The 70211-nt window shown below is 52.6% G+C and overlaps 1 protein-coding gene and 1 long non-coding RNA gene across 2 annotated transcripts; both read left to right on the forward strand.

The window, feature by feature from the left end:
• Nucleotides 1–8716: 8716 nt before the first annotated feature.
• Nucleotides 8717–18023, forward strand: DLL1 (delta like canonical Notch ligand 1). The gene is made up of 12 exons (XM_045391782.2): nucleotides 8717–9017; nucleotides 9188–10124; nucleotides 10402–10698; nucleotides 11422–11482; nucleotides 11716–11973; nucleotides 13920–13980; nucleotides 14520–14650; nucleotides 14796–14965; nucleotides 15084–15300; nucleotides 16199–16997; nucleotides 17123–17240; nucleotides 17350–18023. Exons 2-12 carry the CDS (start codon nucleotides 10071–10073, stop codon nucleotides 17353–17355), a joined length of 2172 nt encoding a protein of 723 aa, XP_045247717.1. The 5' UTR covers nucleotides 8717–9017; nucleotides 9188–10070; the 3' UTR covers nucleotides 17356–18023.
• Nucleotides 18024–38157: 20134 nt separating this feature from the next.
• Nucleotides 38158–46156, forward strand: LOC135970491 (uncharacterized). The gene is made up of 3 exons (XR_010586140.1): nucleotides 38158–38463; nucleotides 42068–42200; nucleotides 45130–46156. It is a non-coding gene; the product is annotated as an uncharacterized lncRNA (long non-coding RNA).
• Nucleotides 46157–70211: the final 24055 nt, after the last annotated feature.

Consider the following 70211-nt stretch of genomic DNA (forward strand, 5'->3'; position numbering starts at 1 on the left):
CCTTCTGCCATGATTGTAAGGTTTCCTGAGGCCTCCCCAGCCATGCTGACCTGTGAGTAAATTAAACCTCTTTCCTTTATAATTACCCAGTCTCAAGTATGTTTTTATTAGCAGCATGAGGACAGACTAATCCAGTTAACAATTGACCATCCAAAAATTAGGAAAGACAAAAAGCCAAAACCATGAAAACATACTGATTTCTACATGGGCAATGCACATTAAATGCTGCTGAAGTGTTTTATTGCTGATAAAAGGTATCATATAGAAAGACAATGTTCCTCTTCTTCTAATGATCATTGTAATGGTGAAGATGTCTGGTACTGCTGCAGACATGCAGTCGAGAAATGGAGTGACCGACAGGCATGGATGGCAGAGCAGAAAGACAAGAGCACTTGGGCCTTGACATGGCAGAGCCACTACATCAACCGGCACTCAAACCACCTTCTTTCCTGATTATAAGAGAGAGTATCTTCTTTATACATAGTCAGATAGTCAATCAGGATGTTCTGTTACAACCAAAAGTGTCCTGTTCTAGCTTCCATCTGATAAGGAATAATTCCTACAGAACTGCTCCTCCCACTTTAAACAACTAGAAAACTGGACAAAAATACAAAATTACTATTTTCAGACAACAGATAACAGGAAGGAAAGGATGGAGAATCTTGAAAGGAGGAAAACAAATGAAGTGAGCCCAGTGGTTGCCCCATCTCTACCTAGAGCCCAGAAAAATCAATGAAACAAAAGACTGGTTCTTTGATAAGATCGATACAACTGATAAGCCTATAATACTCTGATCATAGTCTCTCAAGAAGAGAGAAGACACAGATTGTGCATCCCAGCAATGGAAGACAGTATCACTACAGAAACCACCTGCAGTTAAGGAATAAAAGAACATTTGAACAACTTTAGATAAGAAATTCCTTGAACCATGCAAATCACCAAACCTGACCAAAGAAGTAGAAATGATGAGTAAACCTATATTTAAAAAGTTGAATTAAGTAAACAAAACAACAACAACAATAAAAAAATCCTTCCCACAGAGAAAAGGCCAGGTGCTGACAGCCTCACTGGTGACTTCTATCAAACTTTTAAGGAAGAAATAGCAATCCTACACAAACTTTCAGAAAATGGAAAAGCAAGAAAGTCTTCCCCAACTCATTCTATAATTCACCTGGTGGCAGAGACAGGTCCAGTTCCACTTTGGGTCCTCAGCCCCTGTGGTGAGTCAGGAGTGAACAAGCCAGTGAGGAAATGAAGTGGTCTTCTACTTCCTGCATGTCTTGCCCTAGCCCATGAGCTCTAAGTCAGTGTGGGTTCCCCTCTGCCTGCAGAGTGGTTGGCTCCTTAGTGCCCAGATGCCTGAGCTCTAGCCACTGAGAAATGAGTGACAGCTGGCAGGTGGTGTTACTTTCTAACACAATCAGTGCCTGGGAGCTTCACAACCTGCAAGCAGCTTCACATCTTGCCTCAATCAGTTTATTAACAGGAATAGGAACAGTCTCAACTAGCAGAAAAGCAAATCATAGTTCGTGATCTTTCCTAAAAAAAATTCAGACTCACCAACTAGGCTCCTACTGATCCCCCAACGAATAGATTTTGAAGGCATTGTATGATCATGAGTTATTAGTGATGACGACTGACAAATATGCCACCCCAGTTCCCCATTTTCCTAAAAGGAACAAAAAAAAAAAAGAGAAAGAAAAGAAAATATTGTATCTTGAAAACAAACCTTGATGGTGATCCAGGACTATCCCTGTTCTGTTTCCTCATTGGAAGTGGTGGAGTGAGGGAATAGGAATTACAATAAGAATGAAGGAAACTGTTGAAAGCAAGGAATGCAACGATGGAAACTAACATTCTGAGATTAGGAAATATGTTGATTTAAAAGTGAAAAAATACTTGCCTAAATTTTGTTCCTTCTTTTTTTTTTTACCCTCTGATACTTGGATACTTGGGCTGTTTATTGGGGTCCCTTTCTCTCCAGCCCATTTATTGGAGCAGGGCTTTGCAAAGCCGGTCTCCTAGCAGCCGAATGCAGAAGGCCCATTCATATTACAATGGAAGGAAAGGAAAGAAAGAGCTTGGTTTGTTTAAACTGCCTCTGTCTTCATTCACAGCCTGATGTCCGTGTGCATTGTGAGTCCACAATGGCACTAAAGGACTCATTGTGGCCGAAAACAAATCAAAATAAAATAAGGGATGCTAAGATAAAAGAGTCATGCAACAAAATTGCTTAAAAAATCTAAGTCTTGCATCTGAGATTTACGTTACCTTTTGGCTGTGTGGCCTGTTGACCGGTATTTATAACAACCGCTAGAGTTTAATAAACAAAAAGATAAATGGGAACTTCATGTACATTTTTAAAGGCCTTACACAGAAGGGGTGGGTGTGCTGGGTTGCTTTGGAAGCTGTTTAATAATTATTGTTCTTTGTTTGCACAACATTTGGGGAGCCACACTCCGCACTTTGTGTTTATTTTCTGTCTGATAAACATGCCCTCCCTATGCCCATGTGGGCCAACAGCTCCCCAGCACGGTCCCCAACCTCCACCCTGCCTGAACCAACATTAGAGGTTGCAATAACCCACGCCCAGTGCAGCAGGCAACAGGTGGAAAGTTGAATAACTTCACACGTTTTTCGGGGAGGAGGGGGCGGGGTGGGCGGGAGGGAAGGCTTTGGGAGCCGATTTAAGGATTAGATCAGATGTTATTGCTAGTGAAAAATTAAACAGCCCGGTGCTCTGGGGAGTACAGATTAATATATTTAGTGACTCTGTGCACACAAAGGCCGCTCATTGTGGCGACGTCTGAATGCCTGTGAATGGGATGGAACGCACGCAGCCGGTCACCGCAGGTGCCCACATCTGTTCTCCCCGGCAGATGCTCACAGAAAGGGAGGCGGGGGGCGGCGGGGAAGGACGTCGCGTTCGAAAGCTTCCACGGCCGCGCTCCCCGGGGCTCCTCCGGAGCAGCCTGGGGGAACGCGGGGTTCCGCGGGGACATGCGTGAAAGGGCGTGGAGGAAACCCTGAGCCACACGCGCCCAAGGCCAACCAACCCTTCACCCGGACCGGCCCAGGGGCCACCCCAGAGGCTGTGTCAGGCCCTGCGGGCGCGCGCCACGTTTCTGAGGTTATTGTTTGCGAGCCTCTGAGCGCTGGGCCTTGAAGCCCCCGCGTTCCCCCGCTCCCGGCGAGCGGAGCCCAGCGTGGGTGATTGACAGGCCGCCCTGGGAACCAGGAGCGACAGGTGCCGCGACCTCCCTGGGGTGGGCACGGCCCTTCCGCCCATCGCCCCTCTCAGCGCCTTTTCTTCCCCATTCACTGTTTTACAAAGTCACAGGCTGCGATTTCCAGGTGCGACGCCTCGACCTCCCGGAAGGAGCCGGAAAGGATCCGCAGCGCGGAGGCGGAGGGTGGCGGCCGCAGGGGGCCCGCCCGGAGGGGCCTGGGCCGGAGACGCCCACCCCGCGCGGGCTCCTGCAGCACCTCCTGGCGTCGGGATCCGGGGTCTCGGCGGGCCGCGCTCCTCCGGGAGCGCGCGGTTTCCGCCAAGAGCGCACAAAGGGCGCGCCCCGGCCCCGCCCGCCGACCCCGGGCCCGCAGGGCTCGGCGGTGTGCGCAGTCGCCTCGCACGGCCCGGGGCCGGGCCGGCTGCACCCGGTGAGGTGGGAATGCGGGCACGAGTCCCGCACGAGGCGGCGGCCAGGCGCGAGGCTGCGTGGGGCAGTCACGACGGCGACTGGGGGCCACCAGGAGGGCCCTGGCTCCGCCCTCGCAGTGACCCGGGGATGACCCGCCGCACGTCCTGGCCGCCTGTGCCCTTGCGCTTCGGGCCCGCACTGGTGCCCCTCCTAATGCTGCCCGGCGCCGCCACCACCTCCAGGAAGCCCTCCGGTGGGCCCACTCCCCGTCGCGGGTCTCAGCGTCCGGCAGTCATCGCACTGAAAACAGCCCTTCCCTGGGCCACGCGGCCTCCACCTAACCCCCCACCCCCGGCCCCCCAGGCCCGGGTCCCGGCGCGTTCAGTCGGCACAAAGTTCGGAGGGGCAGCTCCGGCGTTCGCACGGGGCGGGCCCAGAGCAGCTGCCGCGGTAATCTGATCCCGGGACAAAGGCGTGCCCGCCGGTGCTCCGGCCACAGGTAAACACGCGCTTTGTCATGGAGATGGAGCGCGGGACAGCCCCGGCAGATGATCCGCGGGTTCCAGGGGAAGGAACCGCGGCGCAGAGGGGGGGGGGCGGGGGCCGGCGGCCGAGCCGTCATCTGCGCTGGGGCCGCCAGCTGAGCCACGCGACCCGCCCGTTCTCATGCAAATCAGCACATGCCTCCGCTGCTCGCCGCGGGCCTGGCCTCGGCCCCGGGCTCCACGCACGCGAGAGGTGGGCGTCTCGCAGGCCCGTGGCGCGGTTCGGACTCCCCCCACAGCAAAACGACCGCCCGACACGAACCAGGTGGGGTCAGAGCCCGCCTTCCTGTTCTCTGCACGGCCGCGGATCCTGAGAAAGGAAAAGGGTGTGTGGCTCCGGGACCCCGCCGCACAGGGGAAGTCACTCGCTGGGTCTCCAGCGGCGCAGCCTGCGGCCAGCGGGGCGGCTTAGGAGCCTCTGCGGGGCTGATTCCTTCGTCCCCGGCTGCTGTTCTCGTGCCCCCACCGTGGCCCACCCCCGCGCAGAGCTGCCCGCGCCAGGGGTCGCGCTCCTGCCCGCTTTGGAAGCGCCGCTGCCTGGGGGCCGCTCGCCTTGTGTGCACGCGGGCGGCGCTCACCTCCTTCCTGCCCGCGCCAGCGCTGGGGGAGCCTCGAAGTCCAAACATAAACCAGATCGACGCCCCCTCCCTTTTCCAGGCTGTGACGAACGATGGCTTCGTGGGCTTGTAAGTCCACGCACGCGGCAACCGAGTGTCCACACATCTGTGCACACACTTGGGTGGGCGTGGCTGGGCAGGGGACACGGCCCAGTGAGTGTGTGTGTGGGGGGTAAAGTTCTATGTTCACGTGTCCAAAGACAGCCTTAAGAAGTAAGCAGCAAGGACGTATCCACGATAGCTCCACTACGCAGAGGCTTCGCCTACGGACGCTTCTGAGAGCTTCCCTTGTGGCAGCAAGCGGGTCCGTTCCTCCGCTACGTTAACTGCTTTCAGATTCCAAAACTGACTGATGGAGAATGGGCAGAGGGTGGTTGGTGCAGATGTGATACCAATACTAATTAATAAGCATGGTCTACGTCCCCTTCTTCTTCTTTATTTCAAGTAAGCTGGCATGTTTGATCAACACCAGATTTGCTGCCTGGAAGTTTTTTATCTTGTTGTTCTGAACAAGGACCCTAATTCTTCTTAGGAATAAGAGAACCTCTCTGTTGGGTATACAGTATTCAGTTGGTCTGAGAAAACACAAACCCCACTCAAGTCTCCAGACTTGTTTACACAGAAACTGAACCTGTGGCTGGCCTAGAGTCTGAGCCTATTCTGGGCATTGTTTATTGCAATCTGCCCAGGCCCTCCTGCCCCCACCACAGTCACCACCACACACAAACCTGGAGAATGGAACCTTTCTTTGGAAAGGGCGGTTGGAATAGGATTGGGTGACCATGGTATTAGGTCATGCACACACTGCTGAGGATGGCCACATTGGAATTTGATAAGATGATGGCCATAAGCTTTTATTCCCAGGTGGCCTAATAAAATGGTGGGGAGATAATCAGTGTCTCCAGCAAACAGAGAACTCCACGTGGTTGCTGTGGCTGCAGCTCTGATCATTATACAGCCTAAGCTTACCCTGGACACTGGAGTTACTCAGCCTGTGGGTTATGCTGCCCAGAAAACAAAACAAAAAACACCACCACCAGGCAGCAAATTCCTCCTTGCATTTCTGTGTCTGATGTATTGGGTGCCTTCTAAGCCCTAATGAGCCTCACTTTGTACAGTAAATTTGCTGAGACATAAAAAAGTATTTAAAAGAAAGTTTCCTGTTTTTTTTTTCCTAATGAGCAAGGTGAGGATTTATAGTGTGGGGAGGAGGGACTCTGGCAGCCAGGGCCAACACTGAGGCAAGCCTATTTAACATACCCTGGCTTAAGCGCCCTCATGCATTTGTGGGGTTCAGAGTGCTTAGTTGTGGGAGTATAGAGACATGCAGTTAGGGAGTGAAAAAACGCCATTTGGTTCGGAGCAGATGGCTGGCTAGGGGGCTGATGGCGTCTAAAGGCGTGTCGTCCCCTCCAGCTCGAATCCCTAAGGGCTCCCCTTGTCTTCCCAATCAATGAAAATTAAAGTGCAAAGAAAGGATGAATAGTTGGACCTCGAGTCTCTCCTTTGTTCATCCCAGCTACTGGTGCGCAGGAGTTAAACTACAACAGGCTCCTATAGAAACGCTGAAGTTAAACAGTCTCCCCGTTAGCACAGCTTTTGAAAGAGAGAGGGAGAGAGGAACAAACTTGGGGGTGGGAAGAGAGAAATGGGGGAGAGGAAGAAGGAGAAGAAGGAGGAGAAGGAAGAAGAGGAAGGAGGTGGAGAAGGAGAAAGAGGAGGAGGAGGAAAAAGAGAAAGGAGAAGAACAAGAGGAGGAGGAAGGAGAGGGAGAAGAAGAAAAGAGCTTTCTGCTTGATTTCCCCAATACAGAATCGCGTGGCATAAATTAAGTTGGAAAAGAATGAACGCTTTGGGCAGGATTCTGATGGATTTTACGATGCCTTTCAGTTCCGCTTTGCCGCCGTAATCGAGAAATCTGTGCCATGTCAATTTAACAAATACTTGATACTGAGGGGGGTTTGTTAAAGATTTGGGGCAAGTCTTTTTTCCCCCAAGGTTTAAGCCCTTGCGCGTGGAACTTTTTATTTCCAGTTTTCTAAACAGGCATTCAAATGAGCCTGTTTTCCACTTCCATTTTCTAATTAAAAGGTTCCTGATATTTCATTTCTTACTGAAATCTACGCTCAGTCTTACAGGCAGAGGATTCTGGATTCTGACCTCGAATTCTTTTCTTTTACATTTCTTCTGCTCCCGAAACGCTCTCACCTACCCCCACCCCCACCTCCACCCCCCAGCACAGGGAACAGCTCCTGTGCCTTAGGGAAGCAGAATGCTCAGAAGTCAGCTTTTGGAGGAAACATCAACCTAGAGAAAAAAGGATCCTGACACTAGGTGGCAAGATTAAATTAGGATTTGAGCTGGCCCCTCCCTGTGGTGACAGCAAGTCCCTCTAGAGCCCAAAAAGGACACCATCATGGAGGTGGCAGCATCTTCTGAAGACTCCATTTGCTCTGAACCAAACAGTAGGGGGTTCACGGTGAGGTCCCAGCCTGGCTTTCTCACCTGGCACTAACCATCATATGCTTGTTTCTGCTGGTTAACTCTTCGCTATTCCAGGAGGCAACAGTGGAAAACCTGAAGTGGACATCTCTGTTGATCCTAAAACTTTACAGGTATTTGGGAAACAAGGTAGCAGGAGACAGGCTGGGTCACCTGAAGAGGAGTAGCAGTTCCAGCTGTGCGACAGCCAGAGGGCCTGCCCTGGACGACTTTACCAGGTGACCTTCAGATGTCTGGCTGCAGTGGTTGTCCTTGGTGTTCGAAGACTTTCCCTCTGCTTAGACACTTTGTGATCAAGACATCTGCCGGGATGAAAGTCACATTCTGCCTCGACAGTGCCCTATTCTCACCAATAAGGCAGTTGTAACACACCTACAGAGGACACTGTGGCCATTCTGCTTCCTTGGGGCTGAGCTACAATCAAAGGGGGCACTCCAAGAGTCACCTGGAACCCTACGGTTTGAAGCTACGGAGGTGTTGGGGGTGGTCAGGGAGCCGCTGGCGGGGATGGTAAAGAGAGGAAGTGCAAAGCTAGGTGCCACAGTCAGAGTCTCTGCCCCAACTTACTTCTCCATCGTGCCTAGGAGGGCAATTTAGATAATTCATTGTGTGATACGTGTGTTCTCGACCCTCCCAATAAACTCATTTCCCTTTAAAAAATGAAAACAAAAGTTCTAGTGTCTGATGGACGTGTAAAAACCTAATAAGGTGACGGTTGTGTAAAGGTTGTGGGTTGGGGGCCTGGGCTGGATGGGGCTTTAGAACATGTGCCGGACATTGTTGCAGAGGCCGCGGCGCGCGCGGAGGGGAGCTCTTTCTCTCCGCATTGTGCGGGGAGCAGGTGCTCTCTGCATTACCATACAGCTGAGCGCACAAAGAGCCACTGATTCAGCCTCGCACAATAACAGGCTGCCTTAATGACAGCCACGCGAACGACACACACCAAACTCACTTCTTACCAGGCGGAGGGAGGCCGAGGGGGATACCCGGGAGAGAAGGGCCGAGACCCGGGGAAGGTGGCGGCGGCCGAGGATCCTGTGGGGGAGGGCGCGTGTCTATGGGGGGAGTTGAAGGCCAGGTTCTCCTGGCTCCGGGGGATGTGTTGCCCAGCCCCCGGGCCCCCACTCCCAGTGGCCGCGGACCACGAGAGGGCACCGAAGGCGCGGGGATGCCGGTGTCCCGGGGGCGTCCTGGCCCCGCCCGCGCGTCAGTTCTGCACTCCCCCAGGCTCAGTCGCCATCCTGGGCCAGGAGATGTCCCCGCGTCGGACCTCCCCAAACTTCCCGAAACTGCCGCTTCGCTCTAGAAGCCCTCGGTCCACCGCTCCGCCCGCCCCTTTCCTACGATGCTCCCCGAGTCGCCACCCCCGCCTCCGCCCCCGAGAGACTCCTCCTTAGGAAGCGCCTGCCCCGAAGAAGGGGCGGCCCCCCGAGAGCTCGGGCCTGGAACTTCATCCTCCTGCTCGCAGCCGCCCTCCCCAGGCCCCCGGGACGCTGTCGGCGCGAGGAGACCCCTCGGCGGGCGCCGCGGCCCGGAGTTTCGGAGGCTGCGTCCCGCTGCTCAAGTGGGGCCCGCAGCGCCGCCCCCCGCGTGTGGCCGAGGGTCTCTGGGCGTCTGCGGCCCGGGAGGGCGTGCGGAGGGGACGGGGCGGCGGCACCAGCTCCAGAAGCAGGGGGATTCTTGCGGTGAACATTTTGCAGGAATGTAAATGAGTGCGTTTTGTGTGGTGAGGGAGGAAGGGGGAGCTGGGGGCGGGGGCAGGGGAGGATTGGGGGGGCGGGGAAGGGTGGGGGCGGGGAGGAGGGTTGCACATTTTACAGCTCACTGACCATTTGGCGATCCATTGAGAGGAGGGTTTGGAAAAGTGGCTCCTTTGTGACAGCTCTCGCCAGATTGGGGGGCTGCTGATTTGCATCTCATTAGCCATGCGGGCGGCCGGCGGAATATAAGTGCGGCAGGCGCCGGCGAGGGCCAGATCCTCTGCGCGCACCCGCGGAGACCCGACCCGGCCGAGGGCAGAGCGCAGGGGAACCCGGGCAGCCGCGACGCAGATCCTCCTCCCACGGCCCGGCCCCTCCGGTCCTGCGCGTGTGTACTGGATGGCATTGGCTGGATTCATCGGAAAGACGCGGATCTTTGCTGTGACACCGGAGATCAGAGCCCGGAGTGCTCCCGGAACGACCGCCGCCGCCGCCGAGTGACACCGGGCCGCGATCCGCAGGGGCCGCCGCGCACACCCGCCGCGGCCGACCGTCCCCTCCGCGCTCGCCGCTGGCCCCGGATTATCGCCTCGCCCGTGGGATTTCCAGACCGCGGCTTTCTAATCGGCTCGGGAGGAAGCTCTGCAGCTCTCTTGGGAATTAAGCTCAATATCTGGACTCTCTCTCTTTCTCTCTCTCCCCCTCCCTCTCCTGCGAAGAAGCTTAAGACAAAACCAGGAAGCCAGCGACCCTCACCTCCTCGGGGACTGGGAGGAAGGAGGAAAACGAAAGTCGCCGCCGCCGCGCTGTCCCCCGAGAGCCGCCTTTCCTCGGGCATCCCTGGGGCTGCGGCGGGACCTCGCAGGGCGGATATAAAGAACCGCGGCCTCGGGAAGAGGCGGAGACCGGCTTTTAAAGAAAGAAGTCCTGGGTCCTCCGGTCTGGGGCGAGGCGAGGGAGCTTTTCTGCCCACGCTCCCCGGGGCCCATCGATCCCCCGCGCGTCCGCCGCTGTTCTAAGGAGAGAAGAGGCGGCCCCGCAGGCTCGCGCGTGGGGCGAAGCAGCATGGGCGGTCGGTGCGCGCTGGCCCTGGCGGTGCTCTCGGCCTTGCTGTGTCAGGTAAGCGGGCAGGTGGGGGCGCCGCAGCCCTACGGGGTCGCACGGGGGGCCGGGGCGCGGGGCAGGAGCGCGCGGGGAGGGGCGGACAGCGACACGGGCCGCGCCAGTCACGGCCCGAAAGGTGAATCCCGGGGACGAGGACCCCAGCGCCGGCCGTGCCGCGACCGCGCTCGGCCCCTGAGCCCCCCCAGGCTCCCCGCGCACCCCTCACGCAGGGCCCACGCCCCCTCGCCCGGGCGGGTCCCGCGCCCTCACGCCCCCGCCCTCCCGCGCGCAGGTCTGGAGCTCAGGGGTGTTTGAGCTGAAGCTGCAGGAGTTCGTCAACAAGAAGGGGCTGCTGGGGAACCGCAACTGCTGCCGCGGGGGCGCGGGGCCCCCGCCGTGCGCCTGCCGGACCTTCTTCCGCGTGTGCCTCAAGCACTACCAGGCCAGCGTGTCCCCCGAGCCGCCCTGTACCTACGGCAGCACCGTCACCCCCGTGCTGGGCGTCGACTCCTTCAGCCTGCCCGACGGCGCGGGCGCCGACCCCGCGTTCAGCAACCCCATCCGCTTCCCCTTCGGCTTCACCTGGCCGGTGAGTGCCGCACCTGCGGGCGCCGGGCCGGGCCTGAAGCGGGGCGGGCGGAAGGACGCGCTGAGATTCCGCTTCTGGCGCTGGGTGGCGGGACCTCGGGGACCCCGCGAGGCGCAGGTGGGCGCTGCGATCTGCCTGGCGGCGGCCCCAGGGCTCTGGCCCAGCAGCACAGAGACCTCGCCCCGGGGCCCCGCGGGCTGCAGGAGGGGACCGCGCTGGGGCGAAGAGGAGAGGCCGAGTGCGCCCGGGAGGTTTCCGTATCCGGCCTCTGTGCCAGGCCCCCAGTCAGAGGCGCCCCTTCACGTGGGAAGGTTCTGGTTTCCCGACTCCTAGACGCGTTGGTGGCGCAATTACCCGCGGAGCGAGACCGCTCCCACCTGGAACGTGCCCATCCCCCGAGAAAAATGACAACGGCCCTCGGGCCTCTTCCACCCTATCCTCCCTGCATTCTCTCTCTCTCTAATTAAAAAAAACAACGTAATATCCTGTAGTATAGGCTGAAAACACACGTCAGGAAACCACTCTTTAAAAAGTTCTTCCATTTCCTTAGGGAAGGTGAGAGCAGGCAGGAGATGCGTGGAGACCCTCTCCAGACACGCTGCCCCAGACCTGCAGCCTTCAGGCCTCTGTTGCTGACCTGGTTGTTATGAATGACTTTGCTTTTTGCCTTTTTCTTTTCGTTACATTTCTGGGTTGTCTTACGTCCTCTACCCTCTCTCCCAGGGCACCTTCTCTCTGATTATTGAAGCTCTCCACACAGATTCTCCTGATGACCTCGCAACAGGTAAAAACAAAACCCAAACCCCAAAACTGCTTCCCCCAGTTAATAGCATTGGACTTTGCCCACCCATCCCGCAACCAAACCCAGACAGCTTTCATTCTGCACGAGCCCCAGAAAGTTCAGGGTGGTGCGACTTGGGCCTCCTTCCTGTAATGAATGTCTCGGTCCACCCCCCGCTCTGTCCCCAGTCTCAAGGTTCTCGGTCAGAACCAACCAGGAACATCTTCTCCCCACAGAAAACCCAGAAAGACTCATCAGCCGCCTGGCCACCCAGAGGCACCTGACCGTGGGCGAGGAGTGGTCCCAGGACCTGCACAGCAGCGGCCGCACGGATCTCAAGTACTCCTACCGCTTCGTGTGTGACGAACACTACTATGGAGAGGGTTGCTCTGTTTTCTGCCGCCCCCGGGACGATGCCTTCGGCCACTTCACCTGTGGGGAGCGTGGGGAGAAAGTGTGCAACCCTGGCTGGAAAGGGCCCTACTGCACAGAGCGTGAGTCTCTGGGAAGGCACCGCCGGCTCAGTCGTCCACCAACACGGACCGCGGGCAGGGATGAGGCTTCCTGAGCCTGGGGGAGCTTGGGACTGTAGAGATGTTCTGGTGGGGAAACTGAGGCCCAGAGGACAGAAGTGGATTGCTATAAGTCACAGCTCGCGAGTCTGGGAGTTGGGGTCAATGCAGACATTTTAACATCCAAGACTGTGTTTATCCACTATCGGAACTGCCTTTCTTAATCAGGGAGGCTTTTAGAGACAGGGCCAGGGGTCAGGAAGTAAAGCCAGTGCTACCCTCAGGGTGTGTGTATTAGAGAGGGAGAGGAGGAAGGAAGGGAGGAACACAGAGAGAGCTTGTGTGTCAGGGGCACGCTTTCAACCAGAGTTCCCTGTGCTGTGACAGCATCACACTGGGAAACGTTCCATTTTCTCTCTGGAGCTGGTGTGCTTGACCTCTCTGGAGCAAACGCCTTTCCGGATACTCCCTGTGATGCGCACTGTCTATGCTGGCCAGAGGGCAGGCTTTCGCCCCTGTGGGCTGCTGAGGCTGGGTCTCCAAGGCCTGTGTGGGCGAGGGGTGCACAGCCCCATCTGGCTTGAATGCTCAGGCAGCGCCTTGTCTGGAAAAGCAATGTCTTCCCAATAGTGACGGTGGTTCTGCCTGCCTGATTATTAGGTATTGATATGTCAATTTAATGGCAGGTAGGTGACTAGGGCAGGGTGGGGGCCATGCTGGCTCCTGGTTCTGGTTCACGGGGACCTCAAGAGCCCTCTCTCCAGCTTCCTGAGGCCTCATCTGCACGCATGGCCGTCCCAGCCCATTGGTATGGGATTTCCCTACAGCTGGGGATTGGGTCGGACCTGGAGCTGCCCAGAAACTCCAGGGAACTGTCATTCTCCTTGCTTGGAACTGGACAACCTTGGAGAGGCACTCTGTGAGGCCCAGAACCTCTGGCAGGAGCTGGGTAGTGCCTGGGGTTGAGGGTGGGTCTTCCCATTCACTGAGTGCCTTAATGTCCTCGTTACTTAGCTTCCCAAATTCCCTCTAGAACTCACTGAGTTCCTTCTAAGCTCTGCCTTGGCCTGAACTGCTTCTGGTTTTTTTTTTTTTTTTTTAACAAAACAAAATAAAACTTGTGGAGCTGCTTGTTAATGAGTTTCATAACCAGGCAGCAAGAGCCAGCTCCAAGCCTCAAGCCCACTGTCCACCCCCTGCCCTGTGGGAGCCTCTGGCCAGTCTGCTGCCTCCCACCCTGCCTCCCTGCCTCTTCTTCACCACAGGGTAGCCAGAAACTTAGACTTTTTTCTTCAAACACTGAAGTCTCTCCCCGCCCCCAGCTCGCGCGTGCCGTAGATTAGATCTCTCCGGGGATAGGCGCAGGGACACCCGCCGGCTCCCATTGGCAGAAGGGGTGTGTGTGTGTGTGTGTGTGTGTGTACACGCGAGGGGTGTGTGTGAGGAGGTGGGGCCGGGGACGCGGGGGAGGCCGGCATTGTTGCGCTGGGGCAGCTGCCGTAGAGGACAGACAATGGAGCAGCTGTCCTGCCCTGGCACCCTGCATACCAGCTGTCCACTCTTATCTGCACACACACTTTCTGGGATATTAAGAGGTGGAGCTTTGTGCATAGAATTGGGAAGTGGGGGAGGAGGAGGGGGAAGACTTCTGACCCTCTCTTAGAAGAAAAGGGGATAGGGTGGGGGTGGGGGCTTCCGAGAGCCCTTTTGTCCTTGAGCCACTGTGTTAAGAAGAATGCTCATCCCCAGGGCTGAGTCAAGTCCCAGGCTACTAGGCAGGGGGGGTCAGTCCTCCACAACCTGGGGAGATTAACTCAGCTGGGATTTGCTGACTGAAGCCGGCAACTTGTGTCCCGGCCCCAAGGGCAGCAGCCCTGTTGGGAGGTTACTTGGCGTGGGGCTTGACCCTGTTTTTCCTTTGCTTATAGCGATCTGCCTGCCGGGATGTGATGAGCAGCATGGATTTTGTGACAAGCCAGGGGAATGCAAGTAAGTCTGCACAAGGTGGTGTTTTGTTGTGTTGCCTTTTCTTGTTATCCTTTCACACCTGGTATATTTGTAAAAACAGCCCTATAGGTGATCATTCGAAAAACTCCGGTAAGATTGATTGAGCAGGGGGCTGTTTTCTCGTGTTTCTACTTAATAAATGTTTGGCAGCATGTGAGGTCATGGAGTTGTCATTCATTTACGCCCCTTCATGGCTATGAGAATTTACAGAGAGTAGTTTAAAAAGAGTTGGCCCAGGAAACGACAGTATTGTTCAATGGTTCTCAAATGTTGCCTCATCCCAGAATCACTCAGGGAGTGATTTTTGAGATGCTGACACTGGGGCTGCCCTAATACCCACGAAGCCAGAACCTCTGGTGGGGCCCAGGCCAGGCCACAGTTCCCAAGGTGACCCAGTGTTCTGCTGACCTGGAGAACCAGAGGCTCACTGGTGCTGCGGGAGGATGGTTTCTAGGGTGAGGATGTCCACTGCAAAGCCAGCAACAGTCAGCCTCTATCTGAGTCTTCTGCTTTTCTCCAAGGTGCAGAGTGGGCTGGCAGGGCCGGTACTGTGACGAGTGCATCCGCTATCCAGGCTGTCTCCATGGCACCTGCCAGCAGCCCTGGCAGTGCAACTGCCAGGAAGGCTGGGGGGGCCTTTTCTGCAACCAGGGTAAGCCTTCTCTCCCTGAGGCAGCCTGCTCCCTCCAGAGCAGCCCTGGACTTCCCTGGCTGTTTGGTCACTGGAAAAATAAAGTCTTCCTGCATTTGACGTCGAGCTTCCTATCTCCTACTTTTCCTGTCCCCACCCCTCACAGACCTGAACTACTGCACACACCATAAGCCCTGCAAGAATGGGGCCACCTGCACCAACACGGGCCAGGGGAGCTACACTTGCTCCTGCCGGCCTGGGTACACAGGTGCCACCTGCGAGCTGGGGATCGACGAGTGTGACCCCAGCCCTTGCAAGAATGGAGGGAGCTGCACGGTGAGTTGGAGGCTCCGTGGCATCTAACCCCGAAGTTGGGGTGCCCTGGTGTTGAATGGAGTGTGTGGGCTCCTTGGAGCAACTTTGGAAAGCCTTTTCTGACCTCTCCATCATGTAGGATCTCGAGAACAGCTATTCCTGTACCTGCCCACCTGGCTTCTATGGCAAAATCTGTGAATTGAGTGCTATGACCTGTGCGGATGGCCCTTGCTTTAACGGGGGCCGGTGCTCAGACAGCCCCGATGGAGGGTACAGCTGCCGCTGCCCTGTGGGCTACTCTGGCTTCAACTGTGAGAAGAAAATTGACTACTGCAGTTCTTCACCCTGTTCTAATGGTAAGGGGGCAGCTGGCGATTGCTCAGAGACTTGGGCGACTGGTCAATACTGAGATGGCATTAAAACGAGCATTTGTGAGTGACCTCCAGTTTAGGAAGCACTTTTATCCAGACCGCCAGGAATTCTCGATGGAAACTCTGAGTCTGGAAAGACCTGGGGAGTGAGAGAGGCTGAGGCATTTATTACGAAGTTCTCTGCGAAAACCTAGACCAAGCAGTGTATGACTTGCTCAGGGCCACGAGGTGCTCAGGGCACCTGAGGCCACCTGCGGTTCAGTAATTGATGCCCACAGGCCCCGGCCACTCCAGCTTCGGAGAGTGGCCCAGCTGTGTGGCCATCCAGCACAATAGTCAGGGGTGTCCCTGAGTGAGGACAGAGAGCCTCCTGCTAGCAGTGAGGGGCTGGCTGCCCAAAGCAGACACACAGCAAGGGGAGCTGGGCCCCAGATCTGCCAGAGCATTCTGGAATGGTCATCCTTTGCCGCCCTCCCTCCCTCCCTCCCTCCCCTGTTGTCAGTGCCTGCTCCTCTCACTCACTGTGTAACCGTGAGCAAGGACACCCTCGTTAAGCCTCAGTTTCCCCATCTGAAACCTGGGTCGAGTGGCACATGCTCTTGTCGGGCTGTTGTGGCGACTAACGCAGTCACTGGGTGGAAGGTTCTGCACGGCGCCTGTCCAGATGCCAGCCACGTGGTTTCTAACTTGTAGAGCTAGACCTGGACACCTCTGATATTTGAGGTCCTAGACCACGTCACCTTGCACTGTTGACTCATTCAGGCCACAGGCTGTCTTTGGTTTGTCTGGTTTCTACAGTGACAGACAGATAGATGCTTCAGAGTGACTTTTTGGTGAACAAACCTACGAGGAGACACGTGACGCTCATGTCCCTGTGTTCCAGGCGCCAAGTGTGTGGACCTCGGTGATGCCTACTTGTGCCGCTGCCAGGCCGGCTTCTCTGGGAGGCACTGTGACAACAACGTGGACGACTGCGCCTCCGCCCCATGCGCCAACGGGGGCACCTGCCGGGATGGTGTGAATGACTTCTCCTGCACCTGCCCGCCCGGCTACACGGGCAGGAACTGCAGTGCCCCTGTCAGCAGGTGCGAGCACGCACCCTGCCACAATGGGGCCACCTGCCATGAGAGGGGCCACCGCTACGTGTGCGAGTGCGCCCGGGGCTACGGGGGTCCCAACTGCCAGTTCCTGCTCCCCGAGCTGCCCCCAGGCCCGGCGGTGGTGGACCTCACTGAGAAGCTAGAGGGCCAGGGCGGGCCATTCCCCTGGGTGGCCGTGTGCGCCGGGGTCGTCCTTGTCCTCATGCTGCTGCTGGGCTGTGCTGCCGTGGTGGTCTGCGTCCGGCTGAGGCTGCAGAAGCGCCGGCCCCCAGCCGACCCTTGCCGGGGGGAGACGGAGACCATGAACAACCTGGCCAACTGCCAGCGTGAGAAGGACATCTCAGTCAGCGTCATCGGGGCCACGCAGATCAAGAACACCAACAAGAAGGCGGACTTCCACGGGGACCACAGTGCCGACAAGAATGGCTTCAAGGCGCGCTACCCCACGGTGGACTATAACCTCGTGCAGGACCTCAAGGGTGACGACGCCACCGTCAGGGACACGCACAGCAAGCGTGACACCAAGTGCCAGCCCCAGGGCTCCTCAGGAGAGGAGAAGGGGACCCCGACCACACTCAGGGGGTACGTGCTGTGGGCAGGGCATCAGGAGGGGGGTACATGGGGGTGTCTTCCTGGAAGCACTGGTCCATTTCTCTTCCCAAATGTTCTCATGCATTCATTGTGGATTTTCTCTATTTTCCTTTTAGTGGAGAAGCATCGGAAAGAAAAAGGCCAGACTCGGGCTGTTCAACTTCAAAAGACACCAAGTACCAGTCGGTGTACGTCATATCTGAGGAGAAGGATGAGTGCGTCATAGCAACTGAGGTCAGTGCAGGCAGCGGCCGCTCGCTCCTCCTCAGCATGGGAGCACCTGAAGCCGGAGCATGGGAATCCGTCTTAGGCTAACTTCCCATTTGTCTTGTGGCCCTTCCAGGTGTAAAATGGAAGTGAGATGGCAAGATTCCTGTTTCTCTTAAAATAAGTAAAATTCCAAGGATATATGCCCCAACGAATGCTGCTGAAGAGGAGGGAGGCCTTGTGGACTGCTGCTGAGAAACTGAGTTCAGACCGAGCAGGTTCTCCTCCTGAGGTCCTCGACGCCTGCCGACAGCCTGCCACGGCCCGGCCGCCTGCGGCTCTGCCTTCCGTGACGTCGCCGTTGCACTATGGACAGTTGCTCTTAAAAGAATATATATTTAAATGGGTGAACTGAATTACGCATAAGAAGCATGCACTGCCTGAAGTGTATATTTTGGATTCTTATGAGCCAGTCTTTTCTTGAATTAGAAACACAAACACTGCCTTTATTGTCCTTTTTGATACGAAAATGTGCTTTTTCTAGATGGAAAAGATGTGTGTTATTTTTTGGATTTGTAAAAATATTTTTCATGATATCTGTAAAGCTTGAGTATTTTGTGATGTTCATTTTTTATAATTTAAATTTTGGTAAATATGTACAAAGGCACTTCGGGTCTATGTGACTATATTTTTTGTATATAAATGTATTTATGGAATATTGTGCAAATGTTATTTGAGTTTTTTACTGTTTTGTTAATGAAGAAATTCCTTTTTAAAATATTTTTCCAAAATAAATTTTATGAATGACAACCAGAAGGCGTAGTTACTTGGCTTTGCCTTAGCGTGGACCTGCGCTCACCTGCGGCCTGAGAGGCTGAGGGCAGAGGTGGCCTTGGTGTTTCTCTTTTCAAGGCTTTGGTTTCCCTGGATCCATGAGAAGCAACCCATTCCTCTGCTCCATCAGGAAGCTGCCTGCTGGCCATCATGAGGTGGTGATGGTAAGAGCAGGCACGGTCATGAAGCAGCCCCGATTTTCTAATTCCATCTCCCTGATGCATTTATTAGTTCTTTCCACAGAAAGAATAAGCATTCCTAATTCATTCCTTCATTCCTTCGTTCATTCATGTCAGTGTAGACTCATGAGTTATTTTGTACCCAGTGGGTGACAGTTGTCATGATTTTGTCACCGTTTGGCGCCAACATGGCCTCGGACTGGGTGTGGGAGTCATGGAAGCGGCTCCTCTGCTTCCTGTTGGTGGGCGGCCCTGTCTCTGAGCATGTCCCGCCTTCCGGCTCAGCAGGACCCCGCGGGCTCCTTGTGGACTGACCCCACTCCGGCCCTGGAATTGGCTGCTTTTCCCCCACTAAGCCCTGGTTCCTTCTAGTGGAAATGGTAGCGATTGCATTTTTAACCTGTGCATACCTCAAAGCATTGAGCGGTTCCCAGGATGGACAGAGGGCGACCTACGTAGCAGGAGCTCCATGGAGGGACTGGTGTTCACTCTCCCTCAGACGGGACTCTGCTGTGCCTTTCCTCCTCGCATTAAGGGCACATTAAATTCAGAGGCCAGCAACACCAGCGAAGAGAAGAAGTGTTTTGCTACCAACATTGAATCTTGAATCTGATGACAGCTCTCAGTCTAGTTACCAGTTACAGAAACACAGGGGACTGAAAACTCCTTCCTGGATGCCCCACGGATCTGCGCAGCCAAATCCAGGGAACTCTGTAGCCAAATAAATTGCAAGGAAAAAACAAGAAAGTGGAAAAGGGTAACCTATAGATTCAAAGAGACACATGTCAATCCATCGCAGCGTCTGGATCTGGTTCCTGTTTCAAACAGTTTAAAAAATTTATGAACCAACTGGAGAAATGTAAGCACTGACTGGGATGTCCGAATGATTTTAAAGTATACTTGCTAAATATTTCAGATGTGATGTGTTATTACTGTTCATTTTTAAAAGAGACCTTCTCTTTTAGAGAAACATTCTGAAATATTTATGGATGAAACAATATAAGGTCTGGGATTGATCCAGAGTCCCACCCCCCACCGTGGGCACAGTGGCAGGGGGAGTCCCACGGGCACTGCTGGGGGTCGCTGCAGCTGGGAGTGGCCCACGGGGGCGCTCATTTTACTGTTCTTTCCTCTTTCGTATACGTTTGAAACGTCCCATAAGCGAAAGCATTAAGCTGGATTATACAGCGAATACACGCACACACAAACACAGTCTCCTGGTGTGTACGGACTGCCGTGTCTATGACGTGACCTACAGCAGAATGCATCTTAGAGAGGCTCGCTGCGGTTGCAGAGGTACGTTGCAGACGAGAAATCTTCTAAGGCCAAAACTAAGCCAATCAAACTGGGTGGAGAATGCGAGTCTGGTCAGGGACGTCGGTACCAGCGTCTCGCGGGTTCTGATGCAGAGTGGGTAATTACCCACTCTGCCAAGTCCCTGGAAGGAAACAGCAGTGTCCGCAGCGGTGCTGGGAGCACCTCCTCCGGGTCTGCAGGGGACGGCGCTTTTCAGGGCGCAGTTCTGCGCATGTGCTCCGCTGGCGCCAGCCGACGCTTCCGGCTGCTTGTAGCGTGGAGTTCAAAATCCTTGGCTTGGCTTCTCCGGTCACGCACCATGCGGCCCCTGCCTGTCCAGGAGCCTCATTTGGTTATTCTCCCACGGGTCCGTTGCCGCTGGGCTCCAGCCGGCGCCCTGGCAGCCTGATCCTCCACCCGCCCCCACTCTGCGACCTGGAGCGTGACCCTCCCTCTGTCTGGTGACTTCCAGTGTGACCTTCCTCCGCCACGACAAGGACCCGCCTGGGTTACCTGCCGCACGTGACGGTGCCCTTGCCGCTCGCCCTGTGGCATGATTAATTTGTGGAGCTGTTTGTTTAGTGGGCGTGTGTCCCAGGAGACTGCAGCCTCAAAGAGGGCGGGCCGTGTTGGCCTTTGTTCACCGCTGCAACCCAATCCCCGCTTGGTGCTGGAGCGAGAAAACGTTCTCTGTCCACGTGAGCTATAATTTGAGAACACACAGACACACGCTCAGGACATTTCATCACGAAATAAGTTCCATGTCGTGTTCACTTTTAACAATGTCACTAGGAGTTTGGAACCATACCATGAAGCCAAACGCAGGGATTATCTGAGCGGGTGAAGGTAGTATTATGTTTTTATTCTAATAACTGGCCGCCTAGATACAGCCCTGTATATGGTAAGAGTGCGTTTACTTGGTATTCAGCAAACAAAGCGCTATGCAGTTAGTAATTCCTCAGTCCATGCATTTTATAGAAAAGGCGGAGGGAAGGTAAATGGTTTCCTGAGGAACGGCTGAATGTCTAGAAACATCAAGATGAAGAGTGGTATTTTGCATGCAAGGGCAGGCGCCGTGAGCACCAGGCCTCACAGGCAGGAGGCACACAGTAGGTCTGTGTTGAAAGTAGTGTCTTCCACTACAAGGATAGGACAACAGAGAGTACTTTGAAACTTTACACATTTATCATTGGAAACAATTCAGAATTAAGTTTTTAAGATGATATGTATTAGTGCAGAGTACTAGCATTTTTCCGGAACAATTTTAATTACATTTATTTGCTCAAACAAGTGACTATTTCCATTTTGGAGAAGCCCATCTGAGCTAAATCACTTTGCTGCTGGGAAGGGCTGGGGAGGTGGTGGAGGTGTCATCAGGGTGTCGTCTGGCTAACACACATTCTTTCTCTTATTCTTGTTTCTTATGAAAACATTCATGGCTCCATGCCTGGCATTTGCTGAATCCATCTTCTAGAGATTACGATTTTAATAGAATCCGGAGTGAGGTACCCGAGGAAGCCAGAATGAAACAGCATTTTAAAATATATTGCAACGTGAGCATCAGAACCTCTTGGTTTTTTTAAAGCACAGAAAAGAAAAATGACAAGACTCATGTCATTAATTACATTCTCAAAGAAAATAAGGTCAGTGTAAGAGGAAATAATCTAAAATTGCAGGACGGGGGATTCTCATTGGATCAAGGCATGAAGGAAACTTCAAGGATGTCAGTGGTTTATCAAGGAAGTGCTAGAATTTTCCTCGGATACAACTGTTCGAAGCCGAGCCAACCTTCCATGGTAAGAGGTGCAGACGTGTGCCTCAGCTGCTAAGGGCCTTCCAGGCTGTTTCCTGTGCACCAACTTCCTCTGCTTCCTTGGTGTCTAAACCCATGGTCAAAGCACTATTCACGAAAAGTGTGTTAATGTTTTAAGTTAATTTGAACTTTAAAAATTATTGATCCATAAGGAAAAATATGTCTGCTTTGTGGTCCTGAATATTTTACAAGAACCTTGATTGCTTTAGTGACTCTTAATTCACAACAGTGCTGGGATATTCAACAAATGAAATCACTTTTCAGAAACAGGATCAGAATCTGCTACTTCCTGCCCCTCAGCCTGCCTTTCCAAACCCTCAAGTGGCACCTGGTGTAGACACCATGGATCTCAACAGCAGTACTTTAGCCTGATGCCTAGAGCCTCTTACACTTTTATGGAAGTGGCCTGAGCAGTGTTTGTGACAGGATTGGTGGTGTCTCCATGTTTCTCTCTTGCACCGTCCCACCCTGACCTGTGGGGGGAGGGAGGAAGGAAGGAAGAAGTGGGGAAGGGTGTCTGGTGTCAGATGCTTACAACAGGAATTGCTCACCTGCAGAAAGGCAAGTATTGTTTCTTCAAGAATTTGTATGAATTTGATTTTGTGAATTTCAGCTCTTTCTTAGAAGCTTAGCAAAAAATGTGGTATAAACATTTGAAATAAAAAAATGCAGTAAGCAACAGAGTGAGATCTTGTCTCTACAAAAAAATTTTAAAAGAATTAGCTGAGTGTGGTGGTGGCACCTGCAGTCCCAACTACTCAGGAGGCTGAGACAGGAGGACGGCTTGAGCCCAGGAGGTCAAGGCTTCAGTGAGCTGTGATTGAGTCACTGCACTCCAGCCTGGGGGACAGAGCAAGACTTCAACTTAAAAAAAAAAAAATCAATATTAAAAAGGCATATTGAAAAGGGAAAAACACTCTAAATTTGAGAGTTTTAGTTAAAATGAAAAAGCCTCAGTTAGGACCCTTTCTGATCCTCAAAGTCAATACTTTTGACACAGGAGAGGGAAGGGAGGTGGGGGATTCCTGGAGCTGCTGCCAAGGACAGGGGCAGGGGCCTCAGACGCAGGCTCCAGTGCCCAGGACGGACCTGGCAGAGGACAGTTCAGTGTCTCTGTAGTCAAACAGGTGTCAGAAATGTCATGAAACCCCCAGTTTATTTGTCATGATTACACTCTAGCCCTGACCTAGCAAGGTCACTGGGCAGTGACTGGTGGCAGGAAGGTGAGGAAGAGAAAGAAATACAAATATTTAAGATGAGGCCCGATCAGAGAAACGAAATGGAAAATGAAATTAATCATCCCGTTGCTCTAAATGCTCTAAGTGCTCTAAAAGCACTTCTCATCTTTTTTTCTTTTTAGAGACAGAGTCTCGCTCTGTCACCCAGGCTGGAGGGCAGTGGTGCGATCTCCGCTCACTGCAAGCTCCGCCTCCCAGATTCACACCATTCTCCTGCCTCAGCCTCCCGAGTAACTGGGACCACAGGCACCTATCACCATGCCCGGCAATTTTTTTTTTTTTTTGTATTTTTAGTAGAGACAGGTTTTCACCATGTTAGCCAGGATGGTCTCGATCTCCCGACCTCGTGAGCCACCCGTCTCGGCCTCCCAAAGTGCTGGGATTACAGGCATGAGCCACCGTGCCCACCAAGCACTTCTCATCCTAACATCCTCTTTCAGCAGAAGGAACTCATCCTGGTCCGAACTGTTCAGGTCACTGTTGACTCTGCCCCCGGCTCCAACGGCACAAAGTCACCTCCTATTTAAAGATGCTACAGAGGACCCTGTCCGCACATGAGCTCCCAGGAGTGATGGAGGGGGAGGGCTGCCTTCCCATTGCCATTCGTGGAGAGCAGCAGAGACTGTGTTTGGACCCCTGCCACAGAAAAGGCTGCGTTGGCCGTGTCTCCAGGGAGGACAAACTAATTTTAACAAACTGACCCAAACAGAACTCGGAAGGTCAGTATGTTGCAATCTCCGGTCCTCCTGCCTGCTTCATGGTTCGTTCCAAAAGCTAAGTATGCTGTTTCAGTTTGATCTGCTATTTCGGGTGATCTAGTCCCTGTTAGTTCTTGACAGTCCAGGAGGCGCCTGGTGGGTGGAGAATCTTCCCCTTTCTCCTCCACAAACTTGACCCTTGTGGAGAAGGCAGCCTGGAATCTGCTGGGTTCTGAATGTCTCCGCCTTTTCTCCAGCGTGAGTGTTGGGCCTGAGCACGATCTCTGCACAGAGGCCTGGGATGTCACCAGGGTGGTGAGGCCAGAGCGGAGCTGGGACTGGCTCTTCCCTGAGGCTGAAATCTGGCTTTTTGGCATTGGGCTTCTGCCTCTTACTGCCTTTGGCCACAGCTCTCTCCTCCACCCTGAAAGGCCCTTGGAGTAGAATTATGAATACAGTGGTGACAGCCTGGGCTCCAGGGAAAACGTGCTGGTGATGAGATGCCCAGGAGCTTGTTTTCCAGACTTGGCTCTGCTGAGCAGCCCTGGAAGTTGAATCTTCACTTTGTCAAATGAGACATAAAGACTGTAAATTGTCTTTCCATCTCTGACATACCAAGCACCGAGCTCCTCTTTTTTTTGAGACAGGGTCTTACTCCTTTTGCTCAGGCTGGGGTGCAGTGGCACAATCTCAGCTCACTGCAGCCTTGAACTCCTAGACTCAAGGGATCCTCCCACCTCAACCTCCTGAGTAGCTGAAACCATGGCCATATGCCACCACTGCGCCCAGCTAATTTTCGTATTTTTTTGGAGAGATGGGGTTTTGCCATGCCTCAGACTCCTGGGCTCAAGTAAGCCTCCCACCTTGACCACCCAAAGTGCTGAGATTATAGGCGTGATCCACTGTGCTGGCCCAAGCTTCCCTCGTTTATAAGATGGAGTCAGATGTCTCATGGCAGACTGGATAAATACCTGATGTCATTTACTCTGTGTGTGTGTGCGCGTGTGTGTGTGCGTGTGTGCACGCGTGTGTGCGTGTGTGTGCGTGTGCGTCTGTGTGTGTGTATGCGCGCGCGTGTGTGTGTGTGTGTGTGGGGTGGGGGTGGTAAGTTTGAAGGTAAGGTCTGTACTGTTTCTCCCTTTTCATATTTTTTTTCCTTTCTACTCCCTCTTGAAGAGCATGATAATTTGGGTAACAAAATGCCTCTTCATTACAGGGATAATTTGATGTTAAAACCCTAAGGTGAAATGAAATGGACTTAACAAATGCCTGCCTGCCTATCTTTTCTGTGGGGTCTAACTTCTACCCGCTTATTCTCTGGAAAACTTCTATTTCTTTTAGGTGCGTCCCACAGATTCATTTAAATGTTCACTGAGTGCTTCGTCTGTGCTGCACGTTGCTCGCGTGGTGGAAATAAATGAGCAGTAGAAGCTGCGCCTGGCCTGAAGGCGCCCTGGGTCACTCTTGGGGAAACACAGTGCCCACTGTTGATGCTCACCAAGGTTCCGAGCCTGTGGTTAAGCCCCTGCCATGCAGTTGGCCGTGGATCTGCCCTCTGTGACCAGCCTAGAGGTTCACATGAATGGATTCTTCCTCAGCGTGCTTCTGGATGGCATCCGTGCTTTCCTGGCATGTTGCTTAGGGTTTCTGTGAGAATTTCTCCAAGGGAGCCCTGGGCTGGGGAGGCTGCAGGGACCCAGCTTTCAAGCGGCAAAGGCCAGCAGCTTCTCCACACAGCCTGTCCCTGCGTCCTCAGGCTGACGCAGGTTCTGCAAAGGGTCACCCTGACGGATGCTAACAGCTTTTTATTGGCTTCCTCTCCTCCCTGCCTCCCCTTCCTGTGCCCACATCTGTCTCTGGGGCTGGCAGGACATCAGGCTGCTCCTCCATCTGGTTAAAGCTGGGTCCAGTTGCTGGAGGTGGGGCTCTGCTGGGAAGCTTGGAGACAGGGTGGAGACTGCGGGGAGGTGGCTCCCTTCTGGTTTGCCAGAGGGACCAGTAATCAGCACCACAACCCCTACCTACCCCATGGCTTATTTATCTGATTAACTCATTATCATCTGCGGACACCTAGAATGGGGTCTTAGGGTGACTGATTGCTTGGGAACAGGCAGGGGAGGGACTCAGGGCACCAAGGGGTCGCAGGACTTGAGTCGGGGTCAGGGTGTGGGATGGGTAGGATAAACAGAATTGTACAATCCTGGACCACTGGTAATACGAGGACCTGTGTGTACCTGCTCCCCACCCCACACACCTTCCTTGGTGTTGTCGTAGAAATAGAGGCAGAAATACAAAGTTTCTTTCTTCAATGCAAGCCACAGCGGTTCTGGATACAATTTCCAACACACCCCTCCTTGCACCTCACTGCCTTTCCTTCCTGCCCGATCCCTGGGCCCAAAACCCCCATGACTTTTTTAAGCCATAAATACACTGGTTCAGAAAGACATCTGGCTGAAAGAAGAGAGTTATGCCCTGATTCATCTTCACCTTAATTCAATTTAAACCGAAGCAATCGTGAGTCACCGTTCTCCATGGTGATGGCTCATCACAGCTGTGGAGCTCCACGCACCTCACCTGGGGCAGCTGTGTTCAGAAGGCAGATGGGAGGTCAGGTGCTCCTTGCAGGCCACAGCTGACCACCCCTCGGAATGCTTGCTCCTAATTCTGCATCCTCGGCTTATTCAAGGGAACAATGTTACAAGCCCATGCTGAGACATCCCCTTTCCCCCCGCCGTGGATCTTAGGGAGTGGTGCCACTCTGGGGCTTGCTGCTGTGGTGTCAAACCCTGGAAGACAGTGGGATCTCACTGAGACAGACCCTCGTGTGACAGACCCTACCACCTTGGCTCTGGAAGATACCTTTGTACCTCTGCTTGCCTCCCACTTGCACGAGGTTCTGAGTCCTTTCCAACAGACCGAAGTCGTAGCACGCAGCTGGGGTGTTGCCCGCAGTGCTCAGTGATGGGAGAGCTTAGGGAACATTCGCTGAAAGAGAGAGATGAATGAAGATTCTTGAATGTGGGAGGCTGTGATTTTGTCAGACAAGAACACCATGTGGGAAATTAGGGCCCAGAAGACTTGTTCCCAGTTGGACTGGGCTTTTTCGACAGTCACCAGGACCTGGTCACCTCTTCTTGTGGGTTGAGAAGTTCTTGCCTCTCAAAGGGAGTTAAAACTGCAGGGTTCTCCTCGCTGGAATGCCAGGTGAGAAAGGCCCGTGAGACAGATGCCAGGGCCCTGGCAAGGTGGGCGCAAGGCCCCCCAGTTTAGGAGGGGCCAAAGGAAGCACGTTGGGCTGGGGCCTGGCATCCACGGCCCATCGCCGGCTTGCACAGCCCTGAGGCTCGGCGACGGGAACCTCGCTGCTGTTCATTCCTTGGGGAGGGGATGGAGCCCTTATTCCACAGGCCCTCAGCCTTCCCCACTGGGGCACTCAAGCTGAGCCAGGGGGGCAGATGGGGCAGTAGCCCCTCCGTGGAAGCTCAGCATCCACAGGGACACCCGCAGCAAGGGAGGCAGAGCTGGGCAATATCCACGCAGTGTGAAGATATTTAGCAATCCGTTGGAAACTGAACTCAATGCGATGGCTCAGAAGACTGGCGATTCGCCCTGATTAGATCGACCGGTCCTTACAAATTGCCTTTTCATGTTACACTGTCAATAACTGGCGTGTGTCATAACATTATTATACCCCAGATAGAAGATTCCAGAGGGAGAGACTCAAAGCTGCAGTTGCCCAGAGCCTGAGGGGAGGCAACCAGTTTCGCTCCCAGCTGTCACTCAGCTGGTCCTTCCCTGCACACGGAAGATGAGAGGAGGCGAAGCTGCGCGAGCCCCTCCTGAGAAGGTGCCCCACGGCTCCTGTGGCTTCTCCTGCCCCAGCTCACCTCTAAACCAACGCTTTGCGGCCAGGGCAGGGGCGTCCTCTCCCCACACAGCTCCGAGGGTCCCTGCCACTGGCTGGGCACCAGAGAGGCTTTGTGATTGTCCCCAGCCAGCGTTCCCTCCCTGGGCCATGAGCTTTCTGAAGAGAAGGGTGGTCTGCTTCCCTCCGTCCCTCTGAGGCGTGTCCTGCAGTAGGTCCCAGTGATCATGGAAGGTGGAAGGAGAAGCGTGGGAAATGAGGATGTGGGGTTGGCAGGAAGTGACGGTGCCCGCGCCGCTGCCTGAGGGCCTCGCAGCTGCTTGTGAGGGGCACCGCTGGTACTGTGTCCACCAGCAGCGAAGGTGTGCTGAGCCCAAGGTCACCGGCTCCAAACAGCTGCAGGTGCATCTCAGCCAGGTTCTTCCCTACAGCATCAAAGCACCTTGGGTCCTGGCTCCTAGGTCTTGTGGAATTTGCCTACAGCACGAACAGCCTTCTGGAGAGCTCCACACAAAGAACCCAACAGCCCCCCTCGCCTCCAGCTGGCTACGTTCTATGCATCAGGAAACCAAGGCACACAGGCATCACCTTGGGCCACACAGCTGGTGCAGGGGGAGGTGGCCATGAGACCACACTCTTCAGGTTCCACAGAGCCACCGCGGCCGATGCAGCCTCCCCACGGTGACCCCCAGGCCCTACTTCCCTGGGGGCTGGAGCCCACACAGCCGTCTCCTATCTATGCCGCGTGGGCAAACCTGTCTTCTCCACAGGAAACCCAGCTGCCTCTAGAAATTAACCACATTCTAGAAAGCGGGTTTGACTCCTGCGTACACTTTTACTTTCTCATTTTGGTCTCCAGAGGAAATGAAAATCCACAATTAGCACAGGACATGTGTGTGACCTGCGTGGCTTGCACCATTTGTCATTTTCCCACACATCAGTGGTAACTGGGCATGCGTGGTCCTCACCCACGGGAACTTCCTCGCCCCGGGTTACTTCTGGACAAAGAAGTCTCGGCAGCCACTCTTTCAGTGTCTGCCTTGTCCTCCCTCCTCCCCAGCCCGAAGCCAGGGCCCAGGGCCTGCAGCCGCCTCGTGCCCCAGGCTGTGTCTCACAGGAGCGCCCACCCTACCGTGCCAAGCAACCTGCTGATGGGCAGATGGAAGGAGCCCTTTCTTGGCCTCCAGAGCCCAGTAAGAACCAGCTCCTGGTAACAGTGGGGTGAAGCCAGTGACATGGGCTGATAGGCAGTCATTCCATTTAGGAAATCATTTGAAAATAATTGGATCAATGGTGTGAAAGACAGAAGAAAGGCCCCTGGGCATGGCTTCCCCTGGCCTTGCAACTCCAGAGCTAACAGCACTTTGTGGATTAAGCCTCAGGCCCTGAGATGTGGATTAGCCTGGATTCCCCAGGGAGCCCAGTGGAAGAACAAGGTCTGTACAGGGGACAGAGCGAGGAGTTTGGCAGCGGCATGGGTGGGGGTCAGCAAGGCTAGAGATGCAGTGTGGCTCAGAGACAGGGAAGGGGCCAGGAGCCCAGGGATGCGGCGGCATCTAGAAACGGGAAGAGGCATGAAGAGGTTCTCTCGGAGTCTCTGGAAGAAGCCAGCCTGCCGATGCCTTGGTTTTTACCCCAGTGGGACCAATGTCAGGCTCCTGACCTGCGGAACCATGATGGGATGAATGTGTGTCTTGTAAGCCACTCGGCTTGTGATGGCAGCGAGAGCTCTGCAGGAGGGGCTGTGAGCCGATGAAGAGGGAGGGTGTATGGTGGCCTCCGCCTGCCCCCCTGGCCATCCGCAGCGGTGGCCCCGTGTGCTCATTAGAGCTTGATGCCCTTGTGCCTTGAAGACTTAGTCCAGACATTCTACTAAAGTGAAGATGGCGGCCAGGCGTGGTGGCTCACGCCTGTAATCCCCCCAGCACTTTGGGAGGCCAAGGTGGGTAGATCACTTAGAGGTCAGGTGTTTGAGACCAGTCTGGTCAACATGGTGAAACCCCGTTTCTACTGAAAATACAAAAATTAACCAGCTGTTGTGGCATGCGCCTGTAGTCCCAGCTACTTGGGAGGCTGAGGCAGGAGAATTGCTTGAACCCAGGAGGCAGAGGTTGCAGTGAACTGAGATCATGCCCTCCAGCCTGGGCGACAGAGACTCCATTTCAAATAAATAAATAAATAAAATTAAATTAAAAAAAAAATAGCCAGGAATGGTGGTGTGCACCTGTAATCCCAGCTACTCAGGAGGCTGAGGCAGGAGAATTGCTTGAACTTGGGAGGCAGAGGTTGCAGTGAGCTGAGATTGTGCCACTGCACTCCAGCCTGAGTGATAGAGCGAGACTGTCTCAGAAAAACAAAAAACAAAACAAAAAACCAAAGTGAAAATGGCAGATGATGCCACGTGTCCCCTGACCCCACACTGCCATCCGTGCAGAGAAGTGAGCAGGACGCTTCAGTGGGCACTGGGAGGGAGGCAGCACGTCACTGTGGTCCATGCCCTGAGTGGTTTCGGGGTGTGGAGCTCTGCGCACGGATGCACCTCTCAGGCCCCTTTGTCTCAGCCAACAGTTGAGTGCAGTCAACTGTGTAATCCAGAACCCAGAGTACTTCTCTAGGAAAACTACTCAGTTCTTTCCAAAATGCCACGAGAACTTCAATGATGGGAACAGGGAACAGGTGCTGGGAGCAGCTGCTGCCGATTCACGGCTCTTCTTCTTTTAAATACATTTTCTGTGGGGAAACCAAGGGCTTTCACAAGCATTTTGCTCTGAAATATTCAAGGAATGTTTCTTGTTTTTTCTTATTACAGCAACAGTTTTAGTATTTATAAGCTGAATCAAGAGGCCTGCCGCAGAACTAGGGAATAGCAAGATAGAGGGATAAAAAAAAATCTCAATTACTAACCCCTGCAGTTGCTTTGAAATAGCATTTGGTTCTCTACTGGCAGCTTTCAGAGATGAATTCTTGACTCCTTTACAAACCTAGGCTAAAACAGGCACTCAGAGACTGTGTGTAAACTGTCAAATGTCACCCTCAGGCGTTGGGGGTGGGCGAGCACCCGCCCTGGTGATCTGACTCAGAGGGTTTCATGGGCTTCTGCCCCCATTTCCTGATCCGCTGTCACCAGCATTCCCGGCATGGCTGGGGAGGGCCCTGTCTTCTAAGGAGCCCCGGAGTCCCTGGGCTGGGGCTGGCCACCCTCCCTCCACAGGTGTTTATGGTGTGTCTTTGTGCTGGGCCTGGGCTCGGTGAGCAGAGTCAACATGATTCTCAGGAGAGCGTTTATGGTCGGTAAGACAGATGTGAGGTGTATGCATTCACCACACAAGAGAGAAAGTGAGGCCTCGGTGTTTGCCAGACTGGGATCTCTATTACCAGCAGGCTCTGTGGGCACCCACTGCTGCGCTTCGACTTTGAGCGACCGGAACACTAAGGGTTTCCATACTTGATTCTCATTCATGTTTTGAACCTCCTGAAAAGCTGGATCCAGGTCAAGTCAGCTAGTTCTTGAGGTGGAGGATTACAAACTTCCCTGCTGTCTCCACACACATGCTCCTGTGGGGAAGGCTCCAGGCTCTTCTCCCTCACAGGCCTTTGCGGTAACAGGCGCTATTTGCTCACAACGTGTTGAACCTGTGGGAATGAAAGCTGCTTAGGGCCATACAGTTAAATGGTAGCAACAGATATTTTTAAGATTAAAAAAGAATGTCACCTAAGAAACAAGAGCACACTTACCTCTGATGTCCCCAACGCATTAGGTAGAATCCCGTTGTCCACCCTGACTGGGTTTTAGGGAGGGATGTCATGGCCTGTCTTTTTGTCAGCAAGTAGCCCCAGCCAGTGTGACCTGGTCTCTGAGCCTTGTCTTCATAACCACCTGCTGAGTTCCCAGGCTTCCTGGTGGGCACCTTTCCTGCCATTTATCAGCTCAAAGTGAAGTGGGAATTGTCCAGTGACTGCCAGCAGCCAGCTCTCGGGCTGCTAGTAAAGACTCCCGCTTTGGGGGCCTACTTTTCTGGACAGCTGCTCTCGTTTCCTGCCTCAGTCAGCCCGCTCCACCCAGCATTTGCCCCACAGGCCAAGGGTCCTGGCACCCCAGATGTCACCCTTCCTTCTGGGAGGGCTGCAGGTCGAGGGTGGAGTGTGGGTTCACACCTAGGTGACAGCAACTCGTCCGGCCACGGGGCTTCCTTAGCTGGTGGTGAGGTTGCGGAGTTCTGAACCCATTCAGTGACAAGGACTGATGGTCACCGTGGGGCAGCGGGGGCTGTTCTGGGTACGGGGCTGCCCCTTTACCTCGGCTGTGGCTGTTCTGTATTAGGACTAGCAGGCACTTTCCTCCTGCCTGTACACCAAGTGAGTCCTCCAGGGCTGCCATGGCAAATTACCTCTTCTACACAACCAAAATTCATTTTCTCACAGTCCTAGAGACCGGAATTCCGGGATGCAGGTGTGGGTGGGGCTGGCTTCTCTGCGGCTGTCAGGGAGACTCTGCTCCGGGCCTCTCCCAACTTCGGGTGCCATGAGATCCTGGTGCCCTTGGCTTGTGGCTGCATCACCTTGATCTCTGCCTCCCTCTTCCACAGCCTTCTTCCCTTGCCTCTGTGTCTCATGTTCTTATAAGAACATCAGTCACTGGATTCCAGGCTGACCCTCATCCAACGCAATCTCATCTCCACTCTCAACTATCTGCAGAGACCCATTTCCACACAAGCTCACATCACGAGGCTCCGGGTGGACATGGATTTTGGAGGAACACCTCTCAGCCCACTACAGAGCCTTTTATTACCGTCCATCAGATGAATTTTTCAAAGGCGCATCTGTTATACATTTTTTTAGTGAGTATTTTCCGAGAACCCTTTGGGTTCAAAGCACCCAGATGGTACAAATGATGTGGAAAATGGCCCTCCCAAAAAAGACTCCATGAGGGAACTTGCACGTCGGGCTAGGGGGAGTTGGAGACAGCACATGTGAGCGGTGTGTGGCCGGCGCCCAGACCAGACGCCACGTGATGACAGACCCTGCAGGGAATTACAGGAGGTGACTCAATGTAGAGGATTGGTGTCATACTAACAGAAAGCCAAGACTGAAGAGATAGGAACGACTGTCCAGGTTTCCCAGACAGGTGGCCACACTGGGTCTGCTAAAAACCGGCCCTTGGGTGTGCTGGATGTGGGGGACAGTCCCAGAAAGCAGACAACACAGGCCTGCATGCGGCCCTGGCCATGAGTGTGCTGGACGTGGGTGACCGTCCCAGGAAACAGACAACACAGGCCTGCATGCAGCCCTGGCCATGAGTGTGCTGGACTCGGGGGACCATCCCAGGAAGCAGACAACATGGGCCTGTGTGCGGCCCTGGCCGTGAGTGTGCTGGACGTGGGGGACTGTCCCAGGAAGCAGACAACACAGGCCTGTGTGTAGCCCTGACCATGAGTGTGCTGGACATGGGGGACCGTCCCAGGAAGCAGACAACACAGGCCTGCATGCGGCCCTGGCTGTGAGTCTCCACCTTTCTGTCTCTCTGGGCTATGACTGGGCAGCAGGGAAGGGGGGGATCACCTGCCTTTTGGTTCAGAAAAATCCATTCCACAGTTTCCACCTTCCCTCGCTGACAAACGGGATTTTAAATCCCTTTATCTGGAGACAAACAGAAAGTGTGTGCTTGTGGCGAATAATTTGAGCTGATATTCTTACCAGCTGTTAAGAAACACATGCAAAAAAAGAAAAAAAAAGGCTGGTGACATCTGGCTGGCATTGATATTTTGTGACAGAAGTATCTTTTTCCTGGGGGTGTTTTCCAAGAAACCAGTCTCAGGGTCCCCAGTCCCCTCACTGCCTGACTGCTTCAGCCTCCAGCCCCCAACCTTTGACCTCTTGGAAAAACAAAAAAGAAAGAGATCATATTGACCAAAGCGACTGTAACCCACATTGCGGCCACATAATTGGGCGTGGTGACATTGCGTTAGCTCAGATTAAACAATGGCCGAGCAGCTGCTTCCACTCGCCAGGCTTTCGACTTCAGCTTCCCCTGAGCCACACAATGGGGCATTTTGCTGCAATGGGAAAGATCACGAGAGGAGGCCCTGTTCCCCGCCACGGCCGGCTGACCTCCTCCTCCTTGTCCAACCGCTTGTCATCGGAGGGATTGTAAATCATGTCAGATAAACGTCCTAACTCACAGTGAATGTTTTCTCTGAAATATCTAGGTTCATTTTGCCTCATTTTCCCAAGAACACTGACGAAATGGGCCAGTTTCAGAAGGAAGTGTAGGCAGTTGCGTTTCCAGACTGGTTAGACCCCTTGTGGATGAGCCGAGGTGCTCAGATACAGCCCAGCACCAAACAGGGACTTTGCGGTCAACGGCAGACCCCACAGGTGGCCATGGCACCGTAAGACTGTCACGGAGCTGAAAGCATGTGGTCCTTTGGCTGTCATCTGGCTGTCATGTCGCAGCACAACGCACGGTCCTGCACCTGTGGTGACGCCGGCGTGAACAAGCCCATGGTGTTGCCAGTCGGGTAAAAGTTGTGCACATGCCATCGTGCACAGCACATACAGCCAGATAATGATCATAAACATTGTTCCTGGGTGCATATTTACGATACCAAACTTTTAGTCATTATTTTAGAGTATATTCCTTCTACTTATTACAAAAAAGTTAAGGCCGGGCATAGTGGCTCACACCTGTAATCCCAGCACTTTGGGAGGCTGAGGCAGGTGGATCACGAGGTCAGGAGATCAAGACCATCCTGGCTAACACGGTGAAACCCCGTCTCTACTAAAAATTAGCCGGGCGTGGTGGCGGGCACCTGTAGTCCCAGCTTCTTGGGAGGCTGAGGCAGGAGAATGGCATGAACTTGGGAGGTGGAGCTTGCAGTGAGCCAAGATCACACCACTGCCCTCCAGCCTAGGGGACAGAGCAAGACACTGTCTCAAAAAAAAAAAAAAAGTTAACTGTAAAGCAGCCTCAAGCAGGTCCTATGGGAGGCGTCCAGGAGAAGCCATGTCATCCCAGGAGATGATGGCTCCGTGCGTCACTGCCCCCAGAGACCTTCCAGTGAGACCAGATGTGGAGGGGAAGATGGTGATATTGATGATCTTGGCCCTGTGCAGGCCTAGGATAATGTGTGTGTCTTAGTTTTTAACAAAATGTTTACAAAGTTAAAATTTTTTTAAACAGAAAAAAGCTAATAGAATAAGGATACAAAGAAAGAAACTATTTTTGTGCAGCTGTACATGTTTGTATTTTAAGCTACATGTTATTATGAGAGTTAAAGAGTTAAAAAATTAAAAAGTTTATAAAGCAAAAAGGTTACAGTAAGCTAAGGTTGATTTATGATTGGAGAAGGAAATTTTTAACAATGGATTTAGTGCAGCCTAAGTGTGCAGTGTGCATAAAGCCTATAGCAGCACGGTCATGTCCTGGCCTTCCCATTCACTCTCCACTTGCTCACCGGCCTCACCGGAGCAGCCTGCATGTGCAGTGTATATAAAGCCTACAGCCGTGTATGGTCATGTCCTGGCTTCCCACTCACTCCCCACTCACTCACAGACTCACCGGAGCAGCCTGCGTGTGCAGTGTGTATAAAGTCTACAGCAGTGTATGGTCATGTCCTGGCTTCCCACTCACTCCCCACTCACTCACCGGCCTCACCGGAGCAGCCTGTGTGTGCAGTGTGTATAAAGTCTACAGCAGTGTATGGTCATGTCCTGGCTTCCCACTCACTCACAGACTCACCGGAGCAGCCTGTGTGTGCAATGTGTATAAAGCCTACAGCAGTGTATGGTCATGTCCTGGCTTCCCACTCACTCCCCACTCACTCATAGACTCACTGGAGCAGCCTGCGTGTGCAGTGTGTATAAAGCCTACAGCAGTGTATGGTCATGTCCTGGCTTCCCACTCACTCCCCACTCACTCACCGGCCTCACCGGAGCAGCCTGTGTGTGCAGTGTGTATAAAGCCTACAGCAGTGTATGGTCATGTCCTGGCTTCCCACTCACTCCCCACTCACTCACAGACTCACCGGAGCAGCCTGCGTGTGCAGTGTGTATAAAGCCTACAGCAGTGTATGGTCATGTCCTGGCTTCCCACTCACTCCCCACTCACTCACAGACTCACCGGAGCAGCCTGCGTGTGCAGTGTGTATAAAGCCTACAGCAGTGTATGGTCATGTCCTGGCTTCCCACTCACTCCCCACTCACTCACAGACTCACCGGAGCAGCCTGCGTGTGCAGTGTGTATAAAGTCTACAGCAGTGTATGGTCATGTCCTGGCTTCCCACTCACTCCCCACTCACTCACCGGCCTCACCGGAGCAGCCTGTGTGTGCAGTGTGTATAAAGTCTACAGCAGTGTATGGTCATGTCCTGGCTTCCCACTCACTCACAGACTCACCAGAGCAGCCTGTGTGTGCAATGTGTATAAAGCCTACAGCAGTGTATGGTCATGTCCTGGCTTCCCACTCACTCCCCACTCACTCATAGACTCACCGGAGCAGCCTGCGTGTGCAGTGTGTATAAAGCCTACAGCAGTGTATGGTCATGTCCTGGCTTCCCACTCACTCCCCACTCACTCACCGGCCTCACCGGAGCAGCCTGCGTGTGCAGTGTGTATAAAGCCTACAGCAGTGTATGGTCATGTCCTGGCTTCCCACTCACTCCCCACTCACTCACAGACTCACCGGAGCAGCCTGCGTGTGCAGTGTGTATAAAGCCTACAGCAGTGTATGGTCATGTCCTGGCTTCCCACTCACTCCCCACTCACTCACAGACTCACCGGAGCAGCCTGCGTGTGCAGTGTGTATAAAGCCTACAGCAGTGTATGGTCATGTCCTGGCTTCCCACTCACTCCCCACTCACTCACAGACTCACCGGAGCAGCCTGCGTGTGCAGTGTGTATAAAGCCTACAGCAGTGTATGGTCATGTCCTGGCTTCCCACTCACTCCCCACTCACTCACCGGCCTCACCGGCGCAGCCTGTGTGTGCAGTGTGTATAAAGCCTACAGCAGCACAGGCAGGTCCCGGCTTCCCACTTACTCCCCACCCACTCGTTGACTCACTAGAGCAGCTTCCAGCCCAAGCTTCGTTCACGGCAAGTGCCTTACACGGCCGTACCATTTTTCATCTTTTATATTTTGTTTTTATTGTGCCTCTTTTCTATTTTTAGATATGTTTAGGTGTACAAATATTTACCATTATGTGACAATTGGCTGCAGTATTTAGCACTGTGCAGGTCTGTAGCCTGGGAGTGATGGCCTGCAGCACACGGCCTGGGTGTGCAGTGGGCTACACCTTCTAGGTGTGTGTCCTCGTTGATTTTAACACAGTGACAAAATCACCTCGCATGCATCTCTCAGAACACACAGCTGTATTCCTCCTCCTCCTGCCTCACATGTGGAAGCTTTTCCCGAAGGCGTAGGCTGCCCATGGCTCCCACCCAGACCCCTCAGCACTCATGCAGAAGTGCCGTGTTCTGTGTGGCAGGGACCGGCGAGTGCATGTTCAATCTGCCGTTAGAAGGGCCCCTGGGTGTTCCAACAATGACCCCAGTGCACCAGGACTGGAGGCCCCCTGGGTGGGGAAAACACCTCTCCCAGCCTTTCAGTTCACAGATGGGGAAACTGAGTCTCAATCCATTTCATCAGGTCCCCTAATCACAGTCGGCGCCCTTGCCATCTGATGTGAATAGCTATGCACTCCCTGCACCTCCCAACTGCAGGGACCGCGTGGGGGACGTGGGAGCCTCGTGCTCTCTGTGCCTTGCGACTGCGGGGGCCCATCGTGTTTGCAGAAGGGAACCCTCTGCCTCCTCTGCTTTGGGTCTTTCCAAGGAAGTGCAGGCAGTGGATTCAGGAGATCATAGAAATCCCAGAATGGAAATGTGAAGAAAAGCGCTCCCTGGGGTCAGCAAAGGACGGCAAAAGAACTGGTAATTACCTCAGTAGAGTGCAGGGAAACACAATCTCTGCAAAACTAAGTTTCAAAGTCCTGATTTCAAGGGAGGTGGATATTAGAAAAAACAAACAGCCAACACCCAACCTGAGTCTTTCTGCCTGTGTAGCCTGGGACCGCCTGGCCACTGCGTATCTGCTGAGGCGACGTTGCTCAGAACACAAGCACATGGGCTCATGCTGTCCCGCTGTGGGGTCCTGACCGGAAGGGAGGTGATGAGCAAAGCCCAGGTCACCTCCCACCGTGAGTGTTTCCTGCAGGGCCTGTGGATGAAGGACCCTTCCCTTTCCCTCCAATTGTCACCCTGCCCCGAATCCCTTGTCTACTGTCTTTGCCAGTGGATGTGAGTACCTTGTCCACTCCTTTAAAACTACATAGAACACCTTACAATGTCCCGATTATGCTCTGAAAGGTAAAAGTTGTTTCACAGGGCATGTGTGTAGACCAGTGTTGTACAATTTGGTGTAGATCCCTGAAAAAAATCTCAATTCTTTCTCATAATTTAGTGCAGAGAATAGAATAGAAGACGGAGTGTCAGGGTGGCAAGGAAACTTCAAAACATGTGAGTAGGCTCGTGCCGTGGCTCATGCCTGTAATCCCAACACTTTGGGATGAGACAGGAGAATTGCTTGAGCCCAGGAGTTCAAGCCCAGCCTGGGCAATGTGGCAAGACCCCATCTCTTAAAAAAAAAAAAGTTACACAAATTAGCCAGGTGTGGTGGCACACGCCTGTAGTCCTAGCTACTTGGGAAGCTGAGGTGGCAGGATGGCTTGAGACCGGGAGTTCAAGGCTGAAGTGAGCTATGATTGTGCCACTACACTCCAGCCTAGGCAACAAGCAAGACCCTGTCCCTAAAGAAAAAAAAAAAAAAAGCGTGAATTGCTGAGGTCCAGAGAGTCCAAAGGGCTGGCCTGAGATCACACAGCAGGCGCACGCCATGTGGGGCGAAGCTCAGGCTTCCCCCATCCGTGTGTGCTTTCCTTGTTATTAATTCACATGAGTGAATCGTTGCAAATGATGCATCTGGATAAACACTGGACTTCTGTTTCCCCACAGCTGCAGGAGAATCACAGTCTCAGCGGCTGCTGCTCCTGAGGGGCGCGCGTGCTGCCCGGTCTGGAGGGTTCGCTGCAATCGGTGCTACAGCTTTAGGAACTGTGATTTACTGCGGATTTAAAACTCTTTAAACAGCCGACTTCCTGCTGATGGGTCTGAGGGAAGAGCGGCAGCGACTCGGGCAGGGCCTCGGTGCGGAGGCTGGGAGGAGCGCCTGCTTTTTAGGAAAGGATGCTTCAGCCTCAGCCTCCCGTCCATGCTCCTCTCCGGTGTGAGTGCAGAGAAGGTCCTGGGTTCTGTCTGCGGCTTCACTCTGGGGGTGAGTGTGCCTCTGGAGTCTGAGGGGACGCGGGAAGGACGTTCAGTTCAGAGCCTTCAGCCAAAACTTTTACAGCAGCTGGCGGGGCAAGGGCTCCCGCACACCCTGAGTTTGAGAGACAGCACCTCAAATTTTCAAACCCTGGCCCACGTGGAGTCAAGCAAGGCTGCTCCGAGGAGGGAAATGGCAGCCCTGGTGCTCTGGGCGGGCCTGGAGGGCTGAGCCTCGGGCAGTCAGCACCACCCTTCCCTCTCCCTGGTTCCCAAGAATCTGAGAGAGATTGAGGAATTGAGGCTGTGAAGTTTTAGGCACCCCCCAGGATGAGTACAACGTGGGTTTCACACAAGCGAGGCTGCTGCACCATTCTGCCTGGTCACATTACTATCCACATTTTCCCAAGGAGTGAGGATGCGCCCGTTTCCTCAGGGTTCTTTGGTGGTGGTTTCAGTTCCTTGCTTCGGTCTCTGGCTGACAGAATTGACTCTACAGGCTTAGCCCTCATTCGTCCAAGACCCAAAGCTCCCAGGATGCAGCTGGGAGCTGCAGTGAGCACCTGTGCAACTGCTGATTCTCCAGGTCTTGCATGGCCATGGTGGGCTCCCTCTACAGAGGCTCAGGACTTGACTCATATTAGGATGGGGTGTCATAGTTTTGTCTTGCTTTACCTTTTGAAAAAATAGACACAGGGTTTTGCTCCATTGCCCAGGTGGGAGTGCAGTGGTGCAATCACAGCTCATTGCAGCCTCAACCTCCTGGGCTCAAGCAATCCTCCCACCTCCACCTCTCAAGGAGCTAGGACCACAGGCACCACCATGCTCAGCTCATTAAAACATTTTTTTTCCTTTGGTAGAGATGGGGTCTCACTATGTTGCCAAGACTGGTTTCAAACTCCTGCCCTCAAGTGATCCTCCTGCCTTGGCCTCCCAGTGTTGGAATTACAGGCATGAGCCACCAGGCCCGGCCTTGTTTTACTCTTTATAAATCATGTATATAAACATATTTTATTAATCCCAGTAAAACCAAGGCCTTCAAGTCCAAAAGAGCTGCAGCAGAGGAGGTGGAGAAGAGAGATATATAAGCATGGAAAACATATTCTTAAGGTCTGTTTTCAAGATTTAGTGAAATTTTGGGAAAAGGTACAGAAAATATTTTCATATTTTGTACTTATAATTGTTACTGTGAAAAGAGTTGCTTTTTATGGAGTGACATAAATTTGAGAAAAAACAGGTTGTGTTTAAGAAATTCGATACAGCTCTGAATTATACATGGAATGTTATTCAACTCAGTAGAATGTGGTGTGTGGGCAATTATCCAGCATGGTAATTCCACATTACAAACCTTTACATTTAAAACAGATCAAAATGAATCAATTTTGTAAGTGGCTTTACCTAGGTGCAGTGTTTGCATTATGTGACATTCACTTTATATTGTCACGCTGTCCTGGAAGAGTCCATTTGTTCATATTTTGGTCCTCAACCAGGAGCAGTGTCTGGTATCTGCACAGCTGCGTCTGGGGGCAGCTCCCGGAACAGTGGCTGCAGAGGCACAGGTGGCAGCTCCACCTGGGCACGGTGTGGGCTGCGGTGGCCTCCGAACACCTCCAGGAGTGAAAACCCAAACTCTTGTTCTTTGCTGTAAAGCATAATTTTTGTTTTAAATGCTAGATTGAAAAAAACATGTCACAGAAAGTTCGGAAGTGAACTTTTCAATCCTAATCTTCTCAACCACAATCATTTGCCATTTTTCTTGTACTTCTTTTTCCTATGTGCACTTTTTACAAAGTTGCAATCATAGTCCAGGAACGATTTTTACATCCTGCTTTTCTTTTTACTCATTATGCCAACTGCAATTTCTAAGTTGCTACATAGTCTTCAAAACCATAATTGTAAAAGGTTGCTTAATAATTAATCGGGCATTTATTTTGAAAATCCTCTCTTCTGTAAATGACACTATGACCAATATATGCCCCTCCCTCATGCCATGTTAATTACTGGGTCAAAGAACATAAACATAATTTTGTTTCTTGATACACATTGCCACATCTCTCCTCCCGGCATTGAACCAGCTTCAGTATCACTAATATATAAGGATACATTTCACCACAATTTATCATTACATTTTTGTAACATAATGAAATAAACAATTATTTAATTACATCATTTGACCATGAGCAAATCTGGTTATTTTCTCATTAAGATTTACAATTTTTCTTTCATGTTTATCTAAATCATATTAATGGATTTCTTATCAATAAATTTTTCTATCAATTTGTTTGATCTTTTTATGTAATAAATAATCCCTTATGCTGCTTTTTAAATCTCTAGGATTGTCAGAATGTATCGGGAACATCAAAGGCCATTTTTTATTATTTTTTCCATAGAACCTGCATTTATTTTTACTTTAATGTTTTACCATTTGGTTGATGGAAGTCACATTTAACTGGTAAAGAGAGTTGTTGGGTTAGTCAGCCAGTGTGCAAATCTGATTTGATATCATGCCAGCCCAAAGTAAAGACCCTGGTTTCTGCGAACCCACAGGGCATGGAATGGGTAATGAACTCTGACCCTTTCTATAAGGAGGATGGATGACAGCGTGGGGATTCCCATCAGGACTTCCACTTCCAGGAAGGTTGATGGGCTCCTGCCATCTGCAGGCTGCGTCATCCTCGGCCTGAACTCACTGGGGTGCAGTCCGAAGGTGCCCAGATGCCCCAGGATTTCCTGGGGCAGCTGAGGGCTTTCAGAAGGAGGCTTCCTGGGCCCCAGGGCAGGGAGGAGGTGCCAGGAATTCATTGCATTTTTGCAAATTCACATTAGGACTCAGAACTTTTGAGGACTCATGGAAATTCTCGAAAAATTATTCTGCCTCCAAAGCATTGTGAGAAAGCTGGATCGATAAACATCATTGCTGACTGTGTGCCAGGCACTGAGCTTGGTGCTTGGTGTAAACGGTCTCTGCTCCTCACAACGATTCTAAAAGGCTGGCAGGTTTTTTACTCCAGATTGGAGAAACTGGAAACTCAGGGTAAAGCGTTCCTTGGTGACGTGGCGGGTGACTTGCAGTGCCGTGACCCATCCGACTTGAATCTTATGCTCTTCTTACTGGCCCTGGGCCCTAACAGAGACACAGATGTCATTCTTGCCGTTATCCCTTTGGGATTTCTTAATCTTTTACCTAAAGCTTCAAAGTTGTCAATTGGTCTAAGGCTCTGGGCCAAGTATGGACTTTACATGGTTCAGGCAAGTTGCCTAGGGATTTATTTTCTTCTTTGTGCTTTTTCTGTAATTAAAAGATTTTTTTAAACAATAACTGTGTATCAGAAAAATACAATAAAAGCTTTAAACTTTTTTATGAAGCTGACAATTTGCTTATAAAAGCAATCATGGCTGCAGGGCTTAGGGCAGAGGAAATGAATGTTTCCCTGAGATTTCCTCTTTTCGGCCGTGGCTAACCAAGCAGGCCACTAATGATGAGATTGGAGGGAATTATGTGGCCAGTTTTCGGCAGCAGGGCAGGGTTCCTGGGGACTGTGAAGCCTCTTTGGTTTTGTGATACTCATGTGGGGCCTGGTCCACATCGCTTAGGGTGTTTTATTTCTCTTTAGGTCTTGGACCTGGACCCGAGAGAGCCCAGAACCACAGGAACAGCAGAAGGGCCGGAGCGTCGCACAGCAACTGTGGGCCCGCGGTGGCTCTGGAGCCAGTCGGCGTGACTCTGCCATTAGCTCTGTCCCCTTGGTGAGGTGATTCAAATTCTCAGAACTGTTTGCCTGTTCAAAACATGGGATGATAGCTCTGTGTGGTGCTGCTGTGAGGGTTAAGCGAGATAAATATGTGTAAAAGTGCTTAGTACAGACACACTTCATATTCTCAGTCACTGCCTGTGTTCCACCAGGAAAAAGTGCTTTCTGAGTCAAATTTTGTCTATTTTTCAAGGCTCAGCTGATCCCAGCTGTGAATAAGTTTACAGGAAGCTTACTGTTACCCCAGACAGGAATCCCTTCTACTCCAGCCGGGATTTTTCAGCAGTTAGGGCCTGTTCAACAGAGTAAGCCAGCAGGAGTTACATTTAGCCTTATGTAGCTGTGTGCATTTTAATGTTTGTGCCCGAGTAGATTCTAAGCTCTTTGAGGGCAGGAACCATGTGTTAGATGTCTTGGAATATCTTACAGAATCTCAAATAGTGGCAAGTCCTCCAGCAGAAGCTGCAAACTGACTCCTTAGCGCGAGCCGGAAACTGGAATGCTGTTTTTACTGTACTGGCCTTTGGGAGGTAGAAAGGCCACACTGGCCAGTGCACGTGGTCCGTGCCAGATAGCTCCATCCTACCTCCCTTTGCAGGGGCTGGACAAGGGCAGTCTGGGTGCTTGACTCAGCCAATTCTGAAGATAGGTCTTTGTGTGGCAGCCATCAGCCAGAAAAAGAAATTCTATTTTGATTTGGTCATTTATTGGCATGAAGTTTTACTTTTGCCCACTGTGGTCAACCAGATGTACTGGTTGGTGCTGGTTGCAGCCCACGGAAGGCCCCACCTGTGCCATGGGCACAGACAGATGGGAGCAGCTGGCTGCCTGGAGACAGGACCTCAGTTTCCGTTTGATGCAGCCACTCCAAATAAACATGCCAGTCTATTGTTTGTAGCTGGCATCACTGACTTTCACAGATAACCCCCAAAAGAAGATGGGGTCTCTCCACCGGCCTGGGTGGGGGTGCAGCTACACCTTGCACATGGTTTCACATGAAGAGAAACATGAGATGAAATAAAGGAACAGGAAAGAGAGATACAAGAACTAAGAGTGAGGAGTATCTCACTTTTAACCCTTCTCGTGTCTTTGGGGTGCCACCATTTTAGTGAATGGAACTAGCGATTCTAGAGTATAATACATTTCACAATCACAACTGACATTTTGTCTGTTTTCCAACACATTTAAAGGATACAAAATATAATATCACATCAGTCTTCATAATAGTAATACAGTCAGGTATTACGCATGATCGTTCTACTAAGTTTATTTGAGGGAAGCAAACATTGAGAATTCAGGGATGAGATTCCAGCCTCTGTTGGCCTCAGCATCACCAGGGTGCTAGTTTCTCCTGAGCCTGAACCTGCATTTTAAGCAGACCCAGGTGGTTTCTTGCACATTCTTGTTGGAGAAGCACTGCTGTGGGGTCAGCACAGAAGTCCTCTCCATGTTTCATTGAGTTACAGCCCCCAGGTTAACAGTCCTCCCCTGGCTTGCCAGAAAGAGCAGCCTTCCTTCTTTCAAAAGGCCTGGGAAAATTGCTCAGGCTGGGACTTGCGGGCGGTTAGATTCAGTGCCACAGAGGGCTTCCAGTTGAGGTTCGTTCCCCATTCCCCTGGGTCCCAGCATCACTCCTGAGGCTTCGCTTGTGAGAAACTGTTCTGCTTTTTTAGGAGCAGCAGCAGCCACTTCAGCACAGGCTGAGGGTCTCTTATCTGAAGTGCTTGGGATCCGAAATGCTTTGAATTTTGGATTTTTGAATATTTGCATGTACATAATGAGATATCTTGAGACAGGACCCAAATCTAAACACAAAATTCATTTATGTTTCATACACATAGCCCGAAGGTCATTTTATACAACATTTTAAATAATTTGTGCGTGAAGCAAAGTGCGGACTGCGTTTTGACTGTGACACATCATGTGAGGACTGTGTAGAGTTTTTCACTTGTGGGGTCATGTTGAGGCTCAAAATATTTCTGATTTTGGAGCATTCTGGATTTCGGATTTTCCAATTGGAGTGCTCACCTGTGTCACTTTTCTGCCAATCCACCACCAGGTTTGTGCCTCTCAGGTGAGACGCATGGTCCAGAGAGATCTTGGGTCTCAGACAGACAAAACTGACAAGGACAAAAATGCACCCTCAGCTGAGAAGAGGGCACCAGATAGAATTCTGTTTAAAAACACTGTGGGGCAGTCAGGTGTCCGACCTACGTGGTCGCTGATGAGGGAGTGGGTCGCGGCTGGTTGGTGTGGTGTGCAGGACACGGAGGCTCGGTTCCATGGTCACCGATGAGGGAGTGGGTCGCGGCTGGTTGGTGTGGTGTGCAGGACACAGAGGCTCGGTTCCATGGTCACCGATGAGGGAGTGGGTCGCGGCTGGTTGGTGTGGTGTGCAGGACACGGAGGCTCGGTTCCATGGTCACCGATGAGGGAGTGGGTCGCGGCTGGTTGGTGTGGTGTGCAGGACACGGAGGCTCGGTTCCATGGTCACCGATGAGGGAGTGGGTCGCGGCTGGTTGGTGTGGTGTGCAGGACACGGAGGCTCGGTTCCATGGTCTCTCCCTGTCAGCACTGCAGAGAAGGCAGCTCAGTGGACGCCACTCACACAGGGGCAGGGAGGGGTGGACAGTGCCCCAAGGGACTTTCCGATATACTAAAATTGCCTAACACAGCAGTTCCTCATGGATATTGGTAACGAAGGCAAGATGTGTTTTTGGTTTATTGTTACTTTTGGCAAGTCTCCAAAACTCATACAGCCCAGTTTTCTGATGGAAACTGAGAAACATTTATCAACAACAGTATCTACCCAATAGAATCTTGTAGACTTAAATGCAGTAATGTGTTTTTAGAGCACCAGGGTCTTTGAAAGAGACCCGTATTATGAAGTAAGAGTATCAGGTTTTATTCTCGGTAAACCTCAGAAAGTACAAATACTGCCACTGGCTGGGAGTTTCCTTGTTCATTTTCCTGCACGGGGCACCTTCGATCACACCTGTTGTCTGCATGAATCAGGTCTTCTCTATTTCTCAGAGGTACGTCATCCGTTCTAGAGAGTTCTGTCTCCCATATGAAGTGCTTCCTACAGAAAGAATGTACAGCTCTTCATGTTGCCACAGCACCAAGACACACTAAACCCACACAGCACATTCCACAGGGCATTTCGAGTGGCTGGAGGCCACGGCACCAGAGCCCAGGGTGGCACCTGCACACTCTCATGTGGGAAGTGGGCATGACCAGAGGCAGAGGCCAGACTTGGCAGCACGTGCTGAGGCTGCAGAGCCCTGAGGAGGCTGCTAGGCCCTGACACTGGGTGGCCCAGACAATCCAGCCTGACAAGGAGGTGCATTCCACCCGTGTTGGAGATGGATGCTGACAGACTGCCGCACAGAAGCTTCTGCAGCCTGGTGCCCACCAGGCCCATGGAGGAAAAGGGTTCTGGAGTGAAAAGCCTCATCTGGCCCTCAGGAGGCATCTGTATGAGGGCAAGGCCCTGTTTGCCCCGTGTGTCAGAATACATGAAGGACTGCAGCTGGGCTTGGCCACTCCTGAGACAACATCAATGGATCCTGCACACAGCATTCCCAGGCCGGGCTGGAGAGACTTTGATGGAGCCTGTACACAGCATCCCTGGACTGGGCTGGAGAGACCTCCTGCCTGTTTGCACACACTCGAAGGGGTATTGTTGTGTGAATTGTTTTCTGAACACACCACTTTCCTTACAGAAACTCCTATTCATCCTTCAATCCCAGCTCACAGTCACCTCCTCTGGGAAGCCCTCCATCGCCGGTCATTGTTGGGTGGCGTGCCTGTCTCCTCTTTGGACTGCAAGCTCCCCAGGGATCCTTGTGGTGTCTTTCATTGCTTTCCTCCACTTTCCGATGGTTCTTGGCACACACTGGGTGCTTACTGAATACATGGTCAGTAAATTTAAAGGATGAGACATACTGATTAGTATTTGTATCAGATTTTTTTTTTTTCTGTATCAGATTTACAAGCTTCATGATGCCCACCATGTGCTAAGAGCAGTAACTACACCCCATTCTCTCCGCACATTTTCCTGCTGCCACAGGCTTACGTTTTTATCCTATTATGAACTTAACGCTTTTTGAATTCACTTCTTGAATTATTATCCTGGCTGCTCAGCTAAGAGGTGGATCCCTGTGGCTCTCAGTGGTGTCTGTCCTGCCATGGGCTGAGACCCGTGACTTCTCAGGGGTAATTACAGTGAAGACACTTGCTGGCCTGCTTGTGACTGCAGAGCTGCAGACCCAGGGAGTCAGGAGGGGAATAAAACCCACAGCTGACACAGCTCTGCTGGCCAGCTTATGGCTGCAGAGCCAGGGAGTCAGGAGGGGGATACAACCCACAGCTGACACAGCTCTGTGGTCCTCAGGTTGCCTCTCACAGACAGAGAGGGGAGATGACACTCTGCTTCTCCTACAGTTTGGAAATTTCACCTAAGCATCTGCAAGTGTTTTACAGGGAACATGCTGGGTCAATAATTGGAACCTTTGGTGTGGGCAGCAGTTAGAGATGGCACAGCAACGCTGAGGGTTGCAGTGCGGGCTGCAGTTTCTAACTGTGTCAAGGCCCCGCGCCTGTGGCGACCTGGCATCGGCATTTCTGCAGCCTGCCTGTGACCTTCAGTGAGTGCAGGTGTCAGGTCTGACCCTTGCTCTGTGGATTCCTTCATCAACCTTGGGAAAACATGTTCACATCCTGGTGTATTTTCGTTTTAGACCAATTTGTTTTTGCCCCTGTGTCCAGGCTTTGGGATCCCATGTGTGATGGCTGCTGGCTTCGATGCTGTGGTGATGTTTCCGTGGCATTTCCTTGGTTAGGGCAATTCCGGGGGATGCCCATATCGGTGGGAAGCAGAGTGCGGGTTCCTGGTGGCCTGAGATGCATCTGCATCTCCAGCCTGGCAACAGGGCACTCCACAATACTTGGGGTGTTGAGTTCCAGGGAGAGGTCCAGGCATCCAGGGATGCCGAAGAAAGGCTGGATAAAACGCGGTGCCCGTGGAATTTGACAGTGTGCCGTGTTTCAGCAGGGCTGATTTCTTCTAGATTTGCAATAAGGCTTAATCCTGAGAATCCAGGCATTCACCCGACATTCCCGTTAATCACAGAATCTCAGGAAAATAAGCATAGGGTGGAGGCCTGGGGTTGTCCCCCCAACCCACGGCTGCCAGGAAAGACCTGGACTGAACTCGGACTCTTGCCCTTTAGTTGAACGGCAGTCTTTGAAGACAGCCTGAGGAAGGGACGTTCTAGACTTCCCAGGGAATCATTTCCCGATTTAACTCCCAGTGAAACTGCCAACCTTCGCTTCTTCCTTCCGTTCATTTGAAACTTTGTTGTTGTCCAGTTTGAACGCGTTGTTAGCCATGCAGGTGGGTCAGGACTGCGAATCCAGGCTGCAATGAGGGGTCAAGTGGTCATTTAAATGAACATTCGATGCACATTCTAGGCCTGGTAAGTACAGCTGGTTGACGCTGGTACTAAATGAAGATGCCAAAGCTGCAATGGGCGGAGCAAAGGCCGGAGAAAGGCCACGTTTAAAACGTATTTGTTGAGTTCACTTAGGTTACCTGTGGGGCTGCGGCCCAGCTGTGCAGAACGGCTCCGAGGCCTGGCTCCGTCTGTAATAGCTGTGTACACTTCGCCACACTTCCCTTCTCTGTGACGTGGGATTAAAATATCTCCCTAATAAGGTACTGGGAGGATTAAAGAAGATAATGGATGTGAGTGCTCAGCCGGGTGCCCAGCACATGCTTGGCGAGTGGGGGCGAGTGACGGGGCCGCCGTGCCCCAGCCGCCCACAGTAAAGGTGTTCTCAGGGTCAGTGGAGCTCACGTCGGGTAAGATGGCTTTTGCTTTCCTAGGACTCTGGGGTCAGGTTGGTTGTGTAACTTGGGCTTCCAGAGGCAGGGCTGCCCTAGAGAATACCATCCTGTTATGTGATCCAGGGCATCAGTGCTCACACAGGGGGAGCCGAGCCCTGGGTCTGAGCTGTGTGACTGCACCTCCTGTGCCAGCGGCCGCCATGGTGCAGGTCTCCTGAGCGTGGCTCATCCATGCCAGAGCCTTTCTCACTTGGTGGATGCTGACCGCCATTTCACGTGGGTCCAGCCCAGAGACACACCCTGCATTCTCCAGAAAGGGCCTTACCTAGCCACCAAGGCTGCTGAGACCTGTCAAGGCCACTTGGCTTTGGGACGATTTGTGTCAACCATAAGAGGTGGTTAATGGTGGCTGGGACCCCATGTGCAGGTGGAGGGCTCTGCAGGGGCTGACATGCATGAGCTCATGGAGGGCCGTGCACACTGCTGATTGGTGCTCACACAGTGCCACAGGAACATCTTGGTTCCTGCCTGGCATTTCGTGGGCTTTCCGGGTCTGCAGCCTACCCTGGCTTCCGGAAGCTTTCCTCAGGAGAAGATGGCCCGTAGGAGAGGATGACTGGGTGGAGTCTGTTGGCAGGACCAGCGTTGTGGGGCTTCCTGGAATGTTCCTGGGCTCCAGCAGGTCCCTGCCAAGCGGCACGGCAGGGGCCACTGGGCCTGGAGCCCCGCAGATGTTGGGTGGGAAAAGCCAATGGTCCCTCGTGACACAGGCGTCTTCTGCAGATGCTGAGCTCAGGCCCCCGGAAAGGGCTACAGCTCAGATAGTCCACGTTCTCCACGTTCTATTCCAGTAACATCTAGATAATCTTAGCCCTTCATGTTACTACCCTGGTTTCCAGATGAGAGGCGTCCACCTTATGGTCATGGCGCAGTAAGCCAAGGCGAAAATCTCCAGAAATACTTCAGCTCCTTCTGCAGGAACAACCCGTTCCAGGTCACAAGCTGAACACAGGGCATGTGAGTGTCAGCCTTACTTCCCTTTTATCTCAAACAAAAGAGCTATCACTGATGAGTCAGTTCAACAAACATCTTACCTCTTATAAATCCCAGTCAGATTAGGTGAGGCCACACATCTGAATTTCTGCCTATGCAGGATTACTTGTGGTCTCTTTTGAAGTTCCCGGTGACCCGTGTTTGCCTTAGGATGAGTGGCTACACGAGGGAAGCCACGAATCTTATCAGTGGACGCCCTATGTCCTCCTTTCTTTTCCTTTTTGCCCTAGACTTTTCAGCCTGTCAGTCAGCTGATGAAGTGTCAGGATGGCTCCTTGCTTACCGTCCTCTTTCGTCCTGGACGGCTGTTGTCACAGTGAGAAACTTTGAGGTTTTCTAATTTAAAAACAGCTCGCACAGAAATGGATGCACAGGGTCTCATGGCGGCTGAAGTCTTCTCCAGTCAGCTCCGTGACTCTCCACCGGGTCCCGGGGAGGGGCTGTGCCTCGGTGTCTCCACTTCAACCTTGGTTTCATAAACCCTTTCCTTTTCCCCCTTGAAACACACTGCGGATGGATTAGGTCATTTATACGGGAGCACAAAGCCTAGTAAAAGAGCTGACTCACAGGCCTGTGTTGCCCCTGGTGACTCCTGCAGCTGCTCTCAGAGCCTTTGTACACCCCGAACTGTGAGTGTGTGGGTTTTTGTTTTTTTGTTTTTTTGTTTTTTTTTGGTAAAATGTGCCTAGCAGGAACTTTTAAAATGTTAAGTAAATAAAACTATTTTTAAAAGATAAATTTTCACAGCCCGTAAGAAAGTTTAAAGCGCACCATTCATGGTGCCGGACTCAGGCCATGGGATGACTGAATTTTCAGGTCTGATGTGGTCTTGACTTGAGAGAAAGTGGCGGTGTGTGGCTCCGTCTCCGTCGTCTGCGTCGTCTGCTGCGTCTGCGTCGTCTGCTGCGTCTGCGTCGTCTGCTGCGTCTGCGTCCTCTGCCTCGTCTGCTGCGTCGTCTGCGTCTGCGTCTGCGTCTGCGTCTGCGTCTGCGTCTGCGTCTGCTCCTCAGGTGCTGCTGCTCCTTCTGGGAGGTGCAAAGGGACCGGGCATTTCTTCCTGAAGTCTGGAGGTGTCCCGGCCCAGAAGCAGGTGGGCGGACACGCGGGGGTTGGGGTTCCGTGCAGCACACGGGTGATGTTGCTTTTCCGGGTCCTCCCGGAGTCAAGTGGCTGCTACCACGAGGGGCTCTGGGAAAGGCCGGCTAACAAGGCCACCCCTCAGGAGAACTGTTAGGGCAACTCCTCAGAGTAACAGGCACGGAGCAAAGCAGACACCCTTTGGTGTCTGATTCCAATGGGAAGGGCAGCGGCCGCGGCCAGCGTCTTTCCAGGCTGGCATTGCAGCGAACTCCTGCCCAGGCCATGGGACATGCACGCGCCCACACTCTCCAACCACAGTCCTGCAACTTTCCAGGAACACACACAAAGCGTCCCCCACGGATGTGCGGACTTTCCCACGGGTTCTGTAAGATGTGATGTCATGGCCCCAGCCTCAGTTTCCCCACTAGTCATCTGAGCATATCCAGGATGAAATCACTCCCAATTTAAATGTAAAATTCTGCCGTTCAGGTGAGAAACAAAGCTTGTGTTAAAGGTCGAGATTTGATTGTAGGTACTGGGTTTTTAATCTTGGGTTTGGTCCGTGTTTCCTGCGGCCTGAGCATGGGGCAGTGTGTGTCTCTGAGCTGGGGAGGGTAGACTTTGTTCCCTCCCGGGCCTTGCTCCTGGGTATGGAATGCCCAGTAGGCAGTGAAAAGGGGGTCCAAGGCCCGTGCACAGGGCAGGTGCGGATTTTGCTCCAACCTCACTTCAGCACGACCAGGGGAGCAGCAGAGGGGCTGTGAAGTCCATCCTGTATCCACGTGGGGCCGGTTTCCAGCCCAGCTTGTGGCTCCTGCTCTGCCTACCTGGGGCCTGTGCCCAGCCCAGCTTGTGGCTCCTACTCTGTCCACAGCCCTGGGTCACACCCAACAGCCGGGGAGGGGATGCCTGTCCCATTTCCACATCTCGCTCACCTGCCACGGTCACAGGCACTGGCCCAACCTCGGGGCTGCTGGTGGCCAGGATGGGATGGATGGGATATGACAAAACCCACAATCTTCAGAGACCCCTCTCAGACCCTCACAGCACCCCTCCCCACCCACCCCCGCCGGGACTTGAAGGAAAGGGAGAAGAACGTGTGTGCAGTTAAAGATGAGGGGAGGTGTGGGGTGGGGGACAGTGTGGGAGCCGCGTGTGCCGCTGTGAAGGAGCGTGTGAGGAAGGCTGCCAGAGAGCCAGACCCGAGAGGGAATGAGACCCCCAGGGCTGCAGGCCGGACCCCTCTCCGGCAAGGCCTGGGGGCTAGGGCAGGGTGGGTCTCCACACTGAGGGGCAGCCGTGGGAGGGGAAGGCAGGCAGCCAGACCCGACCCCCAGGCTCCCGCGGCGTGGACGCAGGCGAGACTCAGTCCTGGGCCAAGCTTCGTCCTGGGCTGGCTCTGCTTTAGCGCGACTCTGAATGAAACTTCATTCCTCCATTTCCGCTGGGACAGCTGTACTGCTGGTCCCTGAGCTTGCGCCAATATTCACTGGAAAAGTCGACTTTTCCAGCTCACTCTTTAATTTTGTTTGAGGCTAAAGTGCTCTAACAAGGGACCTGCAGCTGCCTTCTTCTACAACGTCTCGCTGAATCTCCATATTCTCTGGGGGCAGCCTCGCTGAAAGGAGGCTGGCTTCTCTGGATGTCTGTTCCTCACGCTGTGGGTGGGGCTGCAGAGGAGGGTGGCCGGAGATGCGGCCCTTGCAGGCCGTGCACCAGGCTGCAGCTGCCTCAGAGGCTGGCATCGACCCTGCAGGCATGCCCTGCTCTCCCTGTGGCGTCGCTCCGAGCTGATGGTGGGGTGTGGCTGGGGCACCTTGCCGCAGGCTGGAGGGGGTTTAATTGCTGGCTTCCACATCATGCTCTTAGTTGCTACTGAGTGAGACAGCCCCAGTTTCTGCTCCCACAGGGTTCAGCATCTGTCTCAAAGTGTCTTTTCTGGGGTGTGAGATTCAGCTGCTCACACCAGCCAGTGCTCCCTGCTCTGCGTTGCGGTAACTTTGAGCCACAGACGCTGGTGAACAGCTTTTCCTCTAGGTGGGAATCCAGCCCTTCCCACACAGCCCTGTGTTGTAAAGACCTTGGCTGTCTGCAGCAGGCCAGTGCCAGGCACAGCTGTGAGCCTTCAGGGAGTCCCCCGGAAACCCTGGCTGGACCCCTGGCCCTGTGGGCCGCACACAGACTGTTGTTGGAAGGTCTCAACTTGGCCTCGTCTTGGTTTTCTCCTCGGTGTACACTGGCATCTTGGTTTTCTTCTGGTGTAGACCGTCATCTTGTTTTTCTTCTTGGTGTACACCGTCATCTCAGTTTTCTTCTCCGTGTACACCAGCACCTTGGTTTTCACCAGCATCGGGTCCAGATGCCCCTTCGTCTCCCTGTTTCATTATTCATTCACTGGTTCACTCTGTAAATGTGTCACGAAGGTGTGGGCAGGAGTGGGCTTGGCTCTAGGGGCCCGGTGGAAGCTTCCCAGCCCCTGGGAGCTAAGCTGGGTGGACGGCGCCCGTGTGGGGCAGTGCCTCCAGGAAGAGCCCACAGAGTCTGCTGCTGGGTCTGCTGCTGCCCTTACCCTCCTGCCTCTGCAAGCTCATTTCCTGTGTGATGTGATTTGGTCCTGTCCAGGAGCCTGGTGCACGGGGTGGAGTGGCCCATGGGTCACAGCTGCCCAGCACATGGGAGGGAGCAGCCACTGGACCCCGGGTCCCCTTCGTGGCCCCACCTTGGCGGACGCTGGTGGCAGCTAAGGAAAAGTGTTCCGAGTGTGTGAGGAGAGGTGCTGAGACCAGCGTCATCAATCACACACAGAAAGCAGAGCCCTGTTGGAGCCAGGGGTGAAGTCATTCTGGCTTTGTTATCCTGGGGTTCCAGCGAGCGCCACATGGGCAGAACCCATGTTGATGCTCAGGGAGGCTGCATCACCCTGAACAGTATATTTTCTGTGGCTCAGATCTGCCCTGAAAGCTGTTTCGTTTACAGTCCTTCCTGTTCGTCAGGTTTTACCTCAGTGTGGAAAGAGTTACGAATAGAAAGAAGAGGGACTGTGAGCACAGTTGCTGGGGTCGGCGAGGGCCAGAGCTGGGGGTGCTGCAGGGGCTGTGAGGGCTGGTTCTGGGGGTGCTGCAGGGGCTGTGAGGGCTGGTTCTGGGGGTGCTGCAGGGGCTGTGAGGGCTGGTTCTGGGGGTGCTGCAGGGGCTGTGAGGGCTGGTGCTGGGGGTGCTGCAGGGGCTGTGAGGGCTGGTGCTGGGGGCGGCTGCAAGACAGAGACACAGCAGGCCTGCAGAAGGGCACCAGCGCTCACCTTCGTGTTCTGTGTGGCCGGGAAGTTCTGATTAAGATTGGATGCAGTGTAATGGATGACATGATAATGGATGATCACAGAAGCTGGTTTATGAGGCAAACTACACTTATAAAATTTGGTTTCCCACGGTTCTCGCCCAGGGAAGGGAGCCCACGCCTGCCACATAAACATCTCCCTTTCACCCCTGCTGGGCACCCAGCAGCCGGCATCAGGGCTCCAGGGAGGCTTTGCTTGCATCTGCTTGGGTGTGAGGTCCCAGGGCCTCACAGGGCTTCACAGCGGGGGCCACTTGCAGGAACCACTCTTGGAGAACAACCGTGTGATATTCTGACCAGGAGGACAGCACAGGAAGGGCCATGGGAAGGGGTTCACGTTTCAGGCATGTGAGAAAATCCCAGGCCCTGGGGTTGCATTTGCAGGCTTGGTGTGAGAGCCCTCGTGAGGGGGGCTTACCCTCGCTTTCCCACCCTGTGGTGCAATCTGACCTTGGTGCTCTACCCTGGTGTCCCTGGATTTATTTCTCATCCACATTTTGTGACAGCAATGCCTTTGAGGAGGAGGCCCAGGCCAGACATGGGTTCTGTCCTGGCTCTCCCGGGAGCTGGTGCTGTCTAAGGACAGGTGTGGGACATCACTAGCTGCATCTCTCATCCGTAGTAAAGTGGGGAGACTCTATCATCTGCGATGCCTGGCAGGAGCAGAAAACGAGCTCCTCGTGTATCTCTGCCAGGTGCACAGCTGGCCTTCAGTCAACATCCCCTGCTCAGCAAATTACTATTTATAAATTTAGAATATTCAGAATTCCTGAATATTCAATATGGCATTACTTGTCAGCACTGAAATTTCTAATGGAAGAAATTCTTTTCCTGTTCAGAATGTACTTTAAAAATCTGGCTGTACTCAAATGTCATCTGCAAAGTGGTTGTGTGGCCTGGAGGCCTTGCAGTCGACAAAGTGGCCACAGACAGGGAGCTGAGGGCATCTGGGGTGGCCACAAGCCTCTCTCACGGGGCCCTGTGTCCTGTGGGGACAGTGAACCCCAGTGCTCCCTCAGCTCAGCCCGCCTGGAAGCAGCCACAGTGGGGCCTGTGAGGAGGGTGGTGCAGCTGTGGGGCCATCCTGACACCTGGCCATTCGTTGGAGGGCCGTTTGCTCCCGGGAAGTGATTAGGGGAGATCGCCAGGGCCTCTGTGAGCTCTCGGGAGCGTTTTGCGGACACAGAGCCGAGTTGCCAAGGGCAGCTCTGCTGTTGACAGGCTGTTGTCCTTCTATGTCTGGGGACGGTCACAGAGCATTTTCCGGGGGAGTGTGGTTCTGTGTGCAGGCGCCGCCCCGGAAAGGTCCCCGCAGCAGCGTTTGACCAAGGGCGAGGCCCAGGAACTGCTTGGGACGCTGCGTGCATGCACAGCCAGGCTGCACCCCATGAGCAGAAGGTGTTTAACACTCGACACAGAAATAATAGTGTTCACACACACATTTTATCACAATGCTTAATAGCCGTATCAAGAATCAGGAGAAAACAATGCATCCTTTTATAGCATTTTAAGTTAAAAAAACAAAACCAGTGAGAGAGGAGAAAGCTGCCCTGCCAAGAACCGTTCCTGTCTCCCCGGCCGTCAGCACTATTTATGACAGTACCCGCTGGTCGTCGCAGTTATTATTATTGTTGTAAATGCTCCTAGAAGTGGGCCGTCCCTCCCCAGCAGACAGACCTCCCTCTCAGCCGGCCTCTCCTGGTGAGCTTAATTGAATGTCCCGATGCATAGGAGGAGGGTTAATGGCATAACTCAGTCACACAATATCTTGAATTACAGACAGCCAGCAAGCAAAGGCCCGGCAGCATGGCAACGGGGCCGGCACCGTGGGAACAGGCGGGCGGACAATGATGGGATTGACAGTGTGCATGGAAAGGCCACCTTTGGGAGAAACCGTATCTCCCAGCATGCTGGGGAAAGTGAGAAATAGTGGCAGATGCTGCTGGACTGCAGCAACAGATGCTTCTGGCCGGGCCCGCCAGCCAACCAGATCACACGTCGCTAAGTAGGGAGCATTGCTTCCCCGCCCCCGCTCTTTGTCGGAGGGAGGCAGCAAATACAAATATTGCAGAGGAATTAAAAACAGCAGATGGTGGCAGCAGGGCTTGATGAGGTCAGGGTTAGGCACAGGCATACATTTGGTGGTGGCATTAATCACCTTCCTCTGGGAGTGGAGAGCTCAGGCCTCCAGTACAGCTCGGAGCTGACTGCCTTCCTGTGCTTCACTCCGCCCTCCCCGAAGCCTGCCCTGCTGCCTGCCGCCCTCTCGAAGCAGACTGACCCCACAGATCAGCTTTTAGATGTCTCATTCGATTTAGCAGAGTTTAAAGAGAACATATGTTGAATATTTTGTTAATTCAATTTGTGTTTAAATAATTGATGTCGGCCAATTCCAAATGTGGGATTCTAAAGGGCTCATATGCTGGTTTGATGCATTATCTATCATCCTATTGTGCCAAGTCGGTTGTTTTCATTCTAAGACAAACGCTCACCCTCTCTTTATTATGAGCTCAGGCGGCACGCAGTTTAGAGTGTCCGTCATCACAAGTGTCCAGAAGGAAGTTCTTGCAAATCTGAGACTCCTCAGCGGAAGGTCAGCGGGCAGAGGAGAGACCCGATTCCCCGTGACCTCTGGGGGTGGAAATTCCACTCTGGCAACTTTCTCGGGAGGACGTTCTGGTTTCACTGAAAGGAGTATGACTCTGGGGAGGGAGAATGTAGCTTGGTGTGTGCTTGCATGTGGAAGGACTGGCGTCTGCCGTGCATATATGTGAGCACGTCTTTGTATACTTGTGTGCTGACTGAAGGTGCTGTGTGTGTGTGTGGAGTGGTATGTGTGAATAGGTGTAGGCATCCCTTAATAGCATACCTTAAGAAAAATAAAACCTGTGGGTCCTTTGGGAGGCTGAGGCGGGCGGATCATGAGGTCAGGAAATCGAGACCATCCTGGCTAACATGGTGAAACCCGTCTTTACTAAAAATACAAAAATTAGCCAGGCATAGTGGTGGGGACCTGTAGTCCCAGCTACTCGGGAGGCTGAGGCAGGAGAATGGCATGAACCTGAGAGGTGGAGCTTGCAGTGAGCCATGACTGCGTCACTGCACTCCAGCCTGGGGGACAGAGTGAGACTCCGTCTCAAAAAAAAAAAAAAAAAAAAAAGAGAGAAAACCTGTGTTCTACACGCTTTCAGAAATGAATCCAAAGATTCTTTAAGGGTTATCACATTTATGGCCTCACAATAGTAGGATTTCTTACAATGTTTGTGTTTTAATACCTTAAGCCATACCTGCGTCTTTCCCAAGGCTCAGAGATGGCTTCCTGGCTGCACGGAGGAGCCTCTCGGGGCAGACCTGTGGGCTGTGAGGGGCTTTGCCTGTTGGGCCCTCTGTAGGCCTGGATCCTGCCCCAGGCACCTCATACTCAAAGGTCTCTGTTGGGGCCATTATGACCTGTGAGGCTACAGCAAGGGGGAAGTGTGAAGAATTCCAAGTCTTTGACCTTAAAGAAAATGTTTCTCTCCTTGAGGCAGAAAGGAATCTAAATGTTATTTTTATGCTTACGAACACAATTTGTTCCAATTCAAAAGTAATTGCTGCTCATTCTAGACAATCTAGAGAAGAAACAAGTAGAAAAAGAAAATTTGTGTCTCGCCAGCATAGGCAGCACTGGCCACGTGGTATTCCTTCCTTTCCCTAGCGTAGTGTCCACTGTCTGTGTTTAGAGTTAGGCTCACAGTTGTCACTGGTGTTTCTTCCTCCCTTTCCCATGCGTGGCGTCCACTGTCTATGAGTTAGGGTCACAGCTGTCACTTTACGCCTTGATTCGTTCGCTTCACATTATTATGTGTGCATGTCTCTGCCTTTGTCTTGTGTACGTAATACTCCACTGACTTGATATATTCTGTTATTTAACATTTTCTTCCTTTTAATACTTATTTGAATATTTGAAATGGTAAAATTCTTTGCTTTCACAGATAATTCTGGGATAAACTTGCTTTAAAGATATTTTCTTTTTCTGGCCAAGCACAGTGGCTCACACCTGTAATCCCAGCACTTTGGGATGGTGGCGGGCGCCTGCAGTCCCAGCTACTCGGGAGGCTGAGGCAGGAGAATGGCGTGAACCCGGGAGGTGGAGCTTGCAGTGAGCCAAGATTGCACCACTGCACTCCAGCCTGGGCAACAGAGCAAGACTCCATTTCAAAAAAACAAAAACAAAAACATAACATAACAAAACAAAACAAAAAAACAGGATATTTTCTTTTTCTAGAGCTAAATTAACTTCTTTGGGCTAACTTTTCAGGAGTAGAATAATGGGACACATGTAAAAACAGGAAACAAGGCCAGGCACAGTGTTTCATGCCTGTAATCCCAGCAGTTTGGGAGGCTAAGGCAGGTGAACTGCCTGAGTTCAGAAGTTCAAGACCAGCCTTGGGAACATGGTGAAACCCCATCTCTACAAAAACTAAAAAAACTTAACTGGGAGTGATGTCGCATACCTGCAATCCCAGCTACTTGGGAGGCTGAGGCAGGAGGATCACTTGAAGGTGGAGGTTGCAGTGAGCCAAAATAACACATATTCATTGTAGATAAATTGGAAATAGAGGTTGTAGCTAGCTGAAAAAAAGAAGAAAGAAAAAACGAACAGAGCCACTGTTAATATGTAACGTGCATCCCTAAAGTTTTCCTCTCTTTGCCTATATTACATACATCTTTCTCAAAACTGGGGTCCTTCAGTTCTGTAAGTAGCTTTTCTTTAATTGTGGGGAAAAACCAAGTAGTATAAAGCTCAGTCTCCTCAAAATTCCCATGCGTGTGGTGTGATACTGTCAGCTGCACACTCATTGCCATGCAATGCAACTAGTTTTCTAACTTACGATGTTGTGAGCATCTTCCTGTGTCATTAAATATTCTTTAAAACATGATTTTTTAATGTCTAGAAAGTGTTCAGTTATACAGATGTTCTAAAATTTACTTGACTAACCCCCTTTCATTGATCATTATTGTTGCATCTATTTATTACTCCTATTAAAGTAATAGGAGTTATACATTATAAATTAAAGTTGTGATGAATATGCTCGTATAAAAATGGTTCCATAAACTTCTAATTATTTCTTTAAGATCAATTTTGGGAAACAGAATTACTGGGTTAAAATGTACAAACCTTTGAAAAGTTCTCAATTATATGCTACATTGTCCTCCCAAGATCTGAACATGTGTGTGTAACCCCAGTAGTTTATGACAATCAGTTTCCTGTGTCCTTGCTAACTCTAAATACAGATACCAAATAAACATTATAGAATATTTATAAATATATTTACTATAATATTTATCATATTAATAATAAATATACATGCTAAAAAAGTTTGCAAATTTGGTACCATTTACAATTTTAATTATTTGTGAAGTTAACCTATAAAAATATGTTCATGGTTCACTTGCATTTCCTCTTGGTGAACTGGTTATTCTAGAACCCACTTCAGATGCTTCATACTTAGGGATGAGTTACTTCCTGAAAGTGTGGCCCCATTTTTTTTCTGACGTGGGATCTGCAGAAGATTTGGGAAAACCAGGTAGATTTGGGGAAACCAGGTTTACTTGGCCTGCGTCCCTGTGTCCCTGAGTTCAGGTAGAATTGTGCTGTTTTAACTGGGTCTGGAATCTTGCAATCTCTCCAAAACCACAGGGTGCCTTCCCCATGGACAACAGGTTGAGTGGTGTTTTCTCTCCTCTCTGTGTATTACAGGACATGGGGGTCTGCTGGGGAGTTCTTAGGAAGGAGCTAGCACTCCCCAGGCCCCTCAGCCCTTCCGAATTCTTCTGGGGCTGGAGTATCCCACTGATCAATGGTTCAGTCTTTCCAAACTGAGGTCTGGTGGGACCTGAGTTCCGGGTTTGGGGGGCTCTACTTCTGCCAAGCTCAGCAAGCATGCAGGGAGCAGGGATGCTGCTTTTTGAAGAGATGTGTGTCACCCACCCCACTGACACCCGTGTGGGCTCAAGTCTGGGCACTCTTGCCATGGTTTCTGGGACAAGGCTGCAGGCAGTGCATGGCCACTGGAGGTGTGGCCGCTGGAGGCGTGGTCGCTGGGGATGTGGCATTTCCAGTAGGATGTCTCCTTGTGGGCTTTGTGAGACTCTTAAAACTGGGCAAAATGGTGGGTGTTGGTGAATTTTTCTAGGTAGATGGCCAGTTTCTTTCACTGGCTTGTCAGAGGAGTCCATGGCTCTGAGACAGGGACGTCAGAGACATTTGAGATGGAAGCTAGCCAGCAACGAACCTCACTGCAGATGATAGTTTGAAATTTCTTCTACACATAATCGTTAGTGTCTACGGGGTGTTCTGTTGGTACAGATTCTAAGTGTATTTAACCAGCCCCCTTTTGTTGGACATTTATGTTCTAGCTATATTTTGTTATAAATATATATTTTTATGACTGAGTTATTGTTCTGATGCCTAGCGTTTTACAGCCTTGGTTTCTTCTGACGTCTAACAGGAGTCTTTGCAGTTGAGCCCATTTTTTATACTTCCGAGGCCTTGGAGCAGTGGCCGGTGCACGCCCCCAACACTCACTCCTAGTTTAGTTTTCGAGGCCACTCTGGGCATTGAGGCTGATGAAACCACACAGGCATACTCACGGGATCTCTAGAAAACACATTTCAAGCCTCCCAAAGTGTCGATATTTTAGCTTAGAAGAAAGCGATGCTCTGAACTGATCATGCCGTGTTAGTGGCGCTGCACCTGCCTTTCTTCTTCCTGGGGGAGTCTGGCCCCGACCTCCCTTGGAACGGTGTCCTGCACAGAAGTTGACAAGGAGGTTCTTTCTTCCACAGTGGGCTGGTGCAGACATCACCGTGAAGCAGGGGGAAGACTCACAGGGGGCTCTGCTGGAGACCCCCAGACATCAGGCTTCTCGCTCTGCCGCTGTTCAGGTCCTGTGAGCCAGATGCTGTGTCAGCCCCGGGACCCTGACAGCACGGCCTCACCCCGGGGAGAGGCTGGGGCAGAGACTCACACAATCCCCTCCCCACCAGGATTTGGCTTTTCTGAGTGCCAAGAGGGTCAGGCTCGTGGTCACTAGAAGCTGTACTTGAGCCCTGAACCGAGTCTGAGGACGGCCGAGGCCATAGAATATTTCCCCTGAGAAAGGAGCGTTTGAGCAGACACCTGGAGAAGCCGCAGGGGCTGGCCAGACGGGGCCAAGGAGCAAGACCCTCCTCGGGAGAGGGGTCGATACGTACAGAGACCCCAAGGCACCTGGCAGCCAGGGCCCGGTGTGCTGTCCACGGGTCTCTCCTGTTTGCGATGGCCGGAAAGCCACAGCCCCCCAACCTGCCTCTGGGCAGCATAGTGCTCCCTTGAGGGGGGACCCGGGGCCGACTGCATCTCCACGGAGCACGGCAGTGGCAGTCCCTTTCTGCAGCTGCTCCTGACTGAGGACTTGAGGCCCCGGGATGGGGTGTCAGGACCCGCTGGAGCCTGCGGGCTATTTTGTTTTCAAGAACACACGAGAGTTCCTGACTCCTGCCCTGAGCTCCAGCCCCTTCAGGCTGTGCGAGGCCCCCCACGTGCAGATCGGCCCTGGGGCTCCTTTCCATCCCTCTGCACAGGCCCCTTCTGAGGAAGCCGCGGAGTTGCTGGGCTGCGTTTCTCCCGGGACAGGCTCCGCGGGGAGTTACTCTTTCTGCGAGCCCCGCTGGACCAGGTGCTCCTTTGCCCAGCCTGGCACCGGGCTCCTGCGCTTCTGGAAGCCTGGAGGCTGGGAGGACGGCACAGAGCGCGTGTGGGATCCAACGAGACTGTCTTTCGCAGTGAGGGAGACGCAGTCCTTTAAACTGAAACTCCCCCCGGGTTCACCAGGTCTTGCTTCAGCAGTACAGGTTGTGTTGAGGTGGCGTTGACTCTGCGGGGAGGGGTGAGTTTCTAAGGCATACAAGCTAGTTTCAGATGCCGGCCAGCTCTGCTGTTCCTGCTTAGTTGATCTCTGAAAGTCACTCTCCAAATCTTTGTTCCTCTTACTCTTGGATTTGTTTTGTGTTTTCCATGTACTGTGTTGAGTAGATGGGAAAGGAGTGTGTGCGCATATTTGGATCAGCAGCTCTCAGCTGCTCTCTTTCCTGTGGCCTCGAGAGTCCTGGGACCCCGGGGTCTTTGGGGGACCTGGTATTTAAGTGCTGCAGCTTCTTGAGACCTTGCTGGGCCTGCCTGTGTCTCCCCAGCTGTCCTGGTGGCCAGTGCTCACGCCAGGTGCCCTGGCTAGCTGCTCCTACCTCTTCTGTCTTGGTTGATTTTTGGGTGAAGTAAAAAGGAACTGAAGGGTTTTCTTTCCGTTGACTCTGGCTAATGATGCATCACCTGCTCCCTTGGCTGTGGGGGAGCGGTGCAAAGGTGTCAGAGGAGGAAGGGGCCTGGATGCTGGAGGGGGGTGGCAGGAAACAGGGAGGGGGGCAGGTCTCAGAGGGGAATGTGGAACTCAGTTTCTGGAGGAGGAACCCCCCAGCGACCCCTTCCCCGGTTCTCGTTCACAGCCACGGGCCCCCAGCCTTCCTGAGCTGGCTCTGCAGGCCCCAGCTTCCTGGTGCGGCTCTGAGTTCAGTTTATCTGGAAAGTGAGTGGCTGACCTCCGACCTGGGCCTCCATCTGGGGAGCGTGGTCACGTGGAGATGCTCCGGGAGGGGTGGGGGGGAAGAGTCGCTTCCCAGATGTGATTTTAAGGATCATCGTGAGAAACTAACGGTGGCAAAGTGACCACTTTTCTGCAGTTGTAAACTGACAAATGGAAAACAGTCATCCCTTGATTATCTATGTAAATCATCAGGTTTTATTTCTCTGAGTGCAATAGGAAGTTTCTTTGTTTTACTTTTCCCTGTCAAGGAGCCAATTAAATCAGACTTCCCTGTGCAGGCAGGTCCAGCTGTCAGGGACTTGCTCCATCAGCCCCTGTCATCCATGAATGGGAAATTAATCAGCGCTGTTCGGGAGAAAACTCCCACTCAACACCACGGCCTTTCTTTCCTCCCTGATTGTGATTTCATACCTTTTATGTAAAGCAGACTTCAGAGCCTCCACCTATTTAAGGAATTTTTCAATTAACATTTCTTTTCCTCAAGAGAGACCAGAGCCTTTGGTTCTCCACAAAGGCTGGCTTTACTTTTCCTATCACAAATGTGCCCAGGTCAGTCCCCGCAGGCTGAGGGCCTATTATTTGGCATTGATGATTTTGTTTAACGACCCCCCCTCCCCCTAATCAATAGCTGATCAGTGCACAGCAGGGAAGTCTCTGCTTTAAATCCGCTGCTCTTCAGGCTAAAATCGTCTCCTTTGAATAAAAACATGCCTCGGTTGAATGTTAAACCCATCTAATTGGCAGTGTTTTTAAAGAAAGCACAGAAAAGGGATATAAGGAAAACCACCACAACAAAAATCTGTAAAAAGCTTCTTTTACTGTTGGTGGAATCTTGTGTTTATTTCCAAATATACATTTTTTATTGTCACTTTTTTTTGAATGTTTTATTAATTGATCCTTTAATGGAGTCATCATTTACTTCAAATAAAATCCTATTATATTAAATCTTTTATAGATTTCAAAATCTTCTCCCAGAGTCTAATTAAATCTGCTAGCAAAGATTTAATAAGAGCAGTATCCAGTCTGACAAGCAAAATTTAGTGGAGAATTCAACTAATTTTGCTGAAAAACTCATTGCTTTACTTTACGGGAACGTCTAACAATTCCGTTCTGTGCTAAGGGTCTTTGGTCAGTCTTGTATGTTTAAAACCACAGTTAGAACCAGCAGGACAAAGAGCGACTCAACAGGGAGACAGATGATCCTGCCACAAAGCCAGGGAGTTGAGGCAGCGGGCAGGGTGGCCACAGCCTCCCCAGCAGCCCCGTGTGGTCCCGGCGGCCAGAGAAGGCCGACAAGGAGGCTGCTGGCAGTGCACAGACGCTGCTGCCCTGATTTCAGAGACCGAGAGGACGGGAGAAAAGCAGCATCTGATGTTAAAGTGGAGGCATTTCTTGCATCCTTGACTTGGTCAGCTTGATTATGGAAGCCTAACACAGGGTGAGCCTTCTGTCCGGGAAGCTTGGTAAGTCCGAGTGGTTCTTTGATACGTGATTATTCTCCGCACTTGAAATAAGTGTGCTAGACTTTTTTTTTGTTCCCTGAAAGGGGCTTATTTCTGAAGTAATTTTGGAGTCCACTTAATGTGCAGGGTAAACAAATCTGCAATTCTTTCTTACTTCACTTTGTTTCTGTAGTGCATGTTACTGCGATATTTGCTTTCGTAAAGCTGCAATATCAGCATGACACATTAAAAAGGAGGGCAAAGGATGCTCTTTTTGACAAAAGGAAATCCACAGAAAATCAAGAGTTGTTAATAAAATGAAGGCCTTTGTGTCTTCCAGTCACAGGGTCTGCTGTGTGTTCTGTGTGGGGAGGGCTTGGGAGTCCTTCCCTGGTTTGGTGTCAACCACAGGTAACACTGGCGCCTTGTGTTTGCCAGGGAGTGCACCGAACACCTGTGAGCTGAATCTTCGCATCAGCCTGTGAGACAGGTCCTGCTGCAGAGGAACTCAGGCTTAGAGAGAGAACATGCGAGGCTGAGTCCACAGCGGCACTTGGCAGGGTTTGGGCTCAAGTCCAGACTGTTTCTCTCTGGCCTGGGCTTGTGACCAGCACTGTCTTCTCTCCAGACTGAGCCTCACTCTGTGGACACCGCAGACAGCTGCTGACCCTTTCGATTGTCCTCCTGTGGACATTGTAGATACCTGCCCATCCTTCCTATTGTCCTTCTGTGGATACTGTGGACACCTGCCCACCCTTTCAATTGTCCTTCTGTGGACACTGTAGATACCTACCCGTCCTTCCAACTGTCCTGTGGATACTGTGCATACCTGCTCACCCTTCTGATTGTCCTTCTGTGGAAACCACGAACACCTGCCCACCCTTCTAATTGCCCTTCTGTGGACACTGCAGATACCTGCTCACCCTTCTGATTGGCTCTCTGTGGACACTGTAGATACCTGCCCATCCTTCTGATTGGTCTTCTGTAGATGTTGTGGACATCTGCTCACCCTTCAGACTGGCTCTCTGTGGACTTTGCGAGCACCTGCTCACCTGTCGGATTGGCCTTCTATGGATGTCGTGGACACCTGCCCACCCTTCCAATTGTCCTTCTGTGGACACTGTGGACACCCACTCACTCTTTCAGTTGGCTCTCTGTGGAGATTGCAGACACCTGCCCACTCTTCTGATTGGCTCTCTGAAACTCTGACTATTCCCTCACGTGAAATGATGTCATCATGGATTGGAAAATAGCACTGAACCCACAGATGGTGTTTTGGAAGAAGCCAGGGATTGATTTTTGTGCTGTATCTAAAATGCAGGCCTGGTGCAGTGGCTCATGCCTGAAATCTCAGCACTTTGGGAGGCTGAGGCGGGTGGATCACTTGAGATCAGAAGATTGAGATCATCCTGGCCAACATGGTGAAACCCTGTCTCTACTAAAAATACAAAAAATTAGCCGGGCCTGGTGGCATGCACCTGTAATCCCAGCTACTCAGGAGGCCGAGGCAGGAGAATCGCATGAGCCTGGGAGGCAGAGGTTACACTACACCCTGGGCGACAGAGTGAGACTCTGTCTCAAAACAATAAAAATAAGATAAAAATAAACGCAAGCCTCTCCTGGCTGATGTGCAGCTGCAGAAGCTGCGTGGCTGCTCCTGGTCGAGGTGCCCCCCAGGTGAGAAGAGCCTTCCCCGCACAGGAAGCAGAGAGGAGAAGGCTCAGACCCCAGGATGGAAAGGGCCAGAGGTGACTCTAAGTCCTTGTATTTCCATTGAAGAAATTCCAAACGGTGACCGGATGCAAGAGCTGACTCACAGATTTGAAATGTCAGATGTCTAAGCTCGGGTCAAAACTCTGAAGATGTGAGTGAGTCAGCAGTTTGAATGATAACACGATTATTTTATAGGACAGACATTATGCCTAAACACTAGTGAAAACAGCATGGCCTACACGGGGCCTTTGAGCGTGGGGAGCCGCTAGTCCCGCTAGCCCCTGCCCTCATCCCCCTCACCCAGGGTGGGGGCCTCTCGGGACACTATGGGAGCTGAGACCTTGTGCTCGGGCCCTCGGGCCACAGTGCAGCTCTCTGGGTGGAGGAGGCGGCAACTGACCAGTCCTTCCTTTCTCAGATTTTTTTCTGTGACAAGAACTTAATAACACCTCTCAGCGTGGCTTTCACATAAGGATCATAGAACTCTCCTGTTAATTAATTAGCTCGTTACCCGCTCTGAATTATTCCTGGTAGCACACGGCCCTCACCTGCCCTGACACTGACCTCAGACTTGCTCCGGCCACTGTGCTGTCAGTGGTGCAGGCTCTCCCTGGGCTCGTCTCACCCTTCTGTTCAGGTGAGACAACAGGCAGTCCTCCATGGGCTGCTGTGGACTTGGCTGAGGGGAAGGGAGTTTCAGCATGAGAAACAGCCTAGAAAGTGACCAGGTCCAACTCCCTAAGTCCATAGACAAGGATGCTGTTTTCCGGGATAGTTCAGCAAATTGCTAAGCTTGTCTGGCCATCCGGTCAGGGCTGAGCCTAATGCCAGTGGTGTCAGCAGCCTTTCCTGGGCCGAATCTCTGTGCTCCCGACCCCATGGCATGCACAGCGCTTGGAGCTTAAGAGCCAGAGGGGTGTGATTCAAAGGAGAGAGAAATCACCGGTAAGTGAGTCTTGCTGTCGCCGTTCAGGAGCAAACCCTTTCTTCAGAGGCACAGAAAGAACTGCATCTCACACAGTCAACTCCCGCAAGCTACAGAGCTGGCCTGGGAGGCCGCACGAGGGAGGAACAGCTGTGGCTCTTCTGTTCCATCACCCTCACCTGGAAAGGCAGCCTGGGGACCCACACTATCTGGGGTGGGGAGGAAAAAGGGGCACAAGGAGAGAGGAGTGATGGCAAAGCCCGGCCTCAAGTGGGGCTCTGGGAGCCCTGGCTTTGCAGGGCTCACACATCATACCTAGGAGGAGAGAAGCCCAAGGAGAAGCAGCCGCCACAGGGTAGTGAGCGGTGCTGATTGTTGTTATTTTTTAATTCCCAAGGGCCTGTTACTCACCAGAGGTGCCAACCAGCAGCCTGTTGGCTGAGGGAGTGGACTTCTGTGCTTGTGTCCTGAACACAGTGTAGGATACACAGAACAGCAGTTTACCAGCAGTACGTTTGGCCTCAATAACAGAGGAGAGAACTAAGATGCAATGAATGAAGATGAGCAGTGAGAGGCCCCGCGCAGCCCAGCCTCCCATCACCTGTGTCCTCTGTATCGAGCCGTGGGAGCAACTTGGCAGCAGCATTCGCATCCTTCTGCTGTCTCTGTGGCTTCCCCTTAGGAGCAAGCTCTGTCTCCAAACACCCAGGGGGCATTTCACGTTGGATCCTGGGAGCCGCGGCCAGACCAGGCCTCCCCAGTGCCTGCTTCTGTGGGTGGTGTCTCTGGATGAGTGAGTGGGATGGAAGTCTGCAGGCCCACTCTGGGTTCCAACGGGACTAAATGATCCCAGGGAAACAGAACCTGGAGTGGCTGGAGGAACTGCTACTTTGCTAAAGAAGAGACACGTCTATAATCTCATGGGACCCACATGCAACACCTGCTGCTCCCCCAAAGTCCAGCAGATGCCCACGTATTCCAGACTCCACCCTCCTTCCCTAGCTGGGCAGTCCAGAGTCCAGCAGATGCCCCCGTTATTCCAGACTCCACCCTCCTTCCCTAGCCGGGCAGTCCAGAGTCCTGCAAACGCTCCAGTATTCCAGACCCCACCCTCCTTCCCTAGCTGGGCAGTGCACTTGGACAGCCAGTATTTATCTCCCTCTAAATTCTTGTTATGTAACTCAGAGCTCATGGCCTTCATCACAAAAATGCAATGCACTTCACTCCAACCTGAATACAATTTATTCTAGACACACAAAAGTCATGATTTCTCAGCCAGATTTGCAGGCTGACAGGGCTGCAAGGCCCCCGCACAGGTCCTGGGCTCCTCATAGGCTGGCACACACACTCACTGAGGATGCCAAGTGTGCCAACTACAAATAGCTCCGAAGAAGCTGGGATTTAGTCAGTTGCCATTTCACCCGTGTGTTTCTTCAGGATGCAAAGTCACCTGCCTGCGTCTCTCCAGCCCCTTGAGGCCCACTCAGCCACTTGGCTGGTGTAGGGCCCTGTCTGGCACCAAGATACGAATCTCGGCATCAGAGCTACCTCGCTTTCCAGGATCAGACCAAAGCACACTCGGCACCCGCATTCGCACGCTGCCTGGCACAAAGCTGGGGGGGCGCAACAGAGCCTCGAGGTGGGAGCCACGAGGTGGGATGGCTTGCAGCCATCGGGGACCACCAGCTGCAGAGCTCAAGTGACCACCTCCAGTGCCCTGGAATGGTGGCTTCCCATGAGATTTCACTTGCCCTGCTGCCATGTGACTCCCTGCGGCAGCGTGACTGGCATGACTGACTTTCCACAGCCGTCTGACTGAGGCCCACGGCCGGGTGCCTGATTCTCTATGGATGTGTGACTGACTCTCCACGGCCATGTGACTCTCCGTGGCTGTGTGACTCTCCCCCACATGTAACTCTCTCCCCGTGGCATTGTGAGTGGCTGTGGCTCCTGTTGCTCCTGGGTCTCCCTGAGTCCCTGGGCTGATGGGGCAAAGCTGCCCTGCCAGGCGGGACACTTCCCTTTCTACTGTGTGTCCCCAGTGGTCACACATCCTCCTCCTTGCTGGAGTGACCCACACCAGGGCAGGCTGAGCACAGCCAGGTTCCTGAGACCAGAGCTGCCAGCCCTCAGGGTCTGGAAGCTTCCAGAACAAACAGCAGCAGCAACTAGGCCCATATTTTTAAGGTCTGTGTCCTATCAGGGCATTTGGCTCCCGAACAGAATTTTCTGGGAAGTGAGTAAGAGAAACAGAACCCTCTTCCATGTCCCTAAGGAAAACTTCACTTTCTCTTAGAATGTTTATTTCTCTGAAGTGGACGACCCATGTGACATTTCAATTCAGGCTGAGAAGCATCAAGTGCAGTGAGTGTGGGAGGTGAGAATATGGGGTGGAGGTGAGAACATAGGGTGGCGGTAAGAATACGAGGTGACAGAATACGGGGTGGAGGTGAGAATACAAGGTAGAGGTGAGAATATGGGGTGACAGTGAGAATACGGGGTGAGAATACAGGGTAACGGTGAGAATGCGGGGTGGCTTTGAGAATGCAGGGTGGAGGTGAGAATACGGGGTGATGGTGAGAATACGGGGTGGAGGTGAGAATACGGGGTGGCGGTGAGAATGGGGGTGGAGGTGATAATGAGGGGTGGCGGTGAGAATACGTGGTGGTGGTGAGACTGCGGGGTGGAGGTGAGAATGCGGGGTGGCGGTGAGAATGCGGGGTGGAGGTGAGAATGCGGGGTGGCAGTTAGACTGCAGGGTGGAGGTGAGAATGCGTGGTGGCGGTGAGAATGTGTGGTGGCGGTTAAGAATGCAGGGTGGCGGTGAGAATGCGGGGTGGCGGTGAGAATGCAGGGTGGCGGTGAGAATGCGGGGTGGCAGTTAGACTGCAGGGTGGAGGTGAGAATGCGTGGTGGCGGTGAGAATGCATGGTGGCGGTGAGAATACGGGGTGGCGGTGAGAATACGGGTTGGAGGTGAGAATACGGGGTGGCGGTGAGAATGCGGGGTGGCGGTGAGAATGCGGGGTGGTGGTGAGAAGGCATGGTGGTGGTGAGAATATGGGGTGGAGGTGAGAATACCTGGTGGAGGTGAGAATACGGGGTGGAGGTGAGAATACGGGGTGGAGGTGAGAATACGAGGTGGCGGTGAGAATACCTGGTGGCGGTGAGAATACAGGGTGGAGGTGAGAATGCAGGGTGGTGGTGAGAATGCATGGTGGTGGTGAGAATATGGGGTGGAGGTGAGAATACTTGGTAGAGGTGACAATACGGGGTGGAGGTGAGAATATGGGGTGGAGGTGAGAATACGAGGTGGCGGTGAGAATACAAGGTGGAGGTGAGAATACGGCTGTCTGCAGCCCGGGTGTGCCAAGGGCACTTTGTGCGAGGTCCGCAGACCACACTGACAAGAGCGGACACCTGGCTGTGTGGAGAAGTCGCCTCACCTCCCCGAGCCCCCAGACCAGAGAGTGTTACCAACCCCTATTCCTTCTCTGAAAAAGCATGACCGTGAATGTTTGTCATGGACTCTGCGATGCTCTTGGGTGCATGCGTTTTCCGAATGCTTTCTTACATGGTTTTCAGGACAGTTGAGGGTTGAGGTCACATTAGCACTGACTTGCCGTGCACGGGGGTGGACGACCAGGCCTCCTGCTTGGGGGGCTCGTTGGAGGGAGCCGAGGGTCTGGGGGACACCTTCAGTGTCCGCATCAGTGGCTTCCTCTGTGACTGGCTGAGAGTGAGGTGGGAGGCTCAGCTGCGAGAGGTGTGTTATCCACCGGGTCCTGATCAGCTTGAGTCCCTGGGGTTTACCCACTACGTGAAGCAAACTTTCCCTCAACAGCTTCATTCTTACTAGCTCTGAAGTGTGTGGCAGCTTTTATCATGGAAGTCAGCGTGCTAGAGATGAACAAGAAAATGTGCCAAGAAGCGTGGTTGGTGAGGAGAGGCTGAGAGCCCTGCACGAGGGTGAGGAGGGGGTGAGA

Source organism: Macaca fascicularis, chromosome 4 (assembly GCF_037993035.2).
Source record: "Macaca fascicularis isolate 582-1 chromosome 4, T2T-MFA8v1.1".
Classification (NCBI taxonomy): Eukaryota; Metazoa; Chordata; class Mammalia; order Primates; family Cercopithecidae; genus Macaca; species Macaca fascicularis.

Excerpts from the sequence above, each read along its gene's own strand:
- DLL1 (XM_045391782.2), top strand. The coding sequence starts at position 10,071 with ATGGGCGGTCGGTGCGCGCTGGCCCTGGCGGTGCTCTCGGCCTTGCTG. Across the intron at positions 10,125-10,401 it reads TCTCGGCCTTGCTGTGTCAG|GTCTGGAGCTCAGGGGTGTT; the intron begins GTAAGCGGGCAG and ends TCCCGCGCGCAG. Across the intron at positions 14,651-14,795 it reads GGGCCTTTTCTGCAACCAGG|ACCTGAACTACTGCACACAC; the intron begins GTAAGCCTTCTC and ends CACCCCTCACAG.